The 72,089-nt window shown below is 35.2% G+C and overlaps 3 protein-coding genes and 1 pseudogene across 9 annotated transcripts; all 4 read left to right on the top strand.

Annotated features, from left to right (window-relative positions):
* The first annotated feature begins 13,428 nt into the window (after window positions 1-13,428).
* On the top strand, window positions 13,429-15,855 carry LOC107422626 (disease resistance protein RPV1-like). The gene is made up of 4 exons (XM_060817846.1): window positions 13,429-13,532; window positions 13,640-13,709; window positions 13,943-15,280; window positions 15,379-15,855. The coding sequence occupies exons 1-4, from the start codon at window positions 13,429-13,431 to the stop codon at window positions 15,853-15,855; spliced, it is 1,989 nt and encodes a 662-aa protein (XP_060673829.1).
* A 4,513-nt stretch (window positions 15,856-20,368) lies between these two features.
* Window positions 20,369-27,118, top strand: LOC107422636 (uncharacterized). Of its 7 annotated transcripts, none has more exons than XM_060818196.1 (8): window positions 20,369-20,522; window positions 20,703-20,801; window positions 22,004-22,517; window positions 23,909-24,058; window positions 24,178-24,303; window positions 24,566-24,610; window positions 25,092-25,648; window positions 26,352-27,113. In XM_060818196.1, the coding sequence occupies exons 3-8, from the start codon at window positions 22,028-22,030 to the stop codon at window positions 26,994-26,996; spliced, it is 2,013 nt and encodes a 670-aa protein (XP_060674179.1). In that variant the 5' UTR covers window positions 20,369-20,522; window positions 20,703-20,801; window positions 22,004-22,027; the 3' UTR covers window positions 26,997-27,113. The 7 variants fall into 7 exon arrangements, with proteins under 7 accessions (XP_060674179.1, XP_060674180.1, XP_060674181.1 ...); XM_060818197.1 differs by having other exon boundaries at window positions 20,491-20,636; window positions 20,736-20,801; XM_060818198.1 differs by having other exon boundaries at window positions 20,498-20,636; window positions 20,712-20,801.
* Window positions 27,119-36,716: 9,598 nt separating this feature from the next.
* LOC132803976 (uncharacterized) lies at window positions 36,717-60,359 on the top strand (annotated as a pseudogene).
* LOC107435263 (uncharacterized) lies at window positions 60,051-66,127 on the top strand. Its single transcript, XM_060818086.1, has 7 exons — window positions 60,051-60,334; window positions 60,425-60,497; window positions 60,584-61,114; window positions 62,316-62,441; window positions 63,630-63,674; window positions 64,237-64,790; window positions 65,322-66,127. Exons 2-7 carry the CDS (start codon window positions 60,434-60,436, stop codon window positions 65,961-65,963), a joined length of 1,962 nt encoding a protein of 653 aa, XP_060674069.1. The 5' UTR covers window positions 60,051-60,334; window positions 60,425-60,433; the 3' UTR covers window positions 65,964-66,127.
* Window positions 66,128-72,089: the final 5,962 nt, after the last annotated feature.

Genomic DNA, 72,089 nt, shown 5'->3' with positions numbered 1-72,089 from the left:
TCATCGTATTTTTGTCTGTTAGTGACCCAAGGCTTTATACAAGCCTAGGTAAGCATGTCAAACAGGACCTAAAGCCCAAAATACCCATTTCTTCCCACAAGCCTGAGAAATTCTCTCATCAGACCCGTGGGTCCGAACTGGGTCATTTCGACCTGTTTACCGTCGACCGGGTCATCGCCTTTTTACCCATTTCCGGCCAACCACCACTTACATGCGCCAGCCACCTAGGAAGTTCACCTAAAGGCGAGCTCAGCCTTGAAATTTCACTGCAAGAAGCGGCCGGACGTGCCCAGATTTGGCCGGCGAAGTCCGCCGTGGCCAGCGAGGTGGATAACCGGATTTTCTCATTTTTTGGCCGTTTCAGGCCAACCCATACACCTTGTCCACTATTTTCGACCCCTCTGAGCTCATTTCCATGGTTATTTTGTCCAGATTCCTCACCGTTTGAAAGATCCAACAACGAGGTGAGTATATTGATGAGTTCTTAGTCTCTTAGGCTTTCCGTCAATATAAAGTTTGTGAATTTTGGAGGTCATTTGATAATTTTTCCATTTTTGGATCAATTAGTTAATTTTCGGAGAAGTTGGGGACTGTGTTTGGACAAAATTAGTCAAATTATTAAAATTGGAGTTGAATTAGTGAAATTGGATATTATTAGGACCCATTAGGTGGTTCGATTTTGAAATATTAGGCTTCGAGTAAAAATCCCCAATTTTGGGTACCGGGTCCTAAGGACACGCGGTACAATTGGACTGGCCGGTGTCCAGTTTATGCAATTTTGTAGTACTGTAAATCATTTTGAGACATTTGGGCTATACAAGTGTCTCTGGTTTAGTTGTTTGGAGCCTGAGGAATATTTTATTATATTACAAGCATTCGAGTTAAGCCTGGAGGCAATCCTGTAAAGGAGCAAGCATGAGCATCTACAGTACTATGAATGGTTATATCATTTTTAAATGTTTTGGGCATATAGTATAATATATATATGGTTTAAATATTTTACATATATACCATTTGATTGAGATGTTGTTTTATGCATATATAAATATTTGCTTCCACATATATGTGTTATCATTTTATATGACTTTTGATAATATTTTAAGTGATTTCCAATTTTGATGGGTCGATACATGGACTTGTGGTATTTAAATATTTTGGTAATTGAATTGAGGTTTTAAATCATTTTGGAAACTATTTGGTTTGAGAAACCAGATTGAAAATCATATAATTTTAAGCATGATCAAATATTTTGTAATTTTATGTGCTTAAAATTGGTTTATGATGAATATATTTCACTGTGATAATTTTGGTTTTCATATGAAATGATGTTTTGAGATTTTTAAAGTATTTAATTACGCGGTGGAAGTTTAAATGTTAAATTATGATTTATGCTACAATATCATTTGGAAAAGTATATATAATCTTACAAGATTGTTTCATGTATACTGTATTGGTTATTTTTAAATTGATGTACCATGTAATGCCAATACCTTGGATCAGTATTATATTATATTATATTATCGCGCGCTGGGTTTACCACGGTGCCTTGAGGTTGGTTTCATCCAACGGTTATCTATTATTACCACGGACTGTGAGGTCGGGTTTATCCGACGGTTTATTACTATTACCACGGTGCTGTGAGGTTGGTATCATCCAACGGTTTATTATTACCACGGACCGTGAGGTTGGGTACGTCCCGACGGTTATTTATTATTTCCACGACACCGTTCATATATTGAGGGTCGTGAGGTGGGTGTATCCCACAGTTTGTATATTGGTACATTGTATGGTACATTGTATATGTTTGTATATATTGTTGATTTACAAATATTGGGGTGATTTCTGAATTTTCATATTTATTTGTGGGAGCTGTATTTATTATAGTGTATGCTCAAATGTTTATATCTTGATTTGAGACATTTCATAATATTATAATGATCATTCATTCATACTTTTGAGCATCGGTTTTTATGATATTAATTGGGGTACAAGTTTGGGTTTCGTGAAATGATTTTTAAACGGGGAACTTTTCAACGAGTGGAATGAGAGGTCTTGAGAGGAAGATTTTTCATAAATAAATCATTATTTTTCTATTATACTATGCCACTCACTGAGATTTATTTATCTCACGTTTTATTGTTTTAAATTCGTTCCCCTAGGCCCAGGCAGCTAGTAGCAGTCTACCTTGCGCATAGCTTATCGCTTGTTTCCTTCCACTATAGCAGCCGTATTTATCCTTTCTTCACCTATTGTTATCTTCTGGACTTATTTATTACTTATTTGTACTCATAGACTTTGTCAACACTCTTAGAATGCTCTGATTTTAATTATGGGACTCAGTAGAGACCATGGTAGTTATGGCTTGTAGTACAGTAGGCCGGTTGTGGACTTATTTATATATATATATATATTGAGGTATTAATGTTAATGTTGGTTTTTGATTATCTACGTTTTAAGGTGAGGTTCCATTGCATATTTTCTAGGGATTGTCCAGTGGGACTTCGCTAGGCGGGATCACCCGGGAGGTCCTGGGAGGGTCCCCGAGGTGGGTCCTGTCAATTATGTGATAAAATGTGAATTAAATTTTGATACCAATATTTGAATAATTTGAAGTATATGATTTTTTTTGACAAATTATGAAAATTTAGATTTTATGACAAGTTGATATTTAAAGAAATTGTGATTTTAATATTAATTGATTTATTGTGGAATTTATTTGTGAGTTTATTTTGATTAATAAAAAATACATTTATATGGATTTACGAATTTTGGAAATTTTATGGGATTTTAATGAAATTATGCCTATCTTGAATTTTATGGATTTAAGGATATTATTTTAAAAATTATGCTTATGTATTTGAATATTGTGGATTGGAAAATTGATGCATTTGAAAGTTGATGGATTTGAAATTGATGGAATTTATGCGATGGATTTATGATGATGATTTATAAAGGAATTGTGAAAAATTTACGGGTTTAATTGGATGGAATAAAGCCGGTGGTATTTATGAGATTTTGAGATTTGAAAATAAATATATTGATTTTATGATTTTTAGATACACCATACACGTACTGGTGTTCTTTATACATGGATATGATTAGCGCGCAGGTGGATGTGGTGAGTGCGCAGGTGGGTGTGAGTAGCGCATAGGTGATTATGGGATTGTCCTGTGGTTGCCATCGGATGAGGGTAGGCCGCCTTTCCATGGCCGGGACACCTGTTTGCAGCGGCGCGGTGGGACGCCACGTGACCGTATGCTGGTTTCTCTCTTTAACCTCCTGTCTGGTGATGTTTGGGACGCTGGGTCCTGTTGGCGCCACTGGTATATAGTGGGTGCATCAAATGGTTTTCACGACGTGATTTTAATCATAAAATATTTTAGAAATTTATTTAAATTAAAATATTTTTAATAGTGTTTTACAAATTAAATTGTTTTGGTAATCTAAATTGAGTTCTATTATTAATTATTTGGTTTTATTCTATTTATTTAAATATTTCTTGGATCATTTTTCTTAATGTAAATTTTATTGTGTTTTCGTGTTAATTGTTTACAATATTTTATTTCCAATTTAATATTTGTTGTTAGCATTATTTTTTTTTATAATTATTTCTCACTAAAATTTTTGGATTATTAATTTATTGTCGTTTATTTGCAAATTATTAATTAAATATTTTCCGAATCTTTGGGGCATAAAATGTTGGATTTTGCGAAAATGTTTTAAAAATGAAACTTTTCCAACTGAGTGAATTGTGAAGGTTTTGAGGGAAAATATTATTTTAACTACCTATTATTTATTTACTTATTTCTTAGTAATCAATTAACCAAGTTATTTACCCTTTTATTATTACTATTATAATTGTATATTAGATTGGGTTACTCATTGAGATGATTAGTATTTCATGTTTTTAAATTTCATTCCCGTAGGCTCAGGTTAGTAGACGTTGATTGTCCAGGGCGAGCCCGACGTCTCAGTTCATTGCCGAAAGTCCAGGAGAAGCTTTTCCTCCTTTTTTCCTTTCCATCTTGTATTGCTTATTTATCTGTCATTGTATTAAAGTCATATTTATTTGTATAACGCTCTGTATACGGATTAGACAGATATTTGTTTAATTGCTTACTGATTCCCTGTTATTATTTTGGAGTGCTGTAAATTTGTGGAAACAAATTGTAGTAAGGTGGGAGGAATAAGGGGATGTTTCTAGAAGTGTTTTTCGTGCAGGAAAATTTTGTGGTAAGTCCAACCCTTAGGGGAGGTTCTGCCGAATTTTTCATTGAAGGGTCCGGTAGGGTTTCCCTGGGATCAGGGCTTGTCTAGGGCTCCGGTGAGGAATTTTGGATGGGTCCTGACAGTTTGCCTGGACCAATACGTGATTTTCTTTTAGTCTTTCTTGGATTAGGTCTTATATTAGGAGGTATAGGAGTAGTATTGTTGGTAATCAATGTGATATCGTATCTAGGTGGTGGGTCCGAAGAAGCAAAATAAGGTATATAAACAGAACTTGATTCAAAGAATATTAGGTAACTTTTTTATCTTACTGATTTTATAATATTTAAATTATGCATTATCACATATTTGTGTTTTAGACTTTAGAAACTTAACAGTGTTTACTGTTTATCAAATTGTGCAAAAATATTAGAAATTCATATATTAATTAACCATAGCAATTAATAGCACTATTTCCTTTTTAATCGATTGTAAGTGAAAATATATATGAAATGTTGAATAGGAATTTAAATCACCTGGATATGTAGCTACTATAATATTGAGCATTAGAATTAAAACGATCTATATTATTTATCTCTTTTAAATATACACCTAATTTATATCAATGATATTCCTCTGTTTCTAACTAAATAATTGTATTTGGTGGTTTCTTATTAATTTGCTAGGCCTGAATACAAGTTTATTGATAAAATTGTTGAAGACGTTTTGTCGAAATTGTCTAAGTACCCATCAAAGTATGATGATTCCAAGCGACAATGGATTGGAATTGAAAATGGTATTGAGCAAATTGAAAGATTATTAAGCATTGACTGAATGGATGTTCACACCATAGGTCTTCCTGGCATGGGGGGTATTGGAAAGACCACCCTTGCTCGTGCTGTATTTCAAAAGTTTTCTCATCATTTCGAAAGTCATATGAAAGGTGTGGCACAACAAAATTGAGAAAGGAACTTCTATCGCATCTTGTAATATACGAGTAATATATATATATATATATTTTTTTTTTTTAAAAACAAAGTCTTAAAACTATTTATTTTAAGAGGAAAAAAAAGTGTTTTTATCCTAATAGGTTTGGTTATAAGTATATTTCAATTTTATTAGGAAATTGAAAAAAAAAAAAAGGGTATTTACTCTATTTTTGGTTTTATTAAAAGGAAGAAAAAAAAATACGTTTTACTTTTACTTTGTTTTCAACTTTGCGCCGCTAGGGTATCGGGTAAGTCTTCTTCTTCTTCTTCTTCTTCTTCTAGCCGTAAAAACTATTAGGGTTAATATTAAAGGTTTCTGATCTTAATTTAGGATTTTGGTAATCATTTAAGGTTGTTAGGGATCCAATATTTTTTGGAGATTTTGGAATTTCTGAACAAATTTTGGAGCATAGGAAGGAAGATCCTAAATCTTTCAAGTGATCAAGGTTGGTTTTCTAATATTTTTTATGTTATATTGTGAAGTCCCACATCAGTTGAAAATGGGAACGAAGCATGGCTTATAAGCATGTGGATACCTTTCCTTTGTGGATGCGTTTTAAACCCGTGAGGGCTGGGTTGTAAGAGGATTCCTCAGTGCCAAAGCGGATAATATCTACATGCGGGTAGACTGGGATGTTACATACATGATATTATTTGAGATGTTTTGGGATTATAGAAGTACTGATTAAGGTTGAATTGAAGAGTTGTTGAAACCCTAATCTGAAATTTATTTGGGATCTGTACAGAGTGAATGTTTGAATTTATTTAAAATATTTCAAGGTTGTTTTTGGCACCAAAATTTTTATGGATGACAATAGACATGTTATGAATCAGTAGAAATTTATTTGGGGCAATTTAGATCTGTTTTCAATTTATTACAAAATTTTGAATTTATGCATTCTGTCTGGTTTTTCTGTGTGATTTCAGTATGCTTCGTAAGTAAAAATTTCAAAACAGATCCAAAAGAAATTATTTTTACCTGAAAATTTGAATAATTTATTCTAGATATGTCTAATCACTATAAAAACATTTAGCTTCAAATTCGATATATTTTGTCCATGGTGATTTTCTGAGTTACCCACATCCATCTGTCCGAATTTATTTTCTGGTCCATTTAGTAAAGAATAAAATTCGATTTAAAATAGTTTTCGATCTCTATTTGACCTAATAATTTTTATATAGCATTATTTATATATATAGTTAAACACTGTAAAATATTACGGCTTTTGGAATTTTATTTTAGTTTTAATAAATTTTTATGTAGACTAGACTCCCTATAAAATGCTGATTTTCAGTTTCTGTCAATTAGTTACTAAATTTAATTTGGCAATGTTTTCGACCTTTTTTTGGCTTTTAAAATTTTATATGCGTGTATGCAATGTATAATTTTAATATGTAAAATTTCAAATGCATACAAAATTTCATGAAAGAGAAAAAAATTGAATATTAATTGAAGGTTTCTGAAAATCTAATAGTTTCAATATTTCTTTGTAACTTTTCAATGAGCTTTTAATAGTTTTTCATTATTATTTTATGAAATGGTTTTAATCACAGTCACTTATGCATGTGTACTGTACCCCCATAATTTTTCAGACTTAGATGATATTGTTTGAATAAGGAATTAATTTCTTGTTGAGAGACTATTTATGGATTAATAGGTTTTTATTCGGCTTCTGGTTATTTGATCTTGTTCTAAGCTTATGATTTTAAGACTTGGGGCTTAGGCTATGATGATCTTATGGTATCAACTCTTATTCATTTAGTTTGAATTTAAGAGCTTGATTATGGGATTTATACGTAAGATATTTATGGTATATGATGGTTCTGTTTTATACTGATGAGAGACTATTAGTATTATTCATAGGTTGTTAATCTTTTACAGACTTTGCTGATCAAGGTAAGTTACTGGACTTTTTCAAACTAAAACTTATTATGTTTTTCTATAAGTTTATGTTTTATGAAATATATATGTATTGTACAAAGAAATTATTGGATTATTGATATATGTGTTTTTGTTCTTGTTGTTGGTATTTAGTGGGCATTTATGGATATGTGATGATATGTTTTCGGATGTTGAGGTGAATCATGTAAGGATATTTCCTAGTGATTTATGGTTATTTACCTTCGAGTTTAGACGTATTGTTTCATGTGGGAGGACCTACTGATGATCACAGTAGGGGTATGGCTCATACCTTGGGGTGTGAGTGTTTGTTTTTAAAATTTATGTTTCCCCACTTATTGCATGCCTCACACATGAGTTGATTCGGATTTCGGATTACCGATGGGTAATATTATGTTATGGAAAGTCCTGCTAAGTACTTAACAATTAGAGTTTATATGAAAACTATGCTTATGTTGTTGAAGATTATTTTCGGATATTTATTTGTTATAATTTTAAGTATTTTCTTATTTTGTATTTATGAAAACCCAGTAGCTTACTGAGTTTTATACTCATTATTTATTGTTATGGTTTCAAATGCTCCATAGTTTTAAGGTAGCTGGATTTAGCATATGATAATGGTGCTTAGTTGTTTTTATTTTTATATTATGTAGCTTGAAAGACCTTTTGGGTGTTGGAGTTTATTTTAGTTCATTTTTGGAGATATATTTTAGATATTATTTACAAGTGATGTTTGGAGAGTTTTTTTTTTTTTTTTTTTAATGTTCTGCACTATAAGTTGTATTAATATTTTAAGTATGACTTTTGTCACATTCTAAGTATGTAGACTTGGGATGTGACAGTTTTGATATCAGAGCTATGGTTTATATAGGGTTTTGAGAGACAATTAGATAGAGCTTTAGAGACAATAAGTTAAATGCCAAATCCATAGGACTATTTATTTACTGTGTGATCTTAGGAAATTTATGCTTATCTTTCTATATATATATATATATGCTTTATTTTGTAGTATGCCTCCTTGTAGAAGAGACATTAACAACCTTGGAAATGTTTCGGCAATTAATCAAGAGAATGCACCTCCACCACAAGGAAATGCACAGGCACCTCAAGTAAATGATTTTACGGCCTTGTTTCAGAACTTTATGCAGGCCATGACAAATGCAGTTCAACAACAACCTCGTGCTGGCAATGCAACTATTGTTGCACAATTTTGAAGGTTGCAACCGCCATCTTTTGAAGGATCAACTAACCCATTGGTAGCTGAAGATTGGATCAGAGAGATGGAGAAAATTTTCAATTTTATGGAGTGCACTGATGCACAAAAGGTCACATGTGCTGTTTATATGTTGAAGCAAGGTGCTAGCCATTGGTGGGAGATGACTAGTAGAGCTTAGGATGTGGAAAGGAACCCAATCACTTGGGTTAGATTCAAGGAGTTATTTTATGAGAAATATTTTCCATAGACATGGAGAGACAACAAGATTGCTGAATTCATTGAGTTGAAGCAAGGTAAGATGACATTAGCCCAGTATGAGAGGAATTTTGATGAACTTTCTAGATATGCACCTCATCTTGTTGATACTGATGAAAGAAAGGCTCAGAAATTTGAGAAAGGCCTTAGGGATGGGTTAAGAAGGCCAATTTTAGTGCTGCGGTTGCAAACTTATGGTGATGTTCTTCAGAGAGCCCAGATATTAGAGAATGATGATGAGATGTCTATGAAAGCTGAGTTTAAAGAGCGAGGTAGAAGCCCATGATGGAAAAGGACTTGGGATAAGAATATCAAACAGAGATCTGATGGGCGAAGAGGAGACCTAAAGAAAGTAAAGAATGAACAGTTTGGAAGGATGGAATATCCTACATGTGAGACTTATGGGAAGAAACACCCAGGTGAATGTTACAGGAAGACTGGTGCATGTTTCAAGTGTGGAAAGCATGGACATATCTTCAAGAATTGCCCTAACATTGGGAATGCAACTCAAAAGGTTAAAAGGGACCAACTCACTCAGGGACATGTTTATGTGCTTACTAGACATGATGCAGAGGCTTCACCTTCTACGGTGGTAGGTACTATTCCTATTTCTGGACACTCAGCTTTTGTATTGATGGATTCTGGCTTGACACACTATTTTGTATCTCGTAGCTTTGCATGTAAACTTGACTTGAAACCTGTGAAATTGGATTGTGAGATTTGCGTAGCTACCCTTCTGGGGAGATTACGAAATTTTGAATTTATGCATTCTGTCTGGTTTTTCTGTGTGATTTCAGTATGATTCGTAAGTAAAAATTTCAAAACAGATCCAAAAGAAATTATTTTTACCTAAATATTTGTATACTTTATCCCAGATATGTCTAATATCACTATGAAAAACTTTAGCTTCAAATTCGATATATTTTGTCCGTGGTGATTTTCTGAGTTACTTACATCCATCTGTCTGAGTTTATTTTCTAGTCCATTTTGTAAGGAATAAGATTCTGTTTAAAATAGTTTTTGATCTCTATTTGACCTAATAATTTTTACATAGCATTATTGATATATATAGTTAAACACTGTAAAATATTACTGCTTTTCGAATTGTATTTTAGTTTTAATGAATTTTTATGTAGACCGGACTCCCTGTAAAATGCTGGTTTTCAGTTTCTGTCAATTAGTTACTAAATTTAATTTGACCATATTTTTTTTTACCTTTTTTTGGCTTTTAAAATTTTATATGAGTGTATTAAAGTGTCTAATTTTAATCTGTAAAATTTCAAATGCATACAAAATTTCATGAAAGATAAACAAATTGAATATTAATTGAAGGTTTCTGAAAATCTAATAGTTTCAATATTTCTTTGTTAACTTTTCAATGAGTTTTGAATAGTTTTTCATTATTATTTTATGAAATGGTTTTAATCACAGCCACTTATGCATGTGTACAGTACCCCCATAACTTTTTAGACTTAGATGATATTGTTTGAATAAGGAATTAATTTCTTATTGAGAGACTGTTTATGGATTAATAGGCTTTTATTTGGCTTCTGGTTATTTGATCTTGTTCTAAGCTTATGATTTTAAGATTTGGGGCTTAGGCTATGATGATCTTATGGTATCAACTCTTATTCATTTGGTTTGAATTTAAGAGCTTGATTATGGGATTTATATGTAAGATATTTATGGTATATAATGGTTCTGTTTTATACTGATGAAAGACTATTGGTATTATTCATAGATTGTTAATTTTTTATGGACTTTGCTGATCAAGGTAAGTTACTGGACTTTTTCAAACTGAAACCATAGTAAATATGTACTTATGTTATTGATTTATTATGTTTTTCTATAAGTTTATGTTTTATGAAATATATATGTATTGTACAAAGAAATTATTGGATTATTGATATATGTGTTTTTGTTCTAGTTGTTGGTATTTAGTAGGCATTTATGGATATGTTATGATATGTTTTCGAATGTTGAGGTGAATCATGTAAGGATATTTCCTAGTGATTTATGGTTCTTTACCTTCGGGTTTAGACGTATTGTTTCATGTGGGAGGACCTACTGATGATCACAGTAGGGGTATGGCTCATACCTTGGGGTGTGAGTGTTTGTTTTTAAAATTTATGTTTCCCCACTTGTTACATGCCTCACACATGAGTTCATTCGGATTTTGGATTATTGACGGGTAATATTATGTTATGGAAAGTCCTACTAAGTACTTAACAATTAGAGTTTATATGAAAACTATGTTTATGTTGTTGAAGATTATTTTCGGATATTTATTTGTTATAATTTTAAGTATTTTCTTATTTTGTATTAATGAAATCCCAGTAGCTTGCTGAGTTTTATACTCATTATTTATTGTTATGATTTCAGATACTCCATAGTTTCAAGGTAGTTGGATTTGGCATATAATAATGGTGCTTAGTTGTTTTTATTTTTATATTAGTTAGCTTGAAAGACCTTTTAGGTATTGGAGTTTATTTTAGTTCATTTTTGGAGATATATTTTATATATTATTTATAAATGATGTTTGGAGAGTTTTTTTTTTTTTTTTTATGTTCTGCACTATAAGTTGTATTAATGTTTTAAGTATGACTTTTGTCACATTCTAAGTATGTAGACTTGGGATGTGACCAGCTATTCTATCATGATAAATGTAACACTCTATCCCGAAGTACACCGGAAATTTCTCAAGTTAACCGTCGTTGACCAAGAAGGGTTAAATTTTGACTTTTTTAACTCGGTAAGATTTCTAGGTTGACCGAAGCACCATTGCGAAGTACGCATGAACTCGAGTCCGTAGACTAGTAGCACGTCGAAAACGAAGCTATGGTTTGAAAGTTATGAGCAAAACAAATTGATGTCCGAACTGTCCGAAGGTGCCGGAGTTGACTGTTTATTTTTGTGAAATTGGGTTTTGACTCATACATAGTTGTGAATTAATCGTCGATACTAGTTTGTAGACTAGCGGCATGCCCAATTCGGACATGTGGTTTTAAAGTTATGGACCTGCAAAGTTTTTCAAATACCGTATTATTTTAATATTATTTTTAAACATGTGAACAGTATATGCCACGTGTAACTTAGTTAATAGTGCTGTGTGTCACAATGAGAAAATGCCACCTGTCAGCCACAAGTAAATGTTATATTATATTATTTTTGTTATTATTTTATATATTATATTATTATGATAAAATTTTATTATTTTAATATTATTTATTTATTTATTTTTATTTTTTTATTATTATCGTGATTTTCATACTGTAGTGTTGAATAAGTATCACAACCAACGGATGAGATATATGGCCATTAGGCAAGTATGATAGTCCTTGGGCAAGTGACAGCCATCGGGTGAGTATGATAGCCCTTGGACAAGTGTGGTTATATGATAGCTTTTGGGCATGTGGGATGATTGTTGATAGCCTCGGACGAGTTATATTAATATCATTATTAGCATTAAATGGTTGGTATTATTATTATTTTTGATATAGCGGTTAATTTATCTTTCTTTCTATATTACACATTGGTATATTTTCAAAACGATGTGAAATATATTTGAGATTTGCAGCACTAAATGGGTGGTGTGGGCGGTCATGAACCTATGATGGTATATTTTGGTTGCTTACTTAGTAAATTATTTCCATTGTATATATTTATTTTATATCTAATTTGTTATCGAAGTGTTGCCATTTGTGGAATTTATTTGTAGTAAGGTGGGAAGGATAAGGTGGTAGTATATAGGAGTGCATTTTCGTGCAGGTAAATTTTGAGCATGTTTTATCCTTAAAGGAGATGCTGCCGGATTTTCCATAGGATGGTTCGGTAGGGTCTCCCTGGGATCAGGATTTGTCTAGAGTTCCAGGAAGGGATTTTGGACGGGTCCTAACAATAAAGCTACTCCAAACTTGGAATCAACTCATTTTCAAGAGAGAATCCAACTTACAAAGGTCTTTATAATTCTAGATGATTTGGATGATGTGATATCCCAATTAAACGAATTGTTACCTAAAGAGTACGAGTTTGGTGCTGGAAGTAGAATCATTATCACAACTAGGGATGCTCATTTACTTAGATCAAGGAAAGATATTATAATTTACGAGGTTAAGAGGTTAAACGACTTAGAAGCTCTTAACCTCTTCCGTTTGCATGCTTCCGGAGAAAATTCTAATCTTGAAGGATATGAAACTTTATCAAAAAAGTGTGGCCAAATATGCATGTGGCAATCCATTAGCTCTTGAAATCTTGGGTTCTTCACTTCACTCCAAAAGTGTAGACGAATGGAAAAGTGCATTGGATGAGCTGCAAATATAGCCAAATCCAAAAATTGAAAAAGTGTTGAGAATAAGTTTTGACCAATTAGGCAAAAAAGATTAAAAAAAGGCTTCACAGCCATTCAGGATGTATTTCTTGACATTGCATGCTTGCTTGACGATGGAGTTGAGAGAGTATTTGTAGAAAGCATAACACATCACCATGGTGCAACCAAAAGGATAAGTGATCTCATTGATAAGTGCCTAATAATTGATGATGGGAATAGATTGTCTATGCATTCTTTATACGACAACTGGGTCAAGCAGTTGTTTGTGATGAAAGCAAAAAACCTGGAAATCGTAGCAGGCTATGGAAAGTTAAGGATGATTGTCATGTATTGGAAAAAGATACCATAAGTGCATTTATTTTTTTGTGTATATATATATAAAAATATTAGTTAATAAATTTGCTTTATAAATTGTATCCTTATCTATCACATTGGGTTTCAATTTCAGGGAAGCTCTGAAATTAAAGGCATATCATTGAATCAGTCTAAACTTGAAACAGATGTAAATGTCAAATCTACAACAACATTCTAAAAAATGAGTAATCTACGATTGCGTAGAATGCATGGTGATGATAGATTTGACAACAGAGGAAAACTCTACCAGAGAAGCTGCTGTTGGGATTTCAAGAAAAAGGAATGGTGCAAAAAAATATATCTTCCGTCCGACGGTATTGAGTATCTTTCTGATGAGCTAAGATATTTTCAATGGGATTCATACCTTTAAAATATTTGCCATCAAATTTTAGCCCAGAAAATCTTGTTGAACTTGTTATGCGTAAGAGCCAACTCGTGAAGCTATATTGGAATGAAGACCAGGTAAACTATCCCTGGCTTGATTAATTAATTTGTATATATATATATATGACTAAATCATAATATTATGAGTTTAATAAAATGTGGAGTCACAATAATACATCTCACCAAAATTAGTGGGACATGTATCCCCACTTTATCAAATTCTATATGTGTATTAGATATGAGTACGGTTTATTTAATAAATTTTTATTTTTATTTTTATTTATTTATTATTATTTTTTTGTCTTTGACAGCCTATTGAGAAGTTAAAGAAAATCGATCTTATTCATTCTCAGGACCTTATTCAAATACCAAATTTGTGTGGGGCTGAAAATCTTCAAAGTATTAATCTTAGAGGTTGTAAAAGTTTAAGTTGGATTCAAGTTCCTTCATATTTTAAGGATCTGAACAAGCTTCAACATCTGGATTTGGGCAACTGTAAGAATCTGAGAGATGGCATAGAAAATATTCCATTGACAATAAAGGAGTTGAGATTGTATGGGACAGCAATAGAAGTATTGCCCTCATCATTTGGATGTCTTTTGGATCTTGAAGGTTTAGATTTGAGTCATTGTAAGAATCTGAAAGATGGCATAGAAAATCTTCCATCAAATATAAGGGAGTTAGGGTTGTATGGGACAGCGATAGAAGTATTGCCCTCTTCATTTAGGTGTCTTTTGGATCTTAAAGTTTTGGATTTGAGTGCCTGTAAGAATCTGAAAGATGGCATAGAAAATCTTCCATTGAATATAAAGGAGTTAAGAGTATCTGGGATAGCAATAGAAGTATTGCCGTCAACATTTGGGCATCTTTTGGATCTTAAAGTTTTGGATTTGACTCAGTGCAAGAATCTGAAAGATGGCATAGAAAATCTTCCACTTAATATAAGGGAGTTAAGATTGTCTGGGACAGCAATAGAAGTATTGCCCTCAACATTTGGGCGTCTTTTGGATCTTGCAAATTTACATTTGAGTCAGTGTAAGAATCTGAAAAATGAAATCGTAAATCTTCCATTGAATATAAGCGAGTTAAGGTTGTGTGGCACAGCAGTAGAAGTACTGCCCTCATCATTTGGGCGTCTTTTGGATCTTACAAATTTAGATTTGAGAGACTGCAGAAATCTGGAAGATGTACAAAATATTTCAATGTGTATAATTCAATTACATTTGAGTGGGACAGCAATTAAAACTCTACCGGCAAGCATTTGGATGATGAGTCGTCTGAAAAGGCTGTTTCTTTGGGATTGCTTAAACCTGGAAAAGATTCCTGAAATCCAATATGATTGTTTAAGTCCTCTTGAAACTTTGAAGATAAATGGTTGTTTGAGATTGAAATCAATACCAGAGCTTCCATCATGTTTAAAGACATTGGATGCAAGAAACTGCACATCGCTGGAGACAATATCAAGTTGGAGGGATCCAATCGAACCAGATTTGGGTGAAGAACGTTGTATTTATAATTATGACCCCCAATATCAATTAATTGGAAGCATATCCGTGTCTTATTATTTTGAAAATTGTCTAAAATTGGATCAGCACACACTGAAAAACATCATTGCTGAGAGTTTGCACCGAAGAATCTTTTATGTTCAGGTTGTTTGTAATTTGCATATATATGCTCTAATAATATATGAAGTGGATGGTGATTTTTTTTACACTGCCTTGATTAATTTGTTGTCCATGTTGTACAGGATATTACATATCTTGAAGCGCTGTATCCAGGAAATGAAATTCCAGAGTGGTTCAGCCATCAAACTGATGATGGGAACTCTTCAATCCATATCCAGCTTCCTCCAAATTGGTTTCATATTCGTGATCCACGCTTCAGATTTGTTTGTTGCGTTTTTTTTCTGTTGAATGGATCTGGGCCTTATATTAACATCTCATTTCAATTCAATTTCAAAACCAAGATGAACAGTGGACACACTCTTTCTGTTTATAATAGTTTAAAGATGCCATTAGTGGATACCATTTATCCAGATCACGTCTTCATGAAGTACCAGACCATCGATTTGGAAGGTGCATTTGGGACAAAGTGGTCCTCTGTTTGTAGCAATGTCACCGAGGCTTCTTGCCGTGTGTTCATACAGGGAAAAGGGGTTATCAATCGGGAGATCAAAAAGTGTGGGTTGGAGTTGTTCAATAAATGGGATGCAAGCAAAAATTAAAAGATGATTTAGTAAATGTTGTGATCAACCCAATGTATACCAAGACTAAGTTGACTCATATGGTCCTCACATCATTTCCAAGAGAATCAATGCCCCAATTAAATCATTAGGCAAATCATTTTTACATTATTCTCTTTTCTAATAATTAACACTATCTTTTGAATATACACAAATAAGACGTTATTAATTGATAAGAAAGGAAAATCGTTCATTCTATTGAGATTTGGTTGGCTAGTATTTTTGTACCATCAGTGTGAGTTGTTCCGTATTATTATTGCTTTTTTTTTTTTTTTTGGGTACAAAAAGCCTTATTTTTAGCGCTGTTTGACTAGTCAGAAGATTATGCAACAAAAAAGGACATATATGGGATATTTCTGAATTCTTTCCGTTGCATTCTATCTAGTTTTACATATCTACCTAAGCACTTTTAATAATATTGCTGAGTATGATCTCTCAACCATTTGAGTATTAATTCAAAGGCTTTTTTTTTTTTCTGGTTTCTAGGAGCATATATTCTACAGAATATGAATTGAATGTATGTATGTTAACTTTCAGGTTTTTAATTATTATCTTCCAAGTGTTCTATAGAATAAGTTATTAAGGGTAATTTTTGTGTTTTGATCAAATCTTTTGGTAGAACAACACTTGTCATTACTATTGCTTAAATAGTACACTAAACATGATATCTGTTTTCAGTTGAGAATAAGGTCAGTTTATTTTTGTTTGTCATTTGAATATTTTTCAATCAGCCACAAAAACAGAGACCCAAAAGACAGAGCAATTTTGAATTACTCTGCATTTTCTTGACCTTCAATAAAAAAAAAAATTTTTAATAAATAATGAATACATAAAAACAGAGAGAATTGGATGATTAAAATAATTAAAAAAAATACTGAATTACTTTATTAACAAGACATCGATATTGATTTTATAGTTAAAATACATATATTACAATCTTCCAGACTCTTTAAATAATGCTAGAAAGAATAATAGAAGTTTATAGATATAGTGTCATTGCTCTGACTTCAGAATCCTATGTAATTTTCGTTATGTTATTTAACAGTGTGTATTGTAGTTTTGTCTCATGAATATATTTTGAAACTTGAATCCCACAAATTTTTGTGAGAACTCATTTTAATTTGCTGTTGTCTTCAGCCAAGTTTTGTACTTTCTCACAAGGACCACTCTTCTTTGAGAATAATCACAGACCAAGCCTTTTGTCCCTACAAAGTAACAAATTAGTTAAGCAAAATAATAATTTTAATTACTAAACACTATTGAACTGTCATTGACTATATATTCTTTATTAATATAATGCTTTTAGAAGAAGAATAATATGGTTGGAATCCAACAGTGAATTAATTTTGAATTTGATCAATTAATAAGAGCATGCTGGTTAGCATTTATCTAGACGTAATTAATTGGAATGAAAGAAAAGCCATTTATTCTATTGATATTTAATAGCCTTGTATTTTTGTACCATGATCATCCTTACCTGGGCATATATCAGTGTGAATTCCATAATATTATTGTTTTCTTTAGCATTTTTGTTTTTTCATGGTAGAAAAGCTTGATAGGTGTGTTCTTGGTGTGTGATAGTTGGAAAATTATCAAATGTATTCAACTCTTGAGATGTTCGAATTTTATAGTGGACAAAATAAAAGGAAGTTTAATAGCTATGTGTCTGTTTTTTTTTTTTTTTTTTTTTTTCTGTTAGTGTAGCAATTAGATGGTTTTAAATAGAAAAAATTAAGCGATGAGTATGATTTAGAAGCATGGAAATTACATTATCCAAGGTATAATACCTCGGTTCCATGTAATTTATAACTACAGTATGGAAAAGGGACGACAACACTTTAACCCTCCATGTACTTGTCAAATAGAGCTTGAAATATTGAATATAAACAGGCGTAAACTCTCTTCATTAAACAAATTACTGGCCTTTTTTATTTTCCCCAGAATAATATTCCAAAATACCTTCTGTTTTTGAAGTCATAAATTCCACTCTTTAGTTACTGTAAGGTCTGAATTTTAAGATTGTGGTTTCTTTTTAAAGTAGAATAGTAATATTAACAAATAAAACACTGTCGACCTATCACTGACTTTTTCTTCAGTTGTATAATGCTTTTAAGCTGAAGAATAATATGCTGAGACCCAATAGAGAGTAGAAGCAAGCCGGTTAGTCATGCACTTGTCAAGATAGTCTCTTTCTTTGTTTCTGGTGGTAAAGCTTTATCAGTACATTGGTATGATCGTGTTTTTCTTGCTATGATCCAACAAATTGTGTGAAATCCAGAGCAAATGTTCACTAGGCACATTGATGGCTCTACTTCAGGATTCTCAAGGATATAGAAATGCAAAATTTCAGTAAATTTGCAACTGTACCAATATAATAATGTAGAAAATTGTGCTGCTTTTGGTGTCATTAATATTTTTGTTTGGCTATTTTAATGATGGATTTGGGAGAACAAATATTGCTTCTTAATGCCTTTTTTATACATCAAATTAAGTAATGACAATGGCCTTATATACTTTTGTTCTAGTTTTAGCGGGGGGTTGTACTCATGCTGTTGCATTTTTCATTATAGATTACTTCAAAGGGAAGTAAAACGTGCGAGTTGTTGCTTCAAAAGTCTTTCAGTTTGTTTGTTTTTTTTTTTTTTTTTTTTTTTTTTTCAGATGGTTAAGAAAAGAGTTTGTTTCAGGTTTTTAAAAACTTTTTACTTAAAAATTATATATGTAATCCAATAATTGATGATTTCTAGGTAGTTTATTTATATCAAATTTAAATATCATTTATATTTTAAAGTTTTTTTCTTGGAAAAAAAAAACGAAATAAAAACATATGACTAAATTTATTGTACACGTATTTCAAGGACCGATAGTACATATAGAAATAGGGAGAGAGGGGTGCATATATATAAGAAAGGAAGACAAATTGTTATTAAAGAAATATCAGAAGCATTGGATTCCATCACAAACACAAAAAGACAAGCAGGAGTCAATGCCCGAACCACCACCTTGGTCAAATTGGTGAGGCCACAAAATCAATGTTTTCCCAACATTTTTCAAACACCTTTTTTGGAGCCTTAAACCACATAAAACAAACGGTCTTATATGGTACGTTCTAGACTCCCTCTTACTTTTCCACACAAAACCAGGACCCAATTTTCACTCTTCCTCCTGTTTTCTGTCAAAAATATTAACACCAATTATACTTTATGTCTTTCTGACATGATACAACACACACTTTCCAACCACCTAACAGCCAACCAATCAACCAAATCAACCCTTCCCCAATAGTTACAACACCTTACTTTCTCTTATTTGCCCATATGAGAAACACTAAATATCCCAATTTCATCTAAACATTCCAACCCCTAGTGCCCTAACCAACATAATTAGCTCTTTTGATTTTCTCTGCTCCTTTAAAAAAAAAAAAAAAAAAGGAAAAACCAATAACCAAAAAGAATGGAAAAAGATAAGAGTCCCCTTTTTAACCCAACTAAATGCATGAGTACCGTAATTTAGAATGAATGCATACTAAAATGGTATTTGGGTCTAATCCGGGACGTGTGATTTATACTCGGCTTTAATGGGGAATCTCCGCCCTCTTGGCACGGGGCCATCATGTGGCTTGACGGACAAAATTGTCATTTTACATTTTATCAGCAATAATTATTTTCCATGTGCAACGTGGATATGGAATACAAAAACAACTTTATCGTTGTTCACTGGGGCCGAGTCATTAAAGTATTTCAAACGGTCTTGTTGTTGCAAATAAGGACGAGTTGGATATATAGATTAATGGGTACAATTCCAAGAAAGGATGATTTTCATAATTAATAATTTAAATATTTATAAGAAGAAAATCATAATTTAAATGATCCATTCACTTTCCTTCCACCAATGTTTGGAAAAAGAGGTTCGCTTACACATTTATAAGTTTTTCTCTTTTTATTTTTATTTTTTTTTGTTTTTGGTTTTTGTGGTAGATTACACATTTATAAGCTTCTTAGCTCTAAAGGCCCACTATATACACTGTGCGTTCCTAAAGAAGCTGGAGGCGAATGTTAAAAAATAAGGGTAGTTCTTTTCACTATCATTGTCACTTCCCCCATTATATATTGTATGTGAATTTCTTAAAATATGCTTCTTTATTAACTGTTCAATAGATTATTCGATATATATCAATTAAATAATATTAAATTATATATATCAATTGAATAATATTAAATTTTCACTACATATCAACATGACAATATAAATATATGTTCAGATATATCTATATATATATATATACATAACATGCAGTGAGAGAATCAAAAGTAGGTGAGTAAAAAGAACAATCCTAAAAATAATTATAGTCCCAAAGCTCACAGGCCCAAATCAAAGCCCCATAACCCTTTCATTACGCATTAAAAAAATAAAAGAACAAGGGAGAGGTTGGTGAACGGATTGCTTATGGACCAAGTAATGAGACCCTCGCATTTAATGGAGTAGTTGTAGAAAACTTCTATGTGAAGTAAGAAGCAATTGAAGCGGTAGTTGTAGGAAGGAAATACCAGATAGAAGAATAGTAAAACGGTACGGGAGAGTAGTTAATGGCTTGGAGAGAAAGCTCATCTCATGGTGTATAAGAAGAGGTCAAGCAGCTACCAAAGGGGGTAAGACACAACTCTATTCACTTAATCTCTCTGCTAAATCCTCTTCCTAAATCTAATTTATAGAAAAAGGTTCTCCCACGTTATATATAAGAGGTCAAGCAGCTAGCAAGGCTGGTAAGACACAGTTCTATTCACTAAATTTCTGCTAAACACTTAATCCTTTTCCCAACTCTAACTTAGGCATTGGAGGGGCCATATCCGTCACACCTCCAGTGTCTTGAGTAAGGGCTTTTTTGCAGGTGCTCTGGATTGAAGTTAGATTTCGAGAAGGCAGAGAGATAGTGCCCCAAATTAGTGTCAACACGCTTCTTTATTTGTTTCTTTCTACGTACTTTACTCTGATCCCTTGTTGGGTTCCGATGTTTCATACATATTTAACTAGGCTCAAAATGAACAAATTAAATATCATAATTCATCCCCTACAAAGGTAGTGTGACAATCAGTGTGTACATGTATAAGAGAATTTGACAAACTAAACCTGGTGTCCAATCTCATCTCGTCTAGATGTGGTATAGGAACGGTTAAAATGTAATGAAAATCATTTTCATAATATTGAGGCTTTTTAAAATTGGTTGGCTTCAGATTTGAAAGACTTTGAAGTTAAGCTTATTTATATGGGAGTAGTCCAGGATGGTTGACCACCTCCTGGGAAAGCAAAATAAAATTTCTCAAAGAAAACAAAAAATATAGATGCTTTACGATTGTTAAATTATATAACCCAATTCTTGTTCATCTCTCATAAATATGAGTTTTTGAGAATGGTAACTAATTGTAGTTTAACATAGTACCAAAGCAACGGGTCATAAGTTCAATTCCTGCTACTTGTTCGGGAGGCAAAAGATTTTTGTCGGTGTTTTCCACATGTTGAGTACTGATTGAGGTTTAACAAAGACATTTCTTTTTCCATGTAATAGAATATAGCATCTAATTTTTTTTTCCCATAATAAAAAGATTCCAAACGCATATATCCACCTTTTTCAGCGCCATGAAAGCAGTATAGCAACTATTGATGGACAATATTTTGATCGCTTCTGATTTGTTTCGACATTATAAGATAAAAGAGTATATAATTGGCCTCTCTAGCTACTTTATGCATTTGGCAAATTGTAAAGCAGATGTGATTTGCCTCATATTCTCATCACCAATCTCTCTGTACTTGTATTTAATAATAATCATCAATCTGTAGGAATATATGCGAGTTGAAATAAAGGTTCTTGCAATTAACTAATCTAAACCAGAATTGATGAGAAGAAGCATATTTAACCAAGTCTCACTAAATTACCAACGACATATAACAATTAAACTGATATTATAAAACAGTGCACAACATAAAGCATCAAATTCTTGCCTCGTTTTTATATAACACTTTATTCTCTTTATCTGTGCATTGATGTTTATATATGCTTTGGAAATGAGAATACAATTTAAAGTAGAATCTTTCCTTTATATAACAAAGTCATCAATTTTCCGTGATAGCCAGAGATCTAGGGGTGGAGAGATTGGGGATGGGAAGCTTTCCAGGACTAGTCACAGAGCTATACCGAGCAGCCTTAGAAGGAGATTGGGAAAGAATGAAGGGGTTCTATGAAGAAAACAGAGAAGCAGTGTTTTACCCTCTCACAGTCACTAATGATACAGCATTTCATATAGCTGTTTACAGTGGAACTAAGAGCCCGCTTGAAGAATTGATTCAGATTGTGCCAAACCCGCCAATTGCTAAAGCCGATGATAAGAAAAACACACCTCTTCATGAGGCTGGCGCTATTGGAAATATTGAAGCAGCTCAAGTGTTGATGCGCTGCTCTCCAGAGCAGCTTGAGGCTAGAAATGCTTTAGGAGAAACTCCAATGTTTAGAGCTGCTGCATTTGGTATGACAGAAATGGTCAAGTATTTGGCTTTCGAAGTCCGAAGCCGCCAATGCGATATGCATATCCAGCGCATCAGAGATGACAATACCTCCATTCTTCATAGTGCCATCCACGGCCAACACTTCGGTCTCTCTCTCTCTCTCCCTCTCTCTCTCTCTCTCTCAAACTAGCTTTTAAATTCAAATTGAAAAAAAGTGTTTCTTTCTTTTTCTTTTTTCTTTTTTTTTTTTCTTTTTCTTGTGTGTTGGTCCAAAAGTAAATAGGAATAATCATAAAACTTTTTAATCCTCTGCCACAACGATACTACTCCGTTCTGAGCGATATGCTTCTTTTAATTTCAATCTTCTAAAAATTATATATATATATATATAGATGAATGATATGCTAATTAACTACGTGATCTTCCTAGCTTGTGTTCCTTTCTTTGTCTTTTCTTGTTTGTTTTCTAGAGCAATCTCTTGAACTCCATGGTGCGTGCTAGACATAGTCCCAGAATTTCCTTGACTCAGAAGCCAGCATCTCCTATGGGTGTGAAGGACAAACCGTTGAACCAACCTCTCTAGCTATGTTTGCATAACTAAATATTACAGTAAAACCTTTTTTATAATCACATTATTAGAATCAAACTAATTTTATAGTTATAAAAAGGTTAGAATCAAACTAATTTTATAGTTATAAAAAGGTTAGAATCAAACTAATTTTATAATTATAAAAATGTTATAACTTAGTGAAGTTATAGTTAAAAATATTTTGGCTTCAACAAAAAGATGTCTATATCGGTGAGTTCTTAGATACCCCAAAATTTATAGATGTTGTAATAATTTTAAAGAATAAATCATCGACCAAAACAACTTTAATATTTTATACTATTTTAAACCTTTAATACAATGTATCATATATTTTTTACAAAATATAAACCGGATATTAAAAAAAAAAAAAAAAACCATAACTTATTATAATATAGAATTTATTCTTATTTGTAATTGGTTTAATTTTGAACACTAGATGGAAGTTATTCTATACAGGATATTATTATAAAAAAGTTTTACAGTACTTGGTAAGGCTTTAACATACATAATTGTGTTGCACGAATTAAAAGCATCCAACTTCCTACCAAAGCCGGAGGTCAAGATTCCACTCATTTCCACTAATATCACTTTTCCTGCTTACACATAGTGAAAGATATGCATACGCAATGCCATTCAGAATCAGCTAGGCCTTCAAAACTCCAACTTTTAACTAGGTCTTGTGTCTATTTCCCTGCTTTATCTATCAAAGTACAGATAAGCGAAAAGCTTTTTAATTTCTATACTGATAAAAAAGTTTTTTTGGAATTTTTATAAAACTGATCTTACCCAAAATAATAACTATTATGGTAGGGATCTTCTCTTCAAATTATATATATATATATATATATGTATGTGTGTGTGTGTGTGTGTGAATGTTTGGAAAGTAATATGTATGTACTGTAATATATGTTGAATTAATAATGAATAATTCATTGGTTTTGAAAACAGAGACAGCATTGTGGTTATTTAAAAATGATGAAATACTAGGAGATCTTATGGATAATAAAGGCATGACATGTCTTCAGCTATTGGCATACATGCCATCGGCTTTCAAGAGTGGATACCCCATGGGCAAATTTGCATCATTTATCTATTTTTGTGAGTTCAAAAATTATAATAATACCCCTTTTTCTAAATTTTTTAGTTACTCATTGGATATTTTAAAATAATAATAATTAATGTACAATTTTTCATATTTTGATATTTATATATGACAGGTCTTCAAAGCAATGAACACGATGATGACAAATGTGATCAAATGAATTTGAGGCAATGCGATGATTTGGAGAGTGGATGGGGTAGAAATCACCTCCGTCAATCTTGCTTTTTAAGGATCAATAGAGGTAATTCATGGAAAGCATGTATAGCCACACACGATTGGTTATTATTTTTATTCCTCTCTCTTTAAGTATTTTCCCTTTTTTTATTTATTTATTTTTTTTCCTATCCTCTTCCTCGGACAAATCTTTTTTTTTTCAAATCTTTTTTTTAATTTTTTTGTTTTATCTTTAAGGTGAAACTGCAGGCTTCTATACATCAAAATTATTTTACATATCAACAGACATATTGTAACTAGCTAACTGATCGTGTTGCCCATAACTACAGCAATCATAAGGATGTACTCTGGCTTGTGGACGTTCCTACCTGCTGGTAAACGTGCTGACTTCTCTTTATTTTCATCTACATGTATATGCTTACATTATTAGGTAGTTATTAGGTAGTGTTGATGATAAAACTATTATAACTTTCCTTTTTAACATTCAAATTATATCAAAAACTGATATTTAAAAATTTATTTATTATTTGCTGAGTCCTAATAGGATTAATTTTTTTTTCTATAAAGATAAAGTTTTTGTATGTTATTAAATTCATATTTAACTTATTAATTTTCTTTAATGTGGTTAAAAGCTAATAAAGAAATAGCAAAATTTATCCATTTGGTATAATCATTTTATTTGGAATTTAGAAGTTGATATTAATTTTAATTAATTTTGAATACATTATGTGTTAACTAATTATAAACTACTTCTTAAAAGGCCTTAATAAACAGCCCTTAATTGGAAAGGTAAAGTGCATTTTTATTTAACTATTAATTAAATCTTTGTTAACAAATTGCTATCACCTTGAATAGGATGGCCAATGATAGGCAACATTCAAAATGAGAAAAAGAAACATGAATCATCTTGGAAACTTGCAAAGCTGCTCATAAAGAAAGACAAATCATGGGAGAAAACAGATATAAAACCAGATATAGGAATCATTTCTTTTGGAGAAACAAAAGAAAATGGATCGGAGAAAGCAGTTGTATCGGGAAAGAAAGAAGATAAAGAGGAAAAAGATGATAATAATAATCCTCCACCATTAATTCCTACAAGTACAACACCATTGCTTATAGCAACTAGCACAGGTATAGTTGAGATCGTTAATGAGATACTAGAAGAGTATCCTCAGGCAGTAGAGCATGTTAGTGACCAAGGACTCAGCATTATGCATGTCGCGATTAGGTACCGTCAAAGAGATATTTTTAAACATGTTAAGAAGATGAAGATTCCGATGACGAGGCTGGTTCGTAGAATTGACAACAATGGCTATACCTTATTGCACCATGTTTCTGATATGACCCATCGTTCTGCTGGAACTTTGCCTAACCCTGCTCTTCAATTGCAAGATGAATTGAAATGGTTTGAGGTATATCTATTTTAATTTATGGCTAATTACATTCACTCCCAATACTATAGTATATTTGACATTTATAGTTTAAACTAAAAAGAGCAATAATAGTTATCCTTGCATTGTTCTATATATTACTTTAATGTTAATTAAGTCTAATTATGCATTTTTATAGATAACTTTGATAAAATTTAATTAATTATATACATACAATTTATGTAACTTTTTCAGAAATTGTTTTATTCTATTTTATTTATCTTTTTTTTTTTATCATAAATTGTGTACCACGAATTTTGTCATGATTTCTTAAATACATCACATTTGTTTGTAAATTTATATATGCTGGTGATGAACTAATAAAAGAGAATTTTATTTTACGGCTAACATTATTATTTTTTATTATTTTCTACTTTAAAAACTTTTGTGTATAATCAAATATACTCTACTTCTTTTCTACGTTGGTGAATGTTGTTTAGATTTATAATATAGAAAGAATTTTTTTTTTCTCTAAATTAATGTGTATAGAACTTAAATCATAAAACAATAATTCTAGACACATCAAATTTATTAACTAAATTTTTAATATAAAATAATAGATTTTCCTTTCATAATTATGGAACGCCATCAATTTGCAAACTATTAATATATTGTTACATTATTTGGTACCCATAGCACGCATGGTCCAATCTTAATATAATTATACTGTGAAATGTTCGTGCAGCGCGTACGGAAATTAATTCCATCCCATTACGCGATGAACCACAGCAGAGGTGGTCAAACTGCCCAAGAGATTTTTGAAAAGTCTCATGCAGAGCTTCTCAAAGAGGCACAAAACTGGCTGAAGCGGACATCAGAATCTTGCTCAGTAATCGCAGTGCTCATCGCCACCGTAGCCTTCACGGCGGCGTATACCGTTCCGGGAGGTTCCGATCAGTCCACGGGCCTTCCGATATTGCGTCACGACCCTTTCTTTGCGGTTTTCACGGTCATGGACGTTCTGTCCCTCGTCAGCTCTCTCACATCGGTGGTGATGTTCATCTCCATCCTCACCTCTCCCTTCAGGCTTCAAGATTTCCGCAAGTCTCTCCCCCGAAAGCTTACGGTGGCCTTCACCTTCCTGTTCCTTGCAGTGGCGGTGACCATGCTGGCTTTCTCGGCCACTGTAATTCTGATAGTTCATATGAAGAAGCGGTGGACCACCACTATTGTCTATGGCGTGGCTTTTGTTCCGGTGACCGTGTTCGCACTCTTGCAATTCCCTCTCTACGTAGCGTTTATGGGCACCGTGAAGTACTCTCTAAGCATCATGAAGAAGGCTCTTCCTTGGAATTTTCTGAGGCCGTTGTTTTGCAAGAGTCAGTACTGAAGGTTTTTTTTTTTTTTTTTTGGGTAAACATGAATCAGTAGTGAAGTCTGTTTAACAATATGTGTACAGATATAGCTATAGCACTGAAGCTGAACTGCCTTTGTTAACAAACTGGTTGGTTTGAATTTAGGTTAAATTTTGATTATTCCAGTGGTATTAATTGTGTTAATCACATAGTTTCAATTCATTTATTTTTTTCTTTTTATTTGATTAGTCGCGAAACTTTAATCACAAGGCTGTAACACTAGTACGAATTAAATTAAACAAACACTTGGCATGCGGCAAAAATTGGACAAAGCATTCGGTGACACGGTATTTATTTATTTTTACGTTCGTGAAAGCCCAACTACAACCTAGACCAGGGTGGGTTTGTGGTATGCTTTTGTGCTGGTGGTTGGATTTAGACCCAGCTACAACCTACAACCACTATTTTTTCATTTCTAAATTTGGTCAAACAAGCTTAAGTATTAGTGACTAAGGCCCATGCGTAGGGCCCATTATGAAGTGGTCTCCAAAAACAAAAAAAAATTATATTAAAAATCTTATATATTGTTTTGTATACTTTTTTAGTCTTTATTTAATAAATAAGGGAGAATAATTTTTTTAGAAAATTTATAAATGGATTTTTTTTTTAATTCTACATCAACTACAATTTATTATTTATATATATATACATATATTTTATTTTTGCAAAGTAGCAAATCAACTATTCATTCCATTTTATCAAAAAATTAAATTCTTTATTTTTTTATATTTGTATTAAGTCTTTAATAGTCAAAAAGTAAAAGATAAGTTAAAAACCTTTCAATTCATGAGTTTTCTCAACTTAGTCTTATATTTTTCTTTTCATCCATTGAAATTTTATATAAGTAGTTTAATTTTTCTATAATCTATAAATTTTTTTCTCAACTTAAAAGATAAGTTAAAAACCTTCCCTTTTTTCTCTCTCTTTCTCTATCCTCTTTCTCTCTCCTCCTTCTCCTTCTCTCTACTCCCTCCCCTTCTCAACCAGTCAAAACGCCTGTGGGTGCCACTGTGCACTCATGGGTGGGTCCACTTTTTGTGACACGTAGCATCACTGTTCACACACATACAGATTTATGAATAGCAAACACTGTCTCCAAAAAACTTCACAGGTTCGTAAGTTTCAAACCAAATGTCAAATCTGACGTGCCGTTAGTCTATGAACTCGTATCGATGAGTACTTCACAACTATGCATGAGTCAAAACTTAAATTTACACAAACAAAAAGTTAACTCCGGCACCCCTTAGACAGCTTGGACCTCAACTTGTTTTGCTCATAACTTTCAAATGGTAGCTTCGACTTCAACATGCTACTAGTCTACGAACTTGGGATGACATGTACTTGCAATGGTGACTCGCTTAATGCGAAATTCCACTCAAAACAAAAAATCAAAATTTTGATCCACTCGGTCAACGGTCAACCTCGATCAACGTGCAAAAATTCCGGTATAATTTGGGACAGGTGTTACAATGTCCCAATCAAATGAATTGTTACCTAGAGGGTACACATTTGGTGCTAGAAGTAGAACATTGTCATAACTAGGGATGCACAGTTGGTTAAATCAAGGACAGATAAAGTTTACGAGGTTAAGAGGTTAAATGATGTTGAAGCTCTTAAGCTCCTCTGCTTACATGCTTTTAAAAATAATTGTGATCTTAAAGGATACGTAGCTTTATCAAAAAGTGTGGCCAATTATGCACATGGCAATCCATTAGGTTTTGAAGTCTTGGCTTCTTTATTGCGCTCCAAAAGTGTAGAAGAATGGAAAAGTGCATTGGATGAGTTGCAAATAGAACCAAACCCAAAAAACGAAAAAGTGTGAGAATAAGTTTTGACTAATCAGGCAAAAAAGACAAAAAAGGCTACACACCCATCCAGGATGTATTTTTTGACATTGCATGCTTTCATGATGATAGAGTAAATAGAAAATCTATAGAAACCAAAATAAATCACAGTGGTGCAACCAAAAATATATGTGATCTCATTGATAAGTGCTTAATAATTGAAGATAGAAATAGACAGATGGGCAAGGCAATTGTTTATGATAAAAACAAAGAACCCTATAAAATGTAGTTGGCTATGGAAGGCTAAGGATGTTTGCCATGAATTGGACAGAGATACGGTAAGTGAAAATTAATTAATACATTTATTTGTGTATATATACTAGTTAATACATTTCCTTTTATATATTTATATCCTTATAGTTAATCTATCATGTTGGTTTGGTTTTTAAGAAAGCTATACAATGGAAGGCATGTTATAGGACCTGTCTGACTTCGAAAGGATTTTAAAGAGAGGCCTACAACATTCTTAAGCATGTACCATCTACGATTTCTTAGATATTTTCATGATGCATTTGAATTTGAATTGAGGAAGAAGTTAGGATGCTTAACTTACAATAAAATGCATCTTCCTTCTGAAAGTGTGGAATATATTTTGGATGAGCTAAGATATTTTCAGTGAGATTTATACACTTTAAAATATTTGCCATTAAATTTTAGTCCAACAAATCTTGTTGAACTCGTTATGCGTGGGAGCCAACTAGCGGAGTTACCTTGGAGTAAAGATGAGATATACTATCCCTAGCCCAAACCTAGCATTTGGAAGCTCATCATTTGGGGGCGAATTTTGAATCTTGAATATTTAAATTTGGGGCACTGTAAGAATCTGAAATATGGCATAGAAAATCTTCCATTGAGTCTTCAAACTTTATATTTCAATGAATCCAGAAATCGGGAAAATATATAAAATATTTCAACTTCACTGGATATAACTGAATTAAAGTTGGATGGGACAGAAATTAAAACTCTACCGGAAAGCATTTGAAAGATGAGATGTCTAAAATATCTGCGTCTCACTAATCGCCCAAACCTGGAAAAGCTTCAAGAAATCTCGGATGATTGTATGAGTTCATCTTTTGAAAAGTTGGGCATAAATGGTTGTACGAGATTGAAATCAATAACGGAAAGCATTTGGAAGATCAATAGTCTGAAATGGCTAACTCTTAATGATTGCCCAAACTTGAAAAACTCCAAGAAATCTTGGATGATTTTATGAGATCTCTTAAAGAGTTGGTTGTTGGGACTTGGGAGAAAAATAAATAACTTTATTATATTAATGACATTTATAACGTAGATACAACATAAAACATTTCTAACACCTAAGGGGATGGATCCGTGGTAGGAAACCGGCTCACCCATCACACCTGGTTGCAGGAGTTACGAGTTTGAATGTTAATAGAAAAAAGCGATAAAGACAATCGACCGATGATGGACTAGACAATTTGTGTAACACCCCGACCCAAATCATATCGGAATTTGTGCACGTGGACCAAGGTTGACCGTTGACCGAGTGGGTCAAAAGTTGACTTTTTGTTCCAGTTGAAATTTCTAGTTGACCAGGATACCATGGTGAAGTGCATGATGCCCCGAGTTCGTAGACTAGTAGCACGTCGAAAACGGAGCTACGGTTTGAAAGTTATGGGCAAAACAAGTCGAGGTGCAAACAGTCCAAAAGGTGCCGGGAGTTGACTTTTTGTTGTTGTGTAATTTTGTTTTGACTCTTGTATGGTTGTAAAGTACTCGTCGATACGAGTTCATAGATTAGCGGCACGCTTAAATTGGACATCTGGTTAAAAAGTTATGGATGTTTGAAGTTCGCCAGATACCATAATATTTTATTATATCTGGCTTAAGTGCACAGTAATGCCATGTGTCGTCACCTGATTGGTCCACGTGGATGAACAGTATCACCCAGGGTGGCTTTTATTTGGCAAAAATGCTGGGGAAGAGAGAGAAAGAGAGAGAGGGGAGAGAGAGAGAGAGAGAGATGACCGGCCACCGGAATCGTCCAATTTTCCGGCCGACCCTTGCTACACGTGCCGGCCATCTCACGACCAAACCCCAAAATCTCACGACCACTGGTCGCCGGATGCTCCCAGATCGAGCAGGCGAAGTTCGGCGGCGATTTTCCCTTCCACCGCCGTTTGACCCCTTTCTGGCCATTTTCAGGCTACACACGCCAGCCACCACTCACCACCTCCTCATTTCTGGCCAGCCCACCAAATTTCACGGCCACCAGACCTCCGACGTGCCGGGATCGGAGCGTTTTCCGGCGAGGCATCGAAAATCTTCAAACCCCGATCTCTCCACCGTCCGGCCTCCGTTTGCCTCACCGCCGGTCCCGTTGGAATCCTCTCCCATCGATCTACAAAACGCCAAAAATCTCAGCCAACGGAAACCGCACGCGCCACCGCCGACGACGGTTGCCGGTGACCACGGCAGCTCACCGGAAGTCACTGTTCCGGCGAGTACCCAGTTGCACCGTCAGTCCCTGTCCACTAATTCCGACCCCCTGAATCCAAATCCAGCTTCCTTTTCCTCCAATTCGCAACGGTTTGGGAGAATTGAGGAGTCGAATCCTGAAAGCTTTCCGGTAAGATTCCGGCCACCTCGGGTCCGATTTCGGGGAAGTAAGACCGAATCCGTGATCCTCATCACTCAAGCTTCGATTCGGTATATCACTCGTAATTTTTAGTTGTCGTTTGTGTTCGCTCCCCGGGTACCCATTTGGGAGTTACCCGATTAAAATATTAATATATTTGGTTGGTGTACTGTGGATGTTTTAGGTGCGCGTGCGAGTAGTGGAATTGATCCTGCGGAGGATCCTAGCTGATATACGCGCTTAAGGTGAGTGACCCACCTTTAAAAATATTTTGGAGCAATTAATTATGTTTAATTGGTGTTTAATTGATATTTGAATTATGCTCATGTGGTGCAATTTAATTATGATTTTATTGTGATTTAATTTTAATTACTATGCATGAGCAAGGTATTTTTAGTAATAAATCGTATGTGGTTTTAAATATTATTTTTGGGCATAATTGGTTTAAATATTTTATGAAAATATTTGTTTAAATTGGTGGTTTAATTTTATAATTATGCCCACGGTATTTTATTTGTTGAACCTCGTATTACGAGAAAAATTATTGTTTTACTGGTTATCGATGTTTTCGTACCGGGTTGTTAAATGAAAATATGTGGGATGGTAAATGTAAAAATTGGTATATTTCCCACGGTAATTTTGGAAAGAACGGTATGGTTGATTTAATAATTATTTTAGACGCATTCGTACAGTATTGGTGTTCTGGTGTATGTATATGTAGTTAGCACGCAAGTATTATGTCTCCCGTGAGTTGCCATTGGACCGTGGGCAGGCAAGTTTGATATTGGCCACAGCCGCCCCCCTCCTTGGCCGGGATGACGGTTTCAGCAGCGGTACTATCGGGACGCCGAAGTGCCGTTTGCAAGTTTCTCTCTTTAATCTCCCCGCCAGTCGGTGCTCAGGACGCTGAGTATTGGAGGGAATCACCGGTATATGGTGTGGTGCATCAAGTGAAATTTTCAGATAAAGTTTCAAACCACAAAGGTGTTCAAAAATTATTTATTATAATTTATTACATTTTAATTATATTGGGGTATTTATTTATGTATTTATTGTTTATTAAATGGTTTAATCCCTTGATTTTCGGGAAATACGAATATCGGGTTTTACGAAAATATTTTAAAAAGGGAACATTTCCAACGGAGTGATTAGTGAGAGTTTTGAGAGAAATTATTATTTCCAACTGTTATTATTTATTTATCATTTAATTGCCGATATTAATTAAATTCCCTTATTGGTTATATTATTATTATTATTATTAAAAGTGTTCAGTAGCTAGGGTCACTCATTGAGATGATTAGCATCTCACGTTTTTAAGTTTCATTCCCTTAGGTGCAAGGGGTGGTAGACGTTCTTCCGGGGCGAACCAAATCTCCGCCGCTATCGTGTTTCTAGAAGTACTTTTGTACTCGTTCATTTCAGTTGTATTATTTCTTTCATCTTGTTGTATTTTCTATTGAATAGCACTTCATTAAGCTCTGTATACTATTCTGGACACTTATGTTTTATTTATGCACTGGGTTGCTGTTATTGTTGTGAAGTGCTGTAAATTTGTGGAATCAATTTGTAGTTTTGCGGGAGGAATAAGGGGATGAATTTAGAAGTGTGTTTTCAGTGCAGCTAATTTTTGGTAAGTCCTACCCTTAGGGGAGGTGCTGCCAGATTTTCCGTTGGAAGGTTCGGTGGTATTTCCCTGGGATCAAGGCTTGTCTAGGGTTCCGGGGAAGAATTCTGGACGGGTCCTGACAATTTGTAAATCCCTACATGATTACAGAAGCTATAAGTACTAATGGCCTACAATTCTCTCAAACCTGGACCAATGATACTCACCAAAAGACCTATTTCTTTATTCATTCAAAAATAAAAAATAAATAAAACATTTCTATATTCAGCGGGACCCACACATCCAATAGCATATGAGACTCACAACACCTAAACACCTAGCCTTACATACTGTCTCTAACATGAGAGCTCTCTCTCTCTCTCTGTAGGAGCCTACTTTACTCACTTGAATAGCTCACTCTAAAAAGCACCCTATCTTCCCTTTATATAGCTTGCCCATGTCGATTGCTAAACTTACTCAAAGCTTCTGGATTTCTCCTCAAAGTCGATGCTCCACATTGTAAGCTTAGATATTTTCTTCACTAATTCCAAAGCCTTACTTGTAACACCCCGTCCCGAAGTACACCAGAAAATTCTCAAATTTAACCGAGGTTGACCAGGTTTGACCATTATTGATCGAGAAGGTGTCAAATGTTGACTTTTTGCTTCCGGTGGAATTTCAGATTGACCGAGGTCCCATTATGAAGTACACATTGGCATGAGTTCATACACTAGTAGCACGTCGAAAATGGAGCTACGGTTTGAAAGTTATGAATAAAACAAGTTGAGATCCAAATTGTCCAAAGGTGCCGGGTTGACTTTTTATTTTTGGGGATATGAGTTTTGACTCATGTACGAATGTGAATTACTCATCGATACGAGTCCGTAGACTAGCGGTACACCTGATTTGGACATTTTGTTGAAAAGTTATGGACCTATAAAGTTTTTCAAATACAGTATTATTTTAATATTATTTTATAAATATATGCACAGTGTGCCACGTGTGACTTAATAAAGTGTGCCATGTGTCACAATGAGGAGATGCCACGTGTCAACCATATTAAATACTATATTTGTAACACCCCGTCCCGAATCGCACCGGAATCCGTGCACGTTGACCGAGGTTGACCGTTGACCGAAGGGGTCAAAAGTTGACTTTTTGACTCGGTGGGAATTTCGAGATGACTAGGGCATCGTGGCGAAGTGCACGATGCCACGAGTTCGTAGACTGGTAGCACGTCGAAAACGGAGCTACGGTTTGAAAGTTATGGACGAAACAAGTTGCGGTCCAAACTGTCCAAGGGGTGCCGGAGTTGACTTTTTGTTTATGGGGAATTGAGCTTTGACTCATGCATGGTTGTGAAGTGCTCGTCGATACGAGTTCACAGACTAGCGGCACGCTCAAAACGGACATCCGGTTAAAAAGTTATGGACGTTTGAAGTTTACCGGATACCGTATTATTTTAATATTTTTTTGGGTCGGTGAACAGTGAAACGCCACGTGTCAGTTTCTGATTGGTCCACGTGGCATGAACAGTGTCATGCAGGGGTTTTATTTGTTAAAACACTCGGGGAAGAGAGAGAAAGAGAGAGAAGAGAGAGAAAGAGAGAGAGGAGAGAGAAAGAGCCACCGCCGGCCACCGGATTTTGTCACTGTTCCGGCCGAGTTACTGTACACGCGCCGGACAGAAAGCTTGCCCACCTCATTTCCGGCAAAACCTCCAAATTTCACGGCGAACGGCCGCCGGACGCGCCCGGATCGGACGTCCGAAGTTTGGCGGCGATTTTTCCCCTCCACCGCCGGCCACCGCGAATCGGCACTATTCCGGCCGATAAACAGTACACGCGCCTGACAGCCTTGATCCTCTCCTCAAGTCCGGCCTACCCACCAAAAATCACGGCCATCGGACCACCGACGCGCCGGGATCGGAGCGTTTTCCGGCGAGGGGTCGAAAATCTTCAAACGGTGATTTCTCCGCCGTCCGACCTCCGTTTTGCTCACCGTCGGTCCCGTTGGATTGCTCTCCTCACGATCTACAAATCTGCAAAATTTCACAGCAAACGGCCACTGTCGGAAATTACTGTTCCGGCGACGGTTGCCGGTGACGTGGCGGCCGCCGGAAATCACTGTTCCGGCGAGTACCCCGAAAATTCCGGCCAGCTCCAGTCCGCAGTGTTCGACCTCCTGAACCCAAATCCGACTTCCGTTTCCACCAATTCGCGACGGTTTGGGAGAATTGCGGAGCCGAAACCCGAAAAGCTTCCCGATAAAATTCCGACCCCGTCGGGTACGATCATCAGAAATTAAGACCGGATCTGTGATTAGCATCACTCGAGCTTCGATTCGGTATATCATTCGTAAATTTTAGTTATCGTTTGGTGTTCGCTCCTCGGGTACCCATTTGGGGATTACCCGAATAAAATATTAATATTTGTGGTTTTGGTACTGTGGATGTTTTAGGTGCACGTGCAAGTAGCAGAGTCGATCCTGCGGAGGATCTTGATTGAGATACGTGCACAAGGTGAGTGACCCACCTTCAAATTAATTTGGGGAATTTAATTGATGAATATATTATGTGTGAATTAAATATTTGGAATTTAATTTCTATGTGCCAAATATTTATTGGATTTATTGTAGAATTATTTATGAATTTATTGGATTTAAGAAAATGTGCATTTTATAAAAGTATGCCATGTGAAATTATTTTATGGATTTGAGGATTTTGAAATTGGTGTGGTTTTAATGGTAAATTGGGTACGATTTGATTTTCAAAGATTTCAAGGAAAATATTTGGTTATGTTGGTGATTTCAATTTTTATGAAATATGCCCATAAAATATTATGGGATTTGATTATGATATTTCGAGAAATTATTTATGCTTGGAAAAAATGTGGATATTTGAATTGATGGATTTGGGAGTTGGTGGATTTGAAAATCATGGGATTTATGGTATTAATTATAAGGAAATTGTGGAGAATTTCCCGGTTCAAGCGGATGGATTATGCCCGCTATGTTTATGAAATGTGAAATTTGTTTTATAATTTAAATTGTGGATTTTATGATTTTTAGATGCACCGTGCACGTACTGGTGTTCTGATTATGTGATATGGTATATGTGATATGGATATTGTGCACACGGTTGTGATTAGCGCGCAGGTGGGTGTGAGTAGCGCGCGGTTGATATTATGAGGGTGTCCTGTGGATGCCATCGGAGAGGGCGGCCACCCCCCTTTGGCCGGGACACCAGGTTAGCAGCGGCGCAGTGGGACGCCACGCGACCGTATGCCGGTTTCTTTCTATAACCTCCTGTCTGGCGGTACCTTGGGACGCTGGGTACTGTTGGCGCCACTGGTATATAGTGGGTGCATCAAATGATTTTCAGAACTGTGTTTTAAAAATAAAATGTTTGGAAACTGAATTGGAATTAAAAATATAATTGTTACCGCTTCTGGTATTTAATTGATGTCTTGGTTTTCGGGGAATATGGATAAAGGGTTTTGTGAAATTGTTTTAAAAGGGGAACCTTTCCAACTGAGAGAATTGTAAGGGTTTTGAGAGAAAATATTATTTCCAAATAATTATTATTTATATACCTATTACCGTGGTATGATAGTGTAGAGTAGTAGGGTCGCTCACTGAGATGATTAGCATCTCACACTCTTAAATTCCGTTCCTCTAGGTACCAGGTTGTCGGTGTTCACTCGGAGCGGACTCGATCTTCCTCGCTGTATTTGTTCGTGCAGTACCTTGTTCTTCTTTTACTGCAGTTGTAATATTTCGTTCACTTTTGCTGTATTCTGTATTTTGTAGTACTTCATAAAGCTCTGTATACTGTATGGGACACTTATGTATTTGTATTGCACTGGATTACTGTATTTTTATTTTGGAGTGCTGAAATTTGTGGAACCAGTTCGTCGTACTGTGGGAGGAATAAGGGAACAATTATAGAAGTGTGTTTTCAGTGCAGGAAATTTTGTGGTAAGTCCATCCCTTAGGGGAGGTTCTGCCGGATCTTCCACAGAAGGGTCCGGTAGGGTTTCCCTGGGATCAGGGCTTGTCTAGGGTTCCGGTGGGGAACTTTGGACGGGTCCTGACAGTTGGTATCAGAGCATAGGTTCTTGTAATCCTAAGGGACTGTGCATTGCTGTACAGCCCATCCGTAAAGTCCTTCCTTTTGTAATCGTGCTTAAGTGTCCCTGTTTCTAAACTCTTGTTTGTTTCTTCAGTAATCGACTACGATGAGTCGGCGGGACACACGTAGAACTCGGGAACGCTCGGCTGAGAGTTCCGGGAGTCGATCAAGCCTTAGAGATCTGGTCTCTCAGCTAACTAGAGCCTTAGGAGGTTCAAGCTCTAGTAACCGATCCGTGGATCAGGCTCGACGTTTAGGAGCCGTGGAGTTCGATGGAAGCCAAGGCCCAGCTGCAGCCTTGAAGTGGCTATCCAGCATGGAGAAAATCTTGGAAGAGGGGATGCAGTGCCCCGATGAGGATATGGTGAGGATTTCTGGGTTCATGTTAGAGGGAGACGCCCGGAAGTGGTGGCAAATGGAGAAGACCCGCAGAAGGCATACGTGGGACCAGTTCAAGATTGCCTTCTCTACTGAGTTCTGTCCTCCTGCCTACCGTGAGGCGAGAAGGAGAGAGTTCGAGGGACTGCGCCAGGGAAACATGACGGTGACAGAGTACGAGAGGAGGTTCCGGGAGCTGTCAGAGTTCTGCATGCACTTGATTCCCGACGATCACGCGAAGAAGGTGAGGTTCATAGACGGGTTGAACGAGAGCATCGGCTACACCCTTTCTGGGTCAGTACACCCCACCTATCAGTCCGCCAGGGATGCAGCGCTCGAGCTAGAGAGACAGGCGGAGATACACAGACCCTCGAGGCGCAGACCGTTCGAAGGTTCGTACAGCGGGGTACCTCGACAGGGGGCATCTAAGAAGAGTCATAGTTCAGGCTCAGACAGTGGTGGGTTCAGCCCTCGAGGCAGATTTCAGAGGAGAGGCGGCTATCGTATGCCCCAACCAGCGCGCCATTCCATCAGCGGCGGCACGAGCTCATATCAGCACTCTGGGTTTAGCCCCAAGCCATTCTGCAGACATTGCAATAGAGCACACCATGGGATTTGCCAGTTTGAGGGTGTGTGCTTTCAGTGTGGACAGGCGGGACATATTAAGAGAAATTGCCCTTATGGAGAGGCGGGAGTGTTAGGGGCGAGCCCACCATCACATCAGGCCAGTGGATCGCGGGGTCAGAGTTCCCGAGGGAGTTATGCAGTAGGAGGTTCATCGGGATCAGTCCCACAGCCTGTTGGACCGAGCAGGGGTAGAGGACGGAGGCCCCAGCAGACAGGGCAGGGTCGAGTGTTTGCGATGACGCAGCAGGAGGCCCTAGCTACACCGGACGTCGTGGCAGGTACGTTGAATATATTTGGTAATGATGCATTAGTACTTATAGACCCGGGAGCAACACATTCATTCATCTCCAAGGAATTCGTCACTCGGGTCGGTATGACCCCTACTCCTTTAGAATGTCTAGTAGAGATAGCCACTCCTGCAGGAGAATCCTTGTGGCCTAGCCAGTTAATCAAGGAATGTTTCTTCTGCATCGAAGATCAAGTGATGGAGGCGGACTTGATCCTGTTGGATCTGTCCGGACTTGATGTAATTTTGGGCATGGATTGGTTGGCAAGGAACCATGCATCTGTAGACTGTTTCAGCAAGGAAGTTACATTCAGGAGGCCAGGGTTGCCAGAAGTAGTATTCCGTGGAGGAGTTGGAAGGCCCTTACCGAGGTTGATATCTACCCTTACCGCCAAGAAGCTACTGACTAAAGGTTGCCAGGGGTATTTGGCTCATGTGATAGATACCCGAGTAAGTGGGGTCAGGTTGGAAGACATGCCCGTTGTGAGGGATTTCCCGGACGTGTTTCCTGAGGAGTTACCAGGATTGCCTCCGGAAAGGGAAGTTGACTTTCCCATTGAATTGATTCCAGGCACCGTGCCTATTTCTCTACCACCGTATCGGATGGCTCTAGCGGAGTTAAGGGAGCTAAAGGTCCAGTTGCAAGATTTGGTAGATAAGGGGTTTATTAGACCAAGTATATCGCCGTGGGGAGCCCCAGTTTTGTTTGTAAAGAAAAAGGATGGTAGTCTAAGGCTGTGTATAGACTACCGACAACTTAATAAGGTCACCATTCCTAATCGCTATCCGTTGCCAAGGATAGATGATCTATTCGACCAACTCCAAGGTGCCAAGGTGTTCTCCAAGATCGACTTGAGGTCGGGATACCATCAGTTAAGGATCCGAGAGTCGGACATTCCTAAGACTGCCTTTAGGACGAGGTACGGACATTATGAATTCCTAGTGATGTCGTTCGGACTCACCAATGCCCCAGCAGCTTTCATGGACTTGATGAATAGGGTGTTTCGTCCGTACTTGGATCATTTTGTCATTGTATTTATCGATGACATTCTGATCTATTCAAGGAGCCAAGAAGAGCACGTGAGGCATTTGAAGAGAGTGCTCCAAACTCTAAGGCAGCATCAGCTATATGCTAAATTCGACAAGTGTGAATTCTGGTTGAATCAAGTGGGTTTTCTCGGACATATCGTGTCGGCAGAAGGTATCTATGTGGACCCTGATAAGGTAAAGGCAGTGTTGAGTTGGGAGCGCCCTACCACTGTGAGGGAGGTACGAAGTTTTCTTGGATTAGCGGGTTACTACCGTCGTTTTATTGAAGGGTTTTCAAGGATTGCCGGGCCGCTTCATAGATTGACCCGAAAGAATGTTGAATTTAGTTGGACGGACAGGTGTGAACAGAGTTTTCAGGAGTTGAAGCAAAAGTTGACATCCGCACCTGTTTTAACTTTACCTGATGGGAATGAAGGTTTTGAAGTTTATTGTGATGCATCCCATCAAGGGTTGGGTTGCGTGCTAATGCAGAATCAAAGGGTGGTAGCGTATGCATCTCGGCAACTGAAGCAGCACGAACAGAATTACCCTACGCACGACTTAGAATTTGGCGGCGGTAGTCTTTGCTCTAAAGAAGTGGAGGCACTACTTGTATGGGGCCACGTGCCAAATCTATACCGACCACAAGAGCCTCAAGTATATTTTCACTCAGAAGGAGTTAAATATGAGGCAAAGGCGATGGATGGAGTTGTTAAAGGATTATGACTGTGTGATTGACTATCACCCGGGTAAGGCGAATGTAGTGGCAGATGCTTTGAGTAGGAAGGCTACTGGATCCCTTGCTCACATCCAAGTCATCCAACTACCTCTCATGGTGGAGTTGAAGAAGATGGGGGTGTTAATGCATATGCATCCTTCAGGAGTTCTCATGGCTAGCTTCCAGGTACGACCGGTGTTGGTGGATCGTATAGTAGAGACCCAAATGGAAGATCCTAAGTTGAGGACAATTAAGGGCAAGGTACAAGAAGGTCTTGATCCGGAATTTTCCATAAGGAGGGATGGAGCCCTCGTGTATAAAGGACGACTTTGCGTTCCGGATATCCCAGGACTCAAGAAGGAGATTTTGGAGGAGGCGCATAGCTCGATGTATGCGATGCATCCTGGGAGTACCAAGATGTATCGGACGCTTGTTAAGTATTATTGGTGGATTGGTATGAAGAGAGAAGTGGCAGACTTTGTATCAAAGTGTTTGATTTGTCAACAAGTGAAAGCAGAAAGACAGAAGCCTTCGGGACTACTCCAACCTTTACCGATTCCCGTGTGGAAGTGGGAAGAACTCAACATGGACTTCGTATTCAAGCTTCCTTCCACACCTAGAAGGTACGACGGCATTTGGGTAATCATTGATCGTCTCACCAAGTCGGCACACTTCCTACCGGTACGAGAACGTTTTTCGCCCGAGAAGTTAGCCCAGTTGTTCGTGCAACGCATTGTAAGTCTTCATGGAGTACCGTTAGCCATCGTCTCCGATCGAGATCCGCGCTTTACTTCACGACTATGGCGGAAGTTGGCTGATGCACTAGGAGCAAGACTTAACTACAGCACCGCTTTTCACCCACAATCTGATGGACAAGCAGAGCGCACAATCCAGACATTAGAAGACATGCTAAGGTCTTGCATTATGCAATTTAGCGGTAGCTGGGATGAACAACTGCCACTGATAGAGTTTGTCTACAACAACAGTTATCAAGCGAGTACTGGAATGTCCCCGTATGAAGCTTTATATGGGAGGCAGTGTCGGACACCTTTGTGTTGGAGTGAGGTAGGAGAAGAGAGGCTCCTTGCAACAACTAATGCGGTCGGATCTGAGTATTTAAGGATGACCTTGGACAAGGTGAAGATCATTAGGGATCGATTGAAGGTTGCCCAAGATAGACAGAAGAGTTACGCCGATGTGCGTAGAAAGGATTTGGAATTCGAGGTAGGAGATTGGGTATTCCTAAAACTATCTCCATGGAAAGGAGTAGTACGTTTTGGACGACGAGGTAAGTTGGGTCCTCGTTATATTGGGCCTTACGAGGTTACGGAGAGGATTGGCCCGGTGGCGTATAGGTTGGCGTTACCGGAAGAGCTAGCTCGAGTACACAACGTGTTTCATGTGTCGATGCTACGGAAGTATATTGCAGACCCTTCGCACGTACTCGAGAGTCCGGATATAGAGATAAGGGAAGATCTTTCGTATGTGGAGCAGCCAGTACAGATTTTGGATCGCGAGGAACGCACGCTACGCAACAAGACTATTCCTCTAGTTAAGGTCTTATGGCGGAACCACTTGGTCGAGGAAGCAACGTGGGAACCCGAAGCACGGATGCGTGAGCAGTACCCGTATCTGTTCCAGTGATGTGCAGAAATTTCGAGGACGAAATTTTTGTAAGGGGGGAAGGCTGTAACACCCCGTCCCGAATCGCACCGGAATCCGTGCACGTTGACCGAGGTTGACCGTTGACCGAAGGGGTCAAAAGTTGACTTTTTGACTCGGTGGGAATTTCGAGATGACTAGGGCATCGTGGCGAAGTGCACGATGCCACGAGTTCGTAGACTGGTAGCACGTCGAAAACGGAGCTACGGTTTGAAAGTTATGGACGAAACAAGTTGCGGTCCAAACTGTCCAAGGGGTGCCGGAGTTGACTTTTTGTTTATGGGGAATTGAGCTTTGACTCATGCATGGTTGTGAAGTGCTCGTCGATACGAGTTCACAGACTAGCGGCACGCTCAAAACGGACATCCGGTTAAAAAGTTATGGACGTTTGAAGTTTACCGGATACCGTATTATTTTAATATTTTTTTGGGTCGGTGAACAGTGAAACGCCACGTGTCAGTTTCTGATTGGTCCACGTGGCATGAACAGTGTCATGCAGGGGTTTTATTTGTTAAAACACTCGGGGAAGAGAGAGAAAGAGAGAGAAGAGAGAGAAAGAGAGAGAGGAGAGAGAAAGAGCCACCGCCGGCCACCGGATTTTGTCACTGTTCCGGCCGAGTTACTGTACACGCGCCGGACAGAAAGCTTGCCCACCTCATTTCCGGCAAAACCTCCAAATTTCACGGCGAACGGCCGCCGGACGCGCCCGGATCGGACGTCCGAAGTTTGGCGGCGATTTTTCCCCTCCACCGCCGGCCACCGCGAATCGGCACTATTCCGGCCGATAAACAGTACACGCGCCTGACAGCCTTGATCCTCTCCTCAAGTCCGGCCTACCCACCAAAAATCACGGCCATCGGACCACCGACGCGCCGGGATCGGAGCGTTTTCCGGCGAGGGGTCGAAAATCTTCAAACGGTGATTTCTCCGCCGTCCGACCTCCGTTTTGCTCACCGTCGGTCCCGTTGGATTGCTCTCCTCACGATCTACAAATCTGCAAAATTTCACAGCAAACGGCCACCGTCGGAAATTACTGTTCCGGCGACGGTTGCCGGTGACGTGGCGGCTGCCGGAAATCACTGTTCCGGCGAGTACCCCGAAAATTCCGGCCAGCTCCAGTCCGCAGTGTTCGACCTCCTGAACCCAAATCCGACTTCCGTTTCCACCAATTCGCGACGGTTTGGGAGAATTGCGGAGCCGAAACCCGAAAAGCTTCCCGATAAAATTCCGACCCCGTCGGGTACGATCATCAGAAATTAAGACCGGATCTGTGATTAGCATCACTCGAGCTTCGATTCGGTATATCATTCGTAAATTTTAGTTATCGTTTGGTGTTCGCTCCTCGGGTACCCATTTGGGGATTACCCGAATAAAATATTAATATTTGTGGTTTTGGTACTGTGGATGTTTTAGGTGCACGTGCAAGTAGCAGAGTCGATCCTGCGGAGGATCTTGATTGAGATACGTGCACAAGGTGAGTGACCCACCTTCAAATTAATTTGGGGAATTTAATTGATGAATATATTATGTGTGAATTAAATATTTGGAATTTAATTTCTATGTGCCAAATATTTATTGGATTTATTGTAGAATTATTTATGAATTTATTGGATTTAAGAAAATGTGCATTTTATAAAAGTATGCCATGTGAAATTATTTTATGGATTTGAGGATTTTGAAATTGGTGTGGTTTTAATGGTAAATTGGGTACGATTTGATTTTCAAAGATTTCAAGGAAAATATTTGGTTATGTTGGTGATTTCAATTTTTATGAAATATGCCCATAAAATATTATGGGATTTGATTATGATATTTCGAGAAATTATTTATGCTTGGAAAAAATGTGGATATTTGAATTGATGGATTTGGGAGTTGGTGGATTTGAAAATCATGGGATTTATGGTATTAATTATAAGGAAATTGTGGAGAATTTCCCGGTTCAAGCGGATGGATTATGCCCGCTATGTTTATGAAATGTGAAATTTGTTTTATAATTTAAATTGTGGATTTTATGATTTTTAGATGCACCGTGCACGTACTGGTGTTCTGATTATGTGATATGGTATATGTGATATGGATATTGTGCACACGGTTGTGATTAGCGCGCAGGTGGGTGTGAGTAGCGCGCGGTTGATATTATGAGGGTGTCCTGTGGATGCCATCGGAGAGGGCGGCCACCCCCCTTTGGCCGGGACACCAGGTTAGCAGCGGCGCAGTGGGACGCCACGCGACCGTATGCCGGTTTCTTTCTATAACCTCCTGTCTGGCGGTACCTTGGGACGCTGGGTACTGTTGGCGCCACTGGTATATAGTGGGTGCATCAAATGATTTTCAGAACTGTGTTTTAAAAATAAAATGTTTGGAAACTGAATTGGAATTAAAAATATAATTGTTACCGCTTCTGGTATTTAATTGATGTCTTGGTTTTCGGGGAATATGGATAAAGGGTTTTGTGAAATTGTTTTAAAAGGGGAACCTTTCCAACTGAGAGAATTGTAAGGGTTTTGAGAGAAAATATTATTTCCAAATAATTATTATTTATATACCTATTACCGTGGTATGATAGTGTAGAGTAGTAGGGTCGCTCACTGAGATGATTAGCATCTCACACTCTTAAATTCCGTTCCTCTAGGTACCAGGTTGTCGGTGTTCACTCGGAGCGGACTCGATCTTCCTCGCTGTATTTGTTCGTGCAGTACCTTGTTCTTCTTTTACTGCAGTTGTAATATTTCGTTCACTTTTGCTGTATTCTGTATTTTGTAGTACTTCATAAAGCTCTGTATACTGTATGGGACACTTATGTATTTGTATTGCACTGGATTACTGTATTTTTATTTTGGAGTGCTGAAATTTGTGGAACCAGTTCGTCGTACTGTGGGAGGAATAAGGGAACAATTATAGAAGTGTGTTTTCAGTGCAGGAAATTTTGTGGTAAGTCCATCCCTTAGGGGAGGTTCTGCCGGATCTTCCACAGAAGGGTCCGGTAGGGTTTCCCTGGGATCAGGGCTTGTCTAGGGTTCCGGTGGGGAACTTTGGACGGGTCCTGACAATATTATCTTAATATTATTTATTTATTTTATTATTTTTATTATTTAAAAAAAATTCTTTTTTCCTCACGTAGGGAAACACCCACAAAAATTGCTTTCTTTTTCTTTTTCTTTTCTTTTCTTCTTCTTCTTCCTTCTTCCTTCCTTCTCCCTCTCGGCTTCACCCCGTTTCTTTTTTTTCGATCATATGAAGCCACACGCGCCTGATGGGGAGGAAGAGGGGGAAGATTCTGACCAATAGCCGGAAAATGGCGGCCAACCGTCGCCGGATGCGGCCGGATCGGGCTTCGTTGTCGACAATGATAAGATTGGCTCCTTCGGCGATCCGGCCACCACCCGGCCAAATTGATACTCCTTTCCACCTATTTTGGACCTCTAGAGCTCGATTTTTAGGTCCATTCAGCTCAATTCCTTGTCGTTTGGGAGATACGACAAGTTGAAGTTCGGTCGAAATTTTATATCCATTCTATCGATCCCTACCGATCAAATTAAGTCCAACGGAGATTGGTAATGTATTCTTCATCCCCTTAGCTTTCCATTGATACCTTATTTACGAATTTTGAACACCATTTGTGTTAAACCCTCCAGGTATCGAATATTAATTTATTTGATCCTGTGCAATATTGTTGTTTTAGGAGTACGTGTGAGCCGTAGAATTAATCCTATGGAGGATCTTGGTTGGATTGCGTGCTCGAGGTGAGTGACCCACCTTCAAAACTACTTTGGGGACTATTAAAAATATATATATTTTGTGTTAATTGATTATTTGAAGAATATGTTTTATGTGTTAAATATTTAGTAAATTTATATTTGGAATCTTGATGCCAAAATTGAATGAATTATAATTATTTGTGCATCAAAAAATATTTTGATTTCAAGAATTTTATGGATACAAAATTTTATTAATAATTGTTAAATTTTATTGTTGGAATATTGTGTAATGAGAAAGTTTTCATGTGAATTTTAATATATGTTTAATATTTGAAGGAATTTCCATTTAGTTTTACAATGCCGATTTATAATGGTTTTGATATATGTGTTGTTGCGAAAAATGTATTTGGGATTTTAAAGGAATTATGGTTTAAGGTTTTTAATTAATTATTGTTGAGTTGATGTTGATTTTATAATGCATAACAAATACGTTTACATTATTTTGAAAATATATGAATTTCATGTGATTTTAATAATATTTTTTGTATGATTTGATTTTAAAGATTTCAACAAAAATATTGGTTTAAGTTATTGTGCTCTCAAAATATATATTTATGCACTTGGAATATTATCTGGTTGATTTTATGATATGGAAAAAATTATATATTATCGATTGATTTATGCTGGTGATATTAAAGAAAAATATGGGAATATGAATTTGAAAAGCGATATAATTCCCATGGTGAGTTTTGGAAAAAAATTATTGTTATTTTTAAAAATAATATGGTTATTTGTTTTAGACGCACTCATATAGTACTAGTGTTCTGTACTGTATATGTGGATGAGCGTGCAAGTTATAACATTTCCTATGAGTTGCCATCGGACTGAGGGTAGGCAAGTTCTATATGGTGCACATAAGCCGCCCCCCTTCATGGCCGAGTTGACGGTTTAAGCAGCGGCGTTGTCGGGACACCGAAACGACTGTATGCAAGTTTCTCTCTTTAACCTCCCGCCGGACGGTGCTCGGGACGCTAGGTATCATAGGGCATCACTGTTATATTGTAACACCCCGTCCCAAAGTACAACGGAAATTTTCCAACTTTGATCGAGGTTGACCGTTGACCATTGACTTTGACCATTGACCATTGACCAAGGGATCAAAAGTTTACTTTTTGAATCGGATGGAATTCTAGGTTGACTGAGGTACCGTTACGAAATACACGTTGGCACGAGTTCGTAGACTAGTAGCACATTGAAAACGGAGCTACGGTTTGAAAGATATGAGCAAAACAAGATTGGGATCCAAATTGTCCAAGAGTGTCGGAGTTGACTTTTTATTTATGGGGAAATGAGCTTTGACTCATACATGGTTGTAAAGTGCTCGTCGATACGAGTCCACAGACTAGCGGCACGCCTAATTTGAACGTACGATTAAAAAGTTATGGGTCTGCAAAGATTTCCAATTACCGCAATATTTTATTCTATTTTCGAATTATGCACAGTGCATGAACAGTGACACCACGTGTCGACATCTTAGAGGTCCATGTAGGTGAACAGTGCCACCTACGGTTGCCTTAAATCGATGTGAAAAGAGGGGGGGAGGAGAGAGAAAGAGAGAGAGGAGAGAGAAAGAGAGAACCACCGGCCGCCGGAGTTGCAAACTTTTCCGGCCGAATCTTGCCACACGCACTGGCCAGGCAAGAGAGCCTCTCCATTTCCGGCCAACCCCTAAAATTTTATGGCCAACCGACCGGCGACGTGCCCTTATCGAGGTTTTTTTCGGCGGCAGCACCGCCACCTTCAAACCCAGATTTCTCCTAATTTCGGCACCGTTTGCCCCACCGCCAGTCCCATTGGAACACCCACCTCGAGACCTACCTCCCTGCTGAAAATCGCTGTCAGTGGCCACCGCATGCGCTGCCGGAGGCGATGGTTGCCCGTGACGGCGACAGCTCGCCGAAAAAATCACTATTCCGGCGAGTTCTAGGTTGCACCACCCAGCTTTTCCCACTAATTCCGACCCCGTGAATCCAAATCCAGTGTCCCTTTCCTCCAATTCACAAAGGTTTGGGAGAATCGAGGTTCTAAAGGCCGAAAGCTTTCCTGCGAGATTCCGGCCACCACCGGTCCGATCTCCAGGAAGTAAGACTGGATTCGTAATCCTCGTCACTCAAGCTTCGATTCAGTATATTACTCGTCAATTTTGGTTAACGTATGTGTTAGTCCCCCAGGGTACCGGGGTATTATTTATCCGAATAAAATATTAATTTATTTGAGATATGTAATGTTGTTGTTCTAGGAGCACGTGTGCATTGTGGAATTGATCCCATGGAGGATCTTGGGTTAATTGCGTGCTCCAGGTGAGTGACCCACCTTAAAAACTATTTTCGGGTGATGATTTATATTTATTTGGTGATATTTGAATATTTGGAAAATATATGTATGTGGTTGGAATTTTATAAAATTGGGTATTTATTTTATAATGTGAAATTTTGGATGTTTGGTTATATGCATACATATATATATTTTGATGCCATGATTGAATATTGGAGAAATTCAAAGAATTTATGATTTAAATTCTAGATTGTTATTATTATTATTTTTACCGAGAATTTTCATGTACAATCAAGGGCTTATGAAGAAAAAATACATTTAAATATTTTTGTGAGCCTTATATATTATTTTGGAGGAAAAAATTGATTTAAAGGATTTGAAGAAAAATATTGGTATGATGGTACTGTATGTTTTAAAAAGGTAATTATGCATTTATAATGCGAGGTGGTTGATTTCATGGTTTTGAGTAAACCATATTTCTTTTCTATATTGATGATTTATGGTGAGAAATGCAAGGAATGTGTGATTGGAGATTTTTATAACTCCCACAGTAAATTTCAGAAATTTTTGGTAATAATAAAAATGGGCTATTGGTATTTATTTTATTTTAATTATTTTAGACGCACTTATGCAGTACCGGTGTTCTGTACTGTACATGAGATTATGATTAGCGAGCAGATTTTAGTCTCCCGTGAGTTACCTATAGACCTAAGGGCAGGCCGGTTTAGTATAGTGCACATAACCGCCCTCCTCCTAGGCCGGGATGACAGTCTCCTGTGAGTTACCTATGGACCTGAGGGCAGGCCGGTTTAGTATAGTGCACATAACCGCCCTCCTCCTATGCTGGGATGACAGGTTTTAGTAGCGGCGCTGTCGGGACGTCGAAGCGACCGTATGTCGGTTCTCTCTTTAACCCCCTGCCTGAGAGTGCTCAGGATGCTGAGTACCGCAGGGCATCACTGGTATATAGTATGGTGCGTCAGGTTATTTTCGATTTGAATTTTTAAACTTATTATTTGGAAATACTATTCAATTAAAAATGGTTAATGTATTTAAATTTTACCATTTATTTCAAACAAATAATTTTTATGGCATTTTTTATATGATTGATTATTTGTTATTAAAAATTTACTTTATTCCGGATTATTTTTCTGAGTGCATTGGATTCCAAAAATTGTTGCATTTTATTGGTAGTTATTGATTAAATATTTTCATATAAATTGTGGTGCTCTATATTATTATTTGCATGATTTTGTATTTTAAATGTTGATATTCCATTTATTTATTATTTAATTAATTATTTATTGGCTACCTTGATTTTGGGGAAATATAATTGCTGGGTTTTGTGAAATATTTTAAAAAGGGAACTTTTCTAACAGAGTGAACCGTGAGAATTTTGAGAAAAAATATTATTTTCAATTAATTATTATTTATTTACTCATTTATTGTTAGTTATTCAAATGTGCTATAATTTTTGTTACTATTATAATTGTACAGTAAATAGAGTCACTCACTGAGATGATTAGCATTTCACGTTTTTAAATTCCGTTCCCTTAGGTTCGAGCTGGTAGACGACATCAGAATCAAGCTCGACGTTTGTTGCTGTTGAGTTTCAAAGAGTTATGCTTCCTTGTATTCTATTGCATTATTGTTTCCTATTTTATGTTGTATAACTTTCACACTCATCTGTAACTTATGATGCTCTGTATACTTACTGGACCTATTGTATCAATACTGTATGAATTTCTTGTTTATTTTATCGGAGTGCTGAAAGTTGTGGATCAAATTGTAGTAAGGTGGGAGGAATAAGGAAATGCTTGTAGAAGTGTAAATTCTGTGCAAGTAAGATTTGTGGTAAGTCCAACCCTTAGGGGAGGTTCTGCCGGATTTTCCATTGGAGGGTCCGGTAGGGTTTCCCTGAGATTAGGGCTTGTCTAGGGTTCCGGTGAGGAATTTTAGACGGGTCCTGACATATATAGTGTGGTGCATCAAATATTATTTTTCAGATATAAATTTCAAATCCTAAAGTTTTAAAATCGTATTTAAATTAAATGTATTTAATTTATTTTATCACCTATTTCCAATTACTATTTTCTAAAATATAATTATTTATATTTTATGTCATTTATTTTAAATTAATGTTTTTAAAATGCTTCTTGCCATAAAAATATTATATAGATTGGTTGAATATTCCAAAATGAATATTATAGTATTTTTCTACTACTTATTTTACATGATTGTTTGTAATTATTTAAATTATATTTTTGATACTGTTTATTTTGATTTATCAAATCAGATTTTATGAATTATATATTGAATTTCACTTTTATGTTATATTTTTTTAATGGAAGTATTCTAAATTTATTTTATTATATTTTATTCGTAATTTGATTATTTAATTTTTTATTAAATTAATTATTCCTTGACTTTTAGCGCATAAAAGATTGGGTTTTGCGAAAATATTTTAAAAATGGAACTTTTCCAACTGAGTGAATCATGAAGGTTTTGAAACAAAATATTATTTTTAAAGACATTATTTAGTTACTTATTTCTTATTAATCAATTAACTAAGTTATTTACCCTTTTATTATTATTATTATTGTATAATAGATTGGGTCACTCTGAGATGATTAGCATCTCATGTTTTTAAATTTCATTCCCCTAGGTTCAGGTTAGTAGACGTTGATCGTCCGGGGCAAGCCCGACGTCTCAGTTCATTGCCAAAAGTCCAAGAGAAGCTTTTCCTCCCTTTTTCCTCTCCATCTTGTATTGCTTCATCTGTCATTGTATAAATTTCATATTTATTTGTATAATGCTCTGTATACGAATTAGACAGATATTTGTTTAATTACTTACTGTTTCCCTATTATTATTTTGGAGTGCTGTAAATTTGTAAAAACAAATTGTAGTAAGGTGGGAGGAATAAGGTGATGTTTATTGGAGTGTGTTTTATGTGCAGGGAATTTTGTGGTAAGTCCTACCCTTAGGAGAGATGGTGCCGGTTTTTCCGTTGGAAGGTTCGGTGGTGTTTCCCTGGGATCAGGGCTTGTCTAGGGTTCCGGTGAGGAATTTTAGACGGGTCCTGACATTACTTGTTGTCCATATATATCAAACATAACAGATAACTCTAGAAACCCAAGTCAATGTTGAATATTCTTCATGGGTAAATCAAAACTAGAAAGCATTTAGAAAATGAGTAGTCTGAAAAGGCTGACTCTTGATGACTGGCCAAACCTAGAAACGCTTCAAGAAATCTCAGATGATTGTATGAGTTAATCTCTTGAAGAGATGGATATACGTAGTTGTACAAGATTGAAATCAATACCGAAGATGAGTAGTCTGAAAAGGCTGACTCTTGATGATTGCCCAAGCCTTTAAGAAATCTCGGATGATTGTATAAGTTTATCTTTTTAAGAGATGGATATACGTAGTTGTACGAGCACTATGCGAAAATTAAAATTTAGCGACACTAATTTAGCAACGCTACGAAAAAAATGTGTCTGAAAAACAACACCTCGACTCTGAGGTTAATACGTCAGTAAAAATTCAATAAATATACGACGCATCCAAAAATTATTGATGTCAAACGGTCGCTAAAAACGACAACACGAGACCCTGCCGTTCAACGTCACTGAATATGAGGCTGAACAGAGTCGCCTTTAACACTGTTTGTATATTTTATCTTAATTGTATTGTTTAAATGCTAGACTCATGCAAAATGATTAACCAACCACTTATCTATGTTTGCATAATAACAAAATTTAATTATACGAGGTTATTATTCAATTATATAATTTTTCATGTACAGTTTATTTTCTGTTAATTAAACTTGCAAATGTCTTGTAATTTTTTTTTTTCTGTTTAGATAAAGGTAACAGGTGACACAACAGATTCATTACACGTCACCTGTTCACTTAATTTTTTTTTAAATCAATGTGATTTTCTTTCAACTTTAAATAACGAGTCAAAATATTTGAGCAATATAATTGAAGTGGTTTTCTGTTTTTTTGTTTTTTTGTTTTTTTTTTTTTAAGATAAAGGGAACAGGCGACGCAATGGATTCATTCCAAGTCACCCCAAAAAACTAGTAAAATATTTAAGCTGTGACAGTCCAGACCACCCGCATGAGATATTATCCTCTTTGGGCCTAGAGAATCCTCTTACAACCCAGCCCTCAAGGTTTTTAAAAGGCCTCTCACTGGTTAGAGGGAATCTTCTTCCAACTCCTACACCTGCCAGTCCCACTGGCCCCGACCTCCCAGGCCCAACCGAGATATTGTCCACTTTGGAAGCTAGGTGGTGAACCCAATCCTATCCCTCACGGTTTTGTTTTCTCATAGGAAGGTCTTTCAAGGGAAAGGTATCCACACCCACTTATATGGAGTGTTTTGTTCCCCTTTCCAACTGATGTGGGATCTCACAATCCTCCCCCCTTAGGGCCCAGCGTCCTTGCTGGCACACCGATCCGGGTCCAGCTCTGATACCATCTGTGACAGCCCAGACCACCCGCATAAGATATTGTTCTCTTTGGGCCTGGAAAATCCTCTTACAAACCAGCCCTCAAGGTTTTTAAAAGGCCTCTCAGTGGTTAGAGGGAATCCTCTTTCAACCCTTACACCTGCCAGTCCCACTGGTCCGGGTCTCCCAGGCCCAACCGAGATATTGTCTGCTTTGGAAGCTAGATGGTGAGCCCAATCCTACCTTCACGGTTTTGCTTCTTCACAGGAAGGTCTCTCAAGGGAAAGGTATCCACATCCACTTACATGGAGTGTTTCGTTTTCCTTTCCAACCAATGTGAGATCTCACATAAACAATATAAATGAGTTGTTTTTTTTTTTTTTTTTTTTTTTTTTTTTTTTTTTAATATAAGCAAACAGGCGATGCAACATTTTCATTATGCATCGCATGTTACCATTTTTTTTAAAAAATTAATGTGATTTTTTTCAAGTTTAAATACCAGTAAAAATATTTAAGGAAGGATTTTTGTTTTTTTTTTTCAGATAAAGCAAACAGGCGATGCAACTCCTTCTTTATGCGTTGCCTGTTACCTATTTTTTTTTTTTTTAAATCAATGTGATTTTTTTTCAACTTCAAATAGCTAGTGAAAATATTTAAGCAATATAACCGAGGTGGTTGTACAATTATTATTGCAAATCTCTTAAATAATATTCTTTTTTTTTTTTTAAGATAAAGGGAACAGGCGATACAACCTCTTTATTACACATCACCTGTTAAAATTTTCTTCTTAAAATCAATCTAATTTTCTTTCAACTTAAAATAACCAGTGAAAATATTTAAGCAACATAACTGAGCTATTTTTTTTTTTTTTTTAAAGATATAGGTAACAGGAGATGCACAGACTTCATTACGCATTGCCTGTTCCTTTTTTTCTTTTTTTTGTTAATAATCAATATGATTTTCTTTCAACTTCAAATAACTAGTGAAAATATTTAAGCAATATAACCGAGGTGGATTTTTTTTTTTTTTTTTAAGGATAAAGGGAATAGGCGACGCAACACCTTCATTCCCCGTTGCCTATTCCTTTTTTTTTTTGTTTTTTTAATCAATCTGATTTTCTTTTAACTTCAAATAACCAGTGAAAATATTTAAGCAATATAACTGAGATGATTTTTTTTTTTTTTTAAAGATAAAGGGAACAGGCGACCCGTAATAAAGCAGTTATTTTCAATCAATGTAATTTTTCAACAACTCAAGGAATCACCACACCACCAGACTACATGACTTGGATGTAATAATATAGCAAGAACTAGTTAATATAGTTTTAGGCGATGTATTGTTTTAATAAAGAGTCGCCAAATAGAGGAACATGCAACGCATTTTTCACCAACTGCATCGCCTTTTCTTTTTTCTTTTTTTCCAATTTTTTTATTTATACATGTACAAACCCATAAAAAAAAAATCAGATAGGGCCATGCAAAAAATTGAATGCCAAGAATTGAACCCAGGACCTCTTACACTCTTAAGGAATCACCATACCCCCAGACCAAATGACTTAGATGAAATAATATAGCAAGAACTAGTTCATATAGTTTTAGGCGATGCATTGTTTTAACAAAGAGTTGCCAAATAGAGGAACAGACGGCATATTTTTCACCAACTGCGTCGCCTTTTCTTCTTCTTTTTTTTTCAATTTTTTTATTTACACATGTATAAACCCATAAAAAAAAAAAAGCAGATAGGACCATGCCAAGAATTAAACCCAGGACCTCTTACACTCTCAAGGAATCACCACACCATCAGACCAAATGACTTAGATATAATAATATAGCAAGAATTAGTTAATATAGTTTTAGGCGACATATTATTTTAACAAAGAGTCGTCAAATAGAATAGGCGACGTATTTTTCACCAACTACATCGCCTTTTCTTTTTTTTAAAATAAAATCATATAGGGCCATGCTAAGAATTGAATCCAAAACCTCTCACACCCTCAAAGAATCACCATACCACTAGACCAAATGACTTAGATGTAATAATACAACAAGAACTAGCTAATATAGTGTTAGACAATACAATGTTTTATCAAAGAGTCACCAAAACTGCATCGCCTTTTCACCCAACCAATTTTAACTTTTTTTGAATTTGAAAATTGTTTTTAGTAATTTTTTTTTAATTTTGCAAACTTTTTTTTTTTAATTTGTAGATGATCAATCAAAAAAACTAATTAAAAATTAAAAAATAATAATAAAACATGGAATAGGCGACGTGTTTTAATGGAATTGTATCGCCGATTCCTTCAATTTTTTTATTTTTTTATTTTTAAGAAAAAGCAATTTAATAGACTTTCAATTTTTAAAAACAAGTAAGTTATCATTGACCACAAACACATGAAAGTTAAGCTCATTTAACATATTTATGTAGATAAATTGGTCAATAAATGCTTGTTGAATTAGAATTCTATATTCGGTACCCTATCCAAATTGGATCTTGAGATATTTTGTGTTCCGTCTATACACATATATGTGAATAATTGATAAAAACATTGATAAAACTATTTTCTGTTTTTAGATCAATGGAATTTATGTTCATTAGATTGCTATATGAATATATTTGTAGATGAACAATTAAAAAATGATTTAAAGATTATAAAGAAAATATAAAAAATGGAACAGGTAACGCTTTTTGACCATAATGCGTTGCTTGATCCCACAATTCAAGAACAGACGACTCTTCTTGAAGGAAATGCGTCGCCTGTTCTCTCAATTAAAAAAAAAATTTAAAAACATGCAAATTTTATAAATAATAAAGGTGTACTTGAAAAACAGAAAAATAAACAACGATCTTCGATATTTTGTTCGCATTTTTAAAAAATATTTTCAGTGTTTATTTGTAGATGAAAAATAAAAAATTAATCAAAGAAAAAAAATGAAATTGAGAGAAAAGGCGACATTTTTAATTGTAAATGCATTGCTTGTTCTCTTAATTAAAAAAATTTATTTTAATACTTGCAACTTTTAAAAATAAATAAACTATACTTTAAAAGCAAATTAATAACTATTAAAAAAGAAAAAAAATAAAAAGTATCTGGCAACTCTTTTTGCTTTTTATAAAAAAAGAAATATTTTTTTTGTTTCACATATATAAGAAATATTTTTAGTATTTATTTTTAGATGAAGAATAAAAAAATATTAAAAAAATAATGACATTGATAGAACAGACGAATTTTTAAGATGTAAATGCATCGCCTGTTCTTTTAATTTTTTTTTAAAAAAAATATCTTCAAAAGGGTCACCTTTTTGTAATTTTTTGAAAATTTTTGGCGTGTTTTAAATTTTTTATGAGCGCCTTTGAATCCTTTTTCTTTTTTAAAACTACATAAAGTACACTACCTAATAGATATTAGATTTGGAAGCAATGTAAGAGAGATTTGAAGAGTGGGATATTTCAGGTTTCATTTTACATTTGCCTATGTTGCCGTCGGCCCGGGAAGCTTGGTTTCTATGTGTCACCCTCGTGATTTTTTGGGTTTCTTCTTTCTTTGTCTTCATCATTTAGGTAAGTTTCTCTTTTCTTTGTGGTTGGCGGAGACATGTGGTGGGTTGGGTTTTTTTTTTTTTTTTTCATTTTAACCGTAGGTTAGGTTCGTTGGGTTTTATTAGTCTTGCTTTTGTAGATATTTTGTTTATGATATTGCTTGACATTATTTTGCTAAGTTCAACAATTATTTTATGTTGAAGATCAACTTGATTCGAGATAGTCTGTTGTTTAAACTTCACCACAATATCATACTTTTGTTGAAGAAGATGTTTTTGGAGATTCTATGATAGCTCACAATCCATTTGTCATATAGTTACCAAGTGTCGATGAAAATGATAATGAGGATAAATGTAAAAGTAGCTATGTTTGTAATGACTGTAAGAGGATATGGATAAAGAATGTCTTCTAAATAAATTGGTATGTATATTTATTAACTTATATTTTAAATAATATTTATGACATTTATTATTATTCATTTAATTATTTTTTTGATATGCTTCATTCTGTATTTTCCACTTTTAATTAGAAGAAATGTGCCTCGTAAAATCTTAAGAACAATGGTAATATTCTTTAAATTTCCATTTACTAAATTACAAATTTAACAATAATTAATATTTTATTTATTTTGCATAAATGTTAATAATTTTTTAAATTTTTCCATGTGCAGTATGAGGATGTAATATTGTCAACAAGAGAACGTCAACTTCCATCTCAATGAATATGCATTCATGGAAGTTTAATTAATATTAAATTTGCTATGAAAAAATCCAATAGTTTACAAATTATGTAAAAATATGTCAATGAGATAATATTTAATTTATTTGATAATTAATTTGTTATGAAAAAATATTTATTTTAAATTTTTATATTCTAATTATTTTGGATGAAGCTAGTTTTAGTTTTTTTTGTATTTTAATTATTTTTATATTTTTACTATTTTAATCACTTTTTACAAAATAAAAAAAAAAGCCGACGCATTAACACATTCGTTGCTAAATAAGAGATTTATTAGTGACGAATATATTTACCGATGCTATATGAAATAGTTACTAATATATTTTTAGCAACATTGTGGTAAAATGTCGCTAAATAATGCATCGCTATAAGTGGATTGATAGAATGCGTCGCTAAAAGTCAATAGGCGTCTCTAAAAACTCAAAGATAGGCGACTCTCATACTGCGTCGCTTGTGGTCTTATGGCTTTGGTGGCAGAATGTTAGGTGATGCTGTGCGATATGTCATTGTTTATTTTGTGCAGCGCATTTATGGCGTCATTTATCAATGCAATTCTAGTAGTGGATATTGAAATCAATAACGGAAAGCATTTGGAGTAGCCTAAAAAGTCTGACTCTTCATGATAGCCCAAATTAGTGAGAATGAAAGGATAAAGAAATAAAGAAAAGCGAATGAGAGGATTAAAATATATGTATTTTAATGAGTCTAGCTTTGCATTCAAATTTAACAGAAAAGGAAAACAAATTAAGGAAGCCTTTTGATATTCCAAAATTAATCTTATTTTGTTAAAAAAAAAAATAGATTGAGATATTTTGTATATTGAATATTTTTGTAAAAAACATAAATTGCATTAATTATTTTTTCCTTCTCCTTTTATTTTTATTAAACAACAATTATTATTAATATTTTTTGTTTCATTCCTTTACATTTATTAATCATCCAAACAATAGTTGTTAATAAATATTTCTCTTCCTTTTCTTTCCTTTATTTTCCTCATTAAGCTTATCCTCTCTTTTTCTTTCCTCCCTTTAATCCAAATATAGTCAAATATAGTGTTGATATATGTTTCCTGTTCCCGTACACATTTATTTATTTATTTAGGAAATAAGGATTGCATTAAGCCAAAAGAAACTTCAAATGGAGGATTACAAATCACAGACTCATCCGATAGCCTTTATAATTTATATTGGTTACCTGATTGTTAAAATGTGTATCATATCGTGTATCGTTTTCACAAAAAAAATGTATCGTATATCTTAAGATATGATTTAAAATTTAATTTTTATTAAGACATAATATAATATATATATATATATTAAAAGTTTTTAACATACCATATAAATATATATATATATATATATATAAAGGTAATAATTTAAATGATATAATCATATATGCAAGAAAAGAGACAATAAGTAAGGCCAAGGAAATTTAAGAATAAAAACTACCAAGGGAACATAATAATATTGTAATGATACCCCATCCCAGACCTACATCGCCACATCCCAAATTTAAAAGGTAGTAAATATAGAACAGTAAATAGGCATTGACGAAGAAAACGAGGTTGCATAATTCTTCTCATCTTTACGAAAGTGGAAAATAAAGGAAATAGAAGATAATAGGTAGGTACGGGTGTCCAAAACAAATAGAAACCCCTGGAAAATACATGAAAGTGGGAAAGTGAAGAAGAAACAAAGAAAGAAAGAAGAGAAATTAAAAGATGGAGAACCAAGAAGTAAACTTATCATTGTTGCTGTTGGGAGTGATTTTCTGGTGATTCAGTGATTTCTGTGTTTGATTGTCTCCTACTTTGTATCGGTAGTATAAAAAATGTAACGCTTCTATATCGTTCAGATACAGTGAAATTTCCTATAAGGCATATGGTGTGTACCAATTTTGCTTCGAGACAATAAGTATAATATGTATTGTATCGTGATTGGCTATATTTTTTGAAAAAAAAAAAAGAAATCAATTAGTTATTCATCAAAGTTTCATTTATTCAATTACCAAAATTAAACGGGGATATATAGCTAAAAAACGTAGAACAAAAATTCGTTTATTTGCCTCAAGCTTTCGAGGGGCTCATTTTTTTTTTAAAAAAAGGTCATTTAGGAGAGTTTTCACGTTCGTTGCATCCACCATCAAGTCGGCAAGTCTGTTTGTCAATAAGGCATTCTAATGGATGGTCTAGCTCTCTAGAAGCTTCAAACCTAGAAGGATTTGAAAAATGTGGTGCCGTGTGCTCTGTCTACTCGGTTGGATGGACCATAAAGTGACAGCTCTGCCAATCAAGATGGGGTAGTAGAATTTCTCTATCTTTGACACTATCTTTATTCCATCCATCATATTTCCAAATAAATTAATTTTTTTTTTGTCAATTGGAAATAATATTAGTTTGTTTTTCTTTGAAAAAGAAAATAAAGATTTTCTTTTCTTAGAAGGTGCACTGATAAAGCATCTTTCAAATAAATTAAGATATTTTTTTTAGTGACAGATTCGCCAATATAAACAAAATGTTACAATTTCTATATTTTCGATCACTATTTTTATTCCATCCATTATAATTCCAAATAAATTAAGATTTTTTTTGGTCAAGTGGAGATAATATTAGTTTATTTTTGTTTGGAAAAGAAAATAAAGATCTTCTTATCTTGGAAGGTGCAATGCAATGACAAAATATCTTTCAAATAATTCCAAATAAATTAAGACTTTTTTTTTTTTTCCCCCAATTGGAGTTAATGTCGGTTTGTTTTTGTTTGCCATTTAAATGTTTTTACATAACCGAAAAAAAGACAGTCATAAAGGGTTACATATAAAGGGTTACATATATGTGGTCTCACTGCTGAACTTAACAATTCTATATTAGTTTAACAGTTTCTATTGTAGCTTTGTTTTGTGGACATATTTTGAATATAATTTGTGACCCAGAAATTTCCAATATTGATGAGGACACATTTTTGTTGTCACTTTCAGCCAACTTTCATTCTTCTCAAGAGGACCATTACTTTCCATTCCAATACGCTCTCCTTTAACTACTAGCAGCTAATTAAATTAACTAAGCAAATTAAAGAACACGCAAATAAATAGAAAAGCACATAATTTATTTTTTTTTCTTAACATGCAATTAAGTTCTCTTTTTATTTATTTGCCCAAAAAAACAAGGAGAAAGAGAGTAAAAAAAAAAAAAAAAAAAAAAAAGGGGTCTTTCTTTTTTATTTCTTGGAAGGTGCAATGGAACAATAAATGCTGTTTCCAAATAAATTAAAAAAATAATTTTTTTCTTGAGAAATTTTAATATGAACGTCAAATTCATAGTGCATTGGCTCGGCCTAAAGAGTCTTTTACATTTAAAAAAAAAAAAAAAAAAAGTCATTTTCGTTATTATGTTCACTTTGCATTATTACTGGTATATGTTGACTAAAATTAAAAATAAATAAAAATAACGTTGACGTGGCTTGACTTTTCATTATTACAAGAATATGTTGACTAAAAGTAAAAATAAAGTTAACGCGGTTAAACCCCTTTGTAAGTCTCTTGCTCTCCTCCAACCAGGAAACACATCGTTTTGGGTATTGGTGAGTTATGTCAGCTGGCTGTCGGAGAAACAACAGAAGAGTGCGATACGGCATCTGAGAACCTACCTGCAGCAACGTCGTTGGGGAGGGCAGAGGTATGGGGAGCAGAGGCACATGTAGTTACTAGTTAGCCCCAAGACCAAGCCTCCATTCAATTTGTTACTAATTTGCTTGTGGATTTGCAGGTTATAAACATGAATGCTTCTTATTCTTCTTCTTTTTCTCAAGAAAAGAATGAAGTGTTTCTGAGTTTCAGAGGTAAGGAAACCTACAATTGTTTTACTGGATATCTTTATAATGTTTTATGTCAAAAGCATATTCTCACCTGCAAGGATGATCATCAGAGCAAGCTAAGGTAGAGGATCTAAAGGTGGATAGATTAGAGATGGGAAGCGTTCAAGGATTAGTTACAGAGCCATACCGAGCAGCCTTAGAAGGAGATTGGGAAAGAATGAAAAGGTTCTATGAAGAAAACAGAGAAGCAGTGTTTTATCCTCTCACAGTCACTAATGACACCGCATTTCATATAGCTGTTTACAGTAGAACTAAGAGCCCCCTTGAAGAATTGATTCAGATTGTGCCAAACCCGCCAATTGCTAGAGCCGACGATAAGAAAAACACACCTCTTCATGAGGCTGGCGCTATTGGAAATATTGAAGCAGCTCAAGTGTTGATGCGTTGGTCTCCAGAGCAGCTTGAGGCTAGAAATGCTTTAGGAGAAACTCCAATGTTTAGAGCTGCTGCATTTGGTATGACAGAAATGGTCAAGTATTTAGCTTCTGAGGTGCGAAGCCGCCACCGCAATATGCATATTCAGCGCATCAGAGATGATAATACCTCCATTCTTCAAAGTGCCATCCATGGCCAACACTTCGGTCTCTCTCTCTCTCTCTTTCAAACTAGCTTTTAATCTCAATCTGAAGTTTCTCCCCCCCCCCCCCCCCCCCCTTGTGTGTTTGTCCAAAAGTAAATAGGAAGTATCATAAAATTTTTTATTACTCTGCCACAATGATCATAGTACGCTGCATGTTAAGATCGAAATGCTTCTTTTAACTTCGATCTTCTAAACTATATGCATTAACTACATGATCTCCTTAATCTGAGCTTTTTTATTTGCCTTTTCTCTTGTTTGTTTTTTAGAGCCATCTCTTGGACCCCACGGTGTGTTCTAGATATCGTCCCAGAATTTCTTGACTCGAAGCCAGGATCTCATGTGGGTGTGAAGGGTCCACCATTGAGCCAAACTCTAGTTATTTCTTATGAGTTGGATAACTGTATGTTTACTTGATAAGGCTAAGTGTATATGTAGTTGTGTAGCACAAATTAATAGCATCCAAATTTCTACCAAAACCAAAGGTCAAGATTCCATTATGTGGCTACAGCTATTCGGAACCCCATTGAGTTTTTCCATCATCGATGGGTTCTACTTTAGGCATGGGAAAGTATGGATGCCAATTCCACTCATTTCCACTAATATCACTTTTCCTACACAATGCCTTTCAGAATTAGCTAGGCCTTCAAAACTCCAAAGCTTAATTAGGTCTCTCTGTCCCCTTCGTTGCTCTCTCTATTAAAGTTTAGATAAACAAAAAACTTTTTAATTTCTATTCTTATAACAAAGTTGTTCTTTCTTTTCTGTTTGGGAATTTCTATTTTTATTTTAAAAGAAAATGATCTTATCCAAAATAACTTTTGTGGTAGAAATGCTTCCCTTCAAATTCTATATGCTACGTATATGTTAATGTTTAGAAATTAATATGTATGTATTGTAGTATATGTTGAATTAATAAAATAAATAATGTATGGGGTTTGAAAACAGAAACAGCATTATGGTTATTTAAAAATGATGAAATATTGGGAGATCTCTTGGATAATAAAAGTAGATCATGTCTTCAGCTATTGGCAAACATGCCATCGGCTTTCAAAAGTGGTTGGGCAAATTTGAATCATTTATCTATTCCTGTAAGTATAAAGCTTATAATAATTTTTTTTTAATTTTAGTTATACATTGAATTTTTTTATAAAAAATAATAATTAATCTAAAATTTTCTGATCTTTTATATTTATATATAATAGGTCTTCCAAATAATGAACAGGATGATGATAAATGTGATCAAATGAATTTGGGTCACCGCAACGACTTGGAAAGTGGACGGGGTAAAATTCACCTGCATCCATCTTGCTCTTTAAGCTTCAATAGAGGTAATTACTGAAAAGCATGCATATTGCCATACATGGTTATTATTTTTAATGAAAATTTTATTTATACTTTTTTTTATTTTTTATTTGTTATTATTCTACTTAAACTTCATACTTTTAAAAAATTATTGTTTTTATTTTTATTTTTTAAATTTATAAAAATAGATTCATCTTTCTATTTTTATCAATTTTTACTAAATTAATTTTAACATTTAAACAACAAAATTATTTATGTATAATATTATACAATTATAAAATATTAATTTTAAAAAAATAAATAAATCTGTTTTGATAAATAAAAAATTAATAATATTTTTTTAAAAAACTAATAACAAAATTAAAATGATATAAATGAAATTTGTTTTATTCTTTTATATAAAGGGTCAACTTACATTTACATCCCTTAGGTGTGCTTACTTATTGCTCCGATGATTTTAAAAAACCATCCCAAAAAAAAAAAAAAAAATAGACCCAAGCCGTTAATTCTGATCCGTTACTTATAACAGTATTTACACATATTATTATAATTAGAAAGAAAAAAAGAAGGAAAAAAAACAAATATATATATATATATATATATATCAGGTGTTTGGGGTGAATGGGGAAGGGTGGTCTTCTTGAACCCCGTGCAGTTCCTTGGTCCTTCCTCTTTCTGCAAATTCACCAAAACCAGCCACCATCTTCTTCTATGGTAACCCGACCATCCTCGGACCAAGCGTATGGCCAACCAATTGGCGGCCGCCGCGTGGTTCCACCCGTTTTCCAAACTTGGGTATACATGATGGTCCAAATCAGTCAGCGAACATCCTTATCTGGGGAAGCCAGATGGCAAAATGATGTTCATTTAATTTGACCATATTTTCTATAGATATTAATAATTAAATTTATCTTTCTTTAATATATCTAGAATTTTCATTTTTCTTTAATATATCTAGAATTTATATTTCTTTAATGTACATATATTAATAATTAAATTTATATTTCTTTAATATATCACATAAGAGAGGGGTACTTTGGTCCATTAAATATTAAATTGACTTTTACGAAGGGTAAAATTAACACTTCCTGGTCAAACCACTCGAAGGAAATTTGATAAGTTTTTCAAAATAAATGATGGCGAAATGTATCCAAAATTATTTTACATATATACAGACAAATGGTACCTACTGATTGTGTTGCCCATAATTGCAGCAATAACCAGCTTGTACTCTGGCTTATGGATGCTCCTATGTGCTGGTATGTGTCTTAACTTATCTTTAATTTCACCACTCTATGTATATAGATATACACATAACTAGATTCAAATTAAGAAGGTAATGTTTTTAACTATTTTTGGATTACACTAAGAAGTTCAAATAGGCTTTCTTTTTCTGTAAATAAAATTTTAATAAATTATTAAATCCATATTTGACCATTAATTGAATTTTAAATTTTTTTAATATTATTTAAAATTTAATAAAAAAATTTATGTTAAAACGAGATATATCAATTTGCTTAGGTGTATATATTTGCATTTCTCATTAGCATTTCTTTCCTGCATTTTTTACAACATTTATTTCATATTTAATTCCGCCCTATAAAGTGAAGACAATAAATATTTTTGGAAACTTGTTATCCCTTAGTGTATAGTCATTTATTTGGAAGTTGATAATCATTGTAATTAATTTTGAACCCATTATGTGTTAATTAATTATAGATTACTTTTTGAAAGGCCTTAAACAGCCATTGGAAAGTTGAAGTGCATTTCTATCTAAATTAATTAAATTCTTTATGAACAAATTGCTATTATTATGGATAGGATGGCCAATGGTAGGCAACATTCAAAATGAGAAGAAGAAGCATGAATCATGTTGGAAACTTGCTAAGTTACTCATAAAAAAAGACAAGTCATGGGAGAAAACTGATATAAAACCAGATATAGGAATCATTTCCTTTGGAAAAACAGAAGAAAGTGAATCAGAGAAACCCCTTGTATTAGGAAAGAAGCAAGATGAAGAGGAAAAAGATGATTATATTCCTTCACCATTAATTCTTACAAATATAACACCATTGCTTATAGCAACTAGCACGGGTATAGAAGAGATTGTTAATGGGATACTCGACGAGTATCCTCAGGCAGTAGAGCATGTTAGCGACCAAGGACTTAGTATTATGCATGTTGCCATTAGGCACCGCCAGAGGAATATCTTTGAACGTGTGAGGAAGATGAAGATTCCAATGGCAAGACTGGTTCGGAGAATTGATGACAATGGCTATACCTTATTGCACCATGTTGCTGATATGACCCATTATTCTGGTCGAAGTTTGCCTAACCCTGCTCTTCTGTTGCAAGATGAATTGAAATGGTTTGAGGTATAGTTATACTTATGGCTAATTACATTTTACTCCCTATACTTATCCTTCAAATAAAAAGGAATAATAATAGTTATCCTATCCTATTACTTTATTAATGTTAATGAAGTCCAATTATACATTTTTAACATATAATTTGATAAAATTAATCATATACATACATACATACAGCTTATATAACTTGTTTTGAAATTGTTTTATTCTATTGTATTTAATTTTTTATCATTATTTCATGGTTTGTTAAATACATCAAATTTGTTTGTAAATGAATGCTTGTGATCATGAACTAACACACATATTATGTATTTTTATCCTTTTATTAAGAGATAATTTTATTTTACAACTAAGGATTACTTTAAATAAATTTTTGATATCAAACAACTTGGCTTTAATCTAGATTTATCTTTCATGATTTTAGGAGGTTATCAATTTGTCAACTATTAATATTATACAGCCACCATATATTATTTGTTACATGTAGCAAGCATTGTCCAATGTTTAGCTAATATATTGTGAAATGATGGTGTGCAGCGCGTACGGAAATTAATTCCTTCCCATTACGTCATGAACCACAGCAAAGGTGGTCAAACCGCCCCAGACTTTTTTGAAAAGTCTCATGCATATCTTCTCCAAGAGGCACAAAACTGGCTAAAGCGGACATCAGAATCCTGCTCAGTAATCGCAGTGCTGATCGCCACCGTAGCCTTCACGGTAGCGTATACCGTTCCAGGAGGTTCAGATCAGTCCACGGGCCTTCCGATATTGCGTCACCTCCCTTTTTTTGCAATTTTCACCATCACGGACATTCTATCCCTCGTCAGCGCTCTCACATCGGTGGGGATGTTCATCTCCATCCTCACCTCTCCCTTCAGGCTTCAAGACTTCCGCAAGTCTCTTCCCCAAAAGCTTACGCTGGCATTCACCTTCTTGTTCCTCGCAGTGGCGGTGACCATGATGGCTTTCTCTGCCACTGTAATTCTGATCGTCCGTATGAAGAAGCGGTGGACCACCACTCTTGTCTACGGTGTGGCTTTTGTTCCGGTGACGGTGTTCGCACTCTTACAATTCCCTCTCTACGTTGCGTTTATGGGCACCGTGAAGCACACTCTAATATTCATGAAGAAGGCTCTTCCTTGGAATCTTCTTAGGCAGTTGGTTTGCAAGAATCAGTGAAGTTTAGTAATTGAACAAGAATGAGCATTGAATTCTATTAAATAATGTGTGTATAGCAATAGCACTGGAGCTGGACTCCCTCTACCTGCCTTTATTAGTTGGATATTTAAAGAATTGGTTGGTTTCTAATTTTAATTTGGGGAAAGTATTTTAAATTTTGATTATGCGAGTAATATTAATTATATGTTAATTACATAAATCTTTCTGTTAATTTTTCTCTTCTTTTTATTTGATTAGTTTCAAAACTTGAATCCTATGTTTTCTTTTATACATTATTTTTATTTCTTCGAATCAAATAATAAAATTAAATGTTTGATATGTTTAGTTTTTCTCCCTTCTTGTAATTAATTAAAATCTCTAAACGTAATAACATGATCCAGTTGAGGATATAATCTAATCTTCCTGTAATATGAATTAATTTACTCCTCCCCCCCCCCCCCCCCCCCCCCCCAACCAAAAAAAAAAACACCAAACAAACAAACAACAACAACAACAAAAAACAAAAAAAGAAAAAGAAAAAGAAAAAGAAGCTAATTTCCACTTTTTGTCACAAATTTTGGCTGCAACCGACCAAAAAAAAAAAAAAAATCACGGAACTGCAACCGAGATTCTCTCCTTTTTCTTCACCCTAGAAGTACCACTCAAACAATCACAAGGCTGCAACGCTGGTACTAAATTAAACAAACACTTAGCTCTTGAAAGGGGTTAAAAAAAAAAAGTGTTTATTTTAAAATATTTTGAAAATATTTTTTTCTTCAATTTTATAGTTAATTGAAAAAAAAGAAAATAAAAGTATTCTTATTAATGCAATGATAAAGCATTTTACAAGGACTACCAAATATATTAATAAATTGTTGTTATTATTATTATTTTTTTTTTTGGGGGGAAATTCTGATATGATCGTCAAAGTGTTGTGATAGGCTATTGACTAATAGAGTCTTTTTACTACATGTTGACTAATAAAGTAAATGCGGCTACCAATGCGTTTTTCCTAGACCTGGCAATTTGGATCATGACATGGCAACACGACTCGAAAACGACACGGAATAAATGGGTTTGGGTTTAGTATAAATGGATTCGGGTCATAATCGGGTCAATCCATTTAACACGATTATTAATCGTGTCATTTTCGGGTTGACCTGTTTAACTCGAAATTGACCCGTTACGACCCATTTATTAAACGTGTCAGTTTCAATCCGACACGATTATATACCTATTACAACCCATTTAAATTTAATTTTAAATTAATATTTTATCACTAATATAATATTTAATAACTAAAAAATATTATAAATTAAAAATTTTATAACAATAATTTTCTATTACTAATTTTTTAAAAACAAAAAATACATCTTTAATAAAACAAAAACATAAAAATAAAAATAAAATAAAAAAAATTTTCGGGTTAATAGGTTAATTTTCGGGTTAACGGGTTAATAGGTTAGTTTTCGGGTTAATAGGTCAATTTCAGGTTAACGGATTAATAGGTCAACACGACCCGTTAAAATAATCGTGTTAAACGGGTCGTGTCGTGTTGACCTGTTTATAAACAGGTCGGGTTAGTGTTTTAGGTACTTGACACGATTAATAAATGGGTCGTGTTCGGGTTAGGCATTTTTGACACGATTATTAAACGGGTTGACACGAACACGACCCACCAACCCGAATTGCCAGGTATAGTTTTTCCCCTGTTCTTCTCCACAATACAGAGGCAGAGAAACGCAGCGTTTTGGGCAACTTACAAAGAGGGTTTCGGTGTCGTGGATAGGCAACCTGTCGGAGAACAATAAAAGATGGCAAAACGGCGTCGGAGAACCTGGCTGCAGCAACTTCGTTGGAGAGCCAAGGTCCGATGTTGGAAACAGAGGCATGTAGTAGTTAGAATTTGTATTATTTATTTATTTCAATAATGTTTTATGATTCTGAACTTACAGCACCTGGCCATGGCCAGAAATCGTATATATAAACGGCCATTAGATATGTAAAGAGAAATTAAAGAGAACAATGCTGGGTTGGGGTTGTAAGCCTTTAGGAGCAGAGCAGAGGGATAAAATGATGGAGCTTTTTAATTATATTTATATTATATATGTGTAATTAGGATAGTTCTAATTTTCACTAATTTTAAACTTTGCTTGTGGATTTTGTAGGTTATAAACATATGGCTGCTTCTTCTTCTTCTTCTTCTTCTTCGTCTCGTGAAAAGTATGAGGTGTTTCTCAGCTTCAGAGGAGAGGACACCCGAGATGGTTTTATTGGACACATTTATAATGGTCTTTGTTAAAAGCATATACTGATCTACAAGGATGATGAATACCTTGAAGGTGGGCTTGACGTATCAGAAATTATGGAGGCGATTAGGGGATCTAAAATTTGCATAACAGTCTTCTCCAAAGACTTTGCATCTTCCACGTGGTGTTTGGATGAAGTGATTCGCATACATGAATGCGAGAGAAATGGGAATGATGTCATATCCATTTTTTATTGCATAGAACCATTCATGGCACGAAAACAGGAGGAAAATTATGCTGTATCATTTAATAAATATGAACAATGTTTCGAGGACAATATGGACAAGGTGCAGCAGTGGAGAGATGCTCTCAGTAAAGTGACTGGTATCAGTGGTTATCATTCAAAGAAAGGAAGGGAACTTTCTATCTTATCAATTTATAATATGTGTATAAAATAAATAAATAATGACATATTGCTAAAGAGAGTAATAGTGTTTACTAATTAATTTCAGGGTGTCAAGTCCAGGGTCTAAGTGATGAGTTTTTAAGCTTAAAAGGTCCTTTTGTCAAACCCTCCAAGAGGTTGATAATACTTCCCCTTTCATATATTTCCTAAAAAGTCAAAACAGTAAATAAAGTACGATTCCCTTTTCTATAACCTACAATTTGTATTTGATTTCTTCATTTGCTAGGCTTGAGTACAAGTTTATGTTAGAAAATAACATGGATATATGTGTATATATATGGAATAACAATTATCAATAATCATTATCAAATACAGGAAATAAAAATATAAAATAAAAACCTGTATGTCCTTAGTTTTAATCTGCTGGTTGAAAAATAGTCCGAAGCCTGTGTGATACTACAGTGTCCTTAAGACAATTTATGTTCCACCGGTGCAGATGTTTTCTGACGGTTGTCTTCCAGGATACAACGGAATCGAAAACTTTTGGATGCAGCACCACCAAAGCTTTCCCTCGAACTTTCAGTATACCTTTACTTTTCCACTCTCTAAATGCAAACCTTTTTTTTTTTTTTTTTTTGAAATTCTTTTTTTCACTGTTCAAAAACTAGAATAAAAAAAAAAGAAACCAATCCTTTTTCTACTCTCTTCTCCCTCCTTTTTTTCGTACCCTAGAAAAGCCTTTTCCTTTTCAAAAAAAAAACACAAAACGGCACCAAAATAAATTTCATTTAATGCCCACTATTTCAAACCGTCCAAATCATTCAAATTCCTTAAAACGTTACAATCCCCCACATGAATGATTTGACTTCTAAGGACTATGCAAGACTCTGGTGGTAAAGCTCTGCAGTTGAAACCTACATAGGATAGGTAGATGTTACTCTTTGAATCTTCCCTTGTGCAACTATATCTTCTTCACTGACTAATGGTAGATGCGATATCTTTGAACCATTTCGTTGTTTGTGTAAATGATAACATAGTTCACACAGATTCCTCCCTGGTATACTTTAGTTCTCACTGTTGTGTTCATTTTGGCCTTGAACACCTGCCTGGTTCTGCAAGAGTTTCTAAAGAATTGCGCCCTTAACAATTCTCCTTTAAAGCAGCCACTCTTCTCTCTCACATAGGTAATTCCTATTTCCAATGTAATCAGCATAACTATGCATAGATTACTAAACACACATTTTTAGGAATCATTAAAAGCATACTTCATGCTTAACCTCTATCTATCACTATTTCATCATAGGAATGGACAGAGGATTAACCCCCACAGTGATTCATACCAGTCTTTACAATTGCGTCGTCCCATTGAACCTAGATCTTGGGATCTCCAGTCAACTAGGTTGGGTTTCCATCGTATCGACTTTACTCACGGGCTTCAATCCCATTCCCCTCGATGACTTCTCAACTAGTTCTCTATTTAACCCTTTGGTTAGCGGATCCGCAATGTTATCCTTTGACTTTACATAATCTATTGAGATAACTCCAGTTGAGATTAACTGTCTAATAGAATTGTGTTCACGACGAATATGTCTAGACTTTCCATTATACATAATATTCTATACCCTACCAATCGCAGATTGACTATCACAATGTATACTTATAGCTGGCACAGGTTTAGGCCACCTTGGAATGTCCTCTAAGAATTGGCGTAGCCATTCTGCCTCTTCTCCACATTTATCTAATGCGATGAACTCTGATTCCATCGTGGATCGAGCTATCACTGTTTGTTTTGAGGACTTCCATGTTACAGCTGCACCCGCTAATATAAATACATAGCCACTAGTGGATTTTGAATCATTTATATCTGATATCCAGTTAGCATCACTGTATCCTTCTAATACAGCAGGATATCTCATATAGTGCAGTCCGTATTTACGAGTATATCGTAAGTATCTTAATACTCTAACGATTCCTTTCCAATGTTCATCATTTGGATTACTCGTGTATCTACTTAGTCTACTTATAGCATAGGCTAAGTCTGGTCTTGTACAATTCATTAAGTACATCAGACTTCCAATCACCCTTACATATTCCACTTGAGATACACTCTCTCCTTTATTCTTAGATAAATGTAAACTCACATCAATGGGTTTTCTGGCTATATTAGTATCATCTTTACTAAAATTAGCCCGTATTTTATCTACATAATGTGTTTGACTAAGAATGATACCATTCAAAGTCCTCGTGATTTTCATCCCTAAAATCACATCTGCAAGCCTCATATCTTTCATATCAAATTTGGATTTCAACATCGCTTTTGTAGTTTGGACCATATTGTCATCACTACCTATTATGAGTATGTCATCTACATACAGACAAAGAATGACATATCCATTCTCTGTATCTTTTACATAGATACATTTATCACACTCATTTATCTTAAATCCATCACTAAGCATGGCACTATCAAATTTTTGATGCCATTGCTTTGGGGCTTGTTTAAGTCCATACAAGGACTTTACCAATCTACAGACTTTCTTTTCTTGTCTTGGTATGGAAAAACCCTCAGGTTGCTCCATGTAGATCTCTTCATCGAGATCTCCATTAAGAAATGTTGTTTTCACATCCATTTGATGTACTTCAAGATTCCACAATGTAGTAATTGCCAGTACCATCCTTATGGAATTTATTCTCGTCACCGGAGAATAAGTATCAAAATAATCAAGGCCTTCTTGTTGCTTGTATCCTTTAAGTACAAGTCTTGCCATGTATTTATCTATTGTTTTATCTGCTTTCATCTTCCTTTTAAATATCCATTTATAAACTAACGGTTTACAACCTGGAGGAAGATCTACTAGTTCCCAGGTATGATTTTACAAGATGGAATCAATCTTACTTTTTATGGCTTCTTTCCATAAATTTCCTTCAGGAGAATTAATAGCTTCTTGGAAGCTTTGACGTTCACTTTCTAGCATATAAGTAAGAAAATCCAGACCGTAGAATTTTTCCATTCTTACTCTTTCGCTTCGTCTTAATTCAACCTCAGTCTCAACTTCGGTCTCCTGATCTTGATCACTATCATGATCATCATCACTGATAGCATTATAAGTTCGTTTAGACTTACTTGGTCCTGCTTCAATTTTATACGGAAAAATATGTTCAAAAAATGATGCATTTTTTGATTCCATTATTGTATTCTTGTGTATATCAGGAATCTCTGACTTATACACGAGAAACCGATATGCACTACTATTTTATGCATATCCTATGAAGATGCAATCTACTGTCTTGGGATCTATCTTTACCTTTTTAGGAGTAGGTACCACAACTTTGGCAAGACACCCCCACACTCGTAAATATTTATAGGTAGGTTGTTTTTCTTTCTAAAGTTCATAAGGTGTTTTCACCTGATCTTTACGGGGCATCTTATTTAAAAGGTCGTTTGCCGACAAAACGTCTTCCCCCCACAAGTTCTGAGGTACTCTAGAACTT

The sequence above is a fragment of the Ziziphus jujuba genome, chromosome 6 (assembly GCF_031755915.1).
Source record: "Ziziphus jujuba cultivar Dongzao chromosome 6, ASM3175591v1".
Lineage (NCBI taxonomy): Eukaryota > Viridiplantae > Streptophyta > Magnoliopsida > Rosales > Rhamnaceae > Ziziphus > Ziziphus jujuba.
This window is presented reverse-complemented; position numbering and strand designations above follow the sequence as displayed.

Coding starts and splice junctions, on each gene's coding strand:
- LOC107422626 (XM_060817846.1), top strand. CDS start 13,429: ATGAGTAATCTACGATTGCGTAGAATGCATGGTGATGATAGATTTGAC. Junction 13,710..13,942: donor TATATTGGAATGAAGACCAG/GTAAACTATCCC, acceptor TGTCTTTGACAG/CCTATTGAGAAGTTAAAGAA. Junction 15,281..15,378: donor GAAGAATCTTTTATGTTCAG/GTTGTTTGTAAT, acceptor CATGTTGTACAG/GATATTACATATCTTGAAGC.
- LOC107435263 (XM_060818086.1), top strand. CDS start 60,434: ATGAATGCTTCTTATTCTTCTTCTTTTTCTCAAGAAAAGAATGAAGTG. Junction 61,115..62,315: donor CATCCATGGCCAACACTTCG/GTCTCTCTCTCT, acceptor TATATATAATAG/GTCTTCCAAATAATGAACAG. Junction 63,675..64,236: donor ATGGATGCTCCTATGTGCTG/GTATGTGTCTTA, acceptor TATTATGGATAG/GATGGCCAATGGTAGGCAAC.
- LOC107422636 (XM_060818196.1), top strand. CDS start 22,028: ATGGGAAGCTTTCCAGGACTAGTCACAGAGCTATACCGAGCAGCCTTA. Junction 24,059..24,177: donor TGCATCATTTATCTATTTTT/GTGAGTTCAAAA, acceptor TATATATGACAG/GTCTTCAAAGCAATGAACAC. Junction 24,304..24,565: donor CTTTTTAAGGATCAATAGAG/GTAATTCATGGA, acceptor CCATAACTACAG/CAATCATAAGGATGTACTCT.